Source organism: Rhinatrema bivittatum, unplaced genomic scaffold (assembly GCF_901001135.1).
Source record: "Rhinatrema bivittatum unplaced genomic scaffold, aRhiBiv1.1, whole genome shotgun sequence".
Taxonomy (NCBI): Eukaryota; Metazoa; Chordata; class Amphibia; order Gymnophiona; family Rhinatrematidae; genus Rhinatrema; species Rhinatrema bivittatum.
Window position 1 is genome coordinate 1 of NW_021820911.1, and position 61,361 is coordinate 61,361.

A 61,361-nucleotide genomic window follows, 5' to 3' on the forward strand; every position below is an offset into this window, starting at 1 on the left:
GAGAGCAGCAGCACGGGGGGGGGTACCCTGCGAGAGCAGCCGCACGGGGGGGGGGCCTGCGAGAGCAGCAGCACGGGGGGGTGCCCTGCGAGCAGCAGCACGGGGGGGGGGGGCAGGGGGTGCCCTGGAGCCCTGCGAGAGCAGCAGCACGGGGGGGGGGGGCCTGGTGCCCTGCGAGAGCAGCAGCACCGGGGGGGGGGGGGGCCCTGGTGCCTGCCAGTCGGCATTGTCATGCACCTCTTCCAACAGCCTTTGAATTAGATAGCAGCCATTGCTTCCAGCTCTTGAAGGGGTGGGGCGTAACTGAATGGCAGTATTATAGCTTTTTCTTCCTGATCTTTCACACACACACATTTGAAAAACAGCAGTAAAGGTTCCTGAAATATAAAAATGTTTTGCATTTTGTGTAACTTTTAACATTACTTTCTAATTACCTTCTCCACTCCCTGCCTCTGGCTTCCAGTCACAGTAGCTGAGGTCTGTAGCTCCTCTTTGCGTGGCTCTAGCATCCTCGGGTCTTTATGCACTTGGTGTTTGTCACATTCCCAGTAATTTTTCTCTCTTTTGTTTGCAGCATGGCCCCAGTGTTGCTGAGATGATGGTGTTACTGGGTCCTCAGGAATCATGTCACGGAAAAAACGCTGTCTCTAGCTAGGAAAGACTTTTATATAAATATTTTTATCCTGCACCATCTCCAGTTCTAGATGGGTAACAAGCCAACATTCAAATCAGATGACAAAACAAAGATAAAAGTAAAATGAACTACATATGGCAAATAAAACCGCCATAAAATCAATTACTAATTAACTTATAAGACTAAAACCAATAAAAACTCTCAGTGGTATATGAAGGATTTTCCAGCCTCTCTTCTTAAAGCCCTTGCAGCTGTCCCCTAATTAAGTCCGAGTCATTTTCCTGTTAAAATGTAACGTTTGTCCTCCTTTGAGCTGACCTGTGAGATGTGCTGCTTGCACTACTGCCATCCTTCCTGAACAATTGTGTTCTCTTTTTATTATTGAGAGGAATGCCCAATACACTCATGTCAGCGGGCAACTATACTTTTATGTTTATGAACAAATAAAACCTCAGTCTTCACTCGTGCAACCACGCTCATAGTGTGTTCCCGAGGTTTCACCAGGAAAAAGGGTGTACAGGAGGGTCTCCTAATATTTTTGTTCTGCTCCATATTCTCTTAAAGCATTCAGGCCGCAGCTTTTGTGTGTGGTTGGGTTGTTTGTTTTTTCATTGCTGTAGTCTAGGCTACAGCTGCACGGCATCTCTTTACTTTCTGCTTAAAGACCACACACAACTTGTTAGCTAATTAGAGGTCCACAAACTACGCAAGAGACTCCTGGCATTGGAGAGAAATTGCTACTACAGACGATTTTCCATAGCAAAAGAGACTGCTACAATAACTTTGTAGAGGAGAAATGCGGTGTCCAGCCATCAATGAAGGAGACCTTCCATGTTGTGAGAAACGGTGACCGGAGGCATGGATCTGTGTTGTCAAGTGATCTTGGAAATGTTTTTTGGAATTGTTCACTAATTATGTTTGTTATGGGAGGGGAAGGGGGATGTTTAGTGATTACATTTAGTAGTGAATGAAGTTTTCATAAGGCTATGTCTTTAACACTGTTGCAGCCCATTGCTCAGCAAGACAGTTTCTTGAATCTTTTAGCACAACGATCTGATGCTATATTCTTCTATAATATTACATAAGGTAATAGATGTGAGAGTGAATTTTACATTTGTTTTGCTGCCTTCTGCGCTGGTTACATCCTCATGAAATTTTGACAGAACGTTTGACAGAAATTGGTTTAGCTGACACTTCCTATCTTTCCAACAGAAGCTACCAAGTATCTTTCAACAATAACATCTCTAAAAAAAATTAATCTCAAGACTGGAGTTCCACAAGGCTCAGCATTATCTGCTACTCTATTCAATATATACCTTTTACCCATATGCCAGCTACTAAATAATCTTCAAATCACCCACTTCCTCTACGCAGACGACCTACAACTTCTAATTCCCATCGAAAGCTCCATTGACGAAACATACAAAGAAACATCTATTCTACTTGACTCAATCAGACAACTCCTTACAAAATTAAAACTCATAATCAACATTGACAAATCGAAATAATCATAATGGACAAAAAACTCAATCTAACACCACCACCTCAACTCACAAAACAATCAAATTAACCCAATATCCCCTGTTACTCATGCCAGAAACCTTGGAGTAATCATTGACAGAAACCTATCCTACAATAACCACATAACAACCAAAATCAAAGAAGGATATCACAAACTCCTAATCCTAAGACGTATAAAACTTTACCTAAACTCGTTAGACTTTAGAACTATTCTGTAACTAATAATTTTTTCAACCATAGACTACTGCAATTCCTTACTGATTGGCCTTCCGTATAACTCAGCAGCTAGAATACTAACTGGAAAAAAAAGAATGATCACATCACCCCCATACTAACTTCACTACACTGGCTTCCTATTAAATCTAGAACTGAATATAAGATCTTGACCATGATACACAAATTAGTATACTCCGACCACAAAAATCAAACAGGTTTAAAAATCACTCCACAAAATACCCACAGGAACCTTCGATCAAATAACACATCTCGTCTAACGATTCCTCCCATCAAAAATGCCCACCTATCAACCACAAGAAATAGAGCATTCTCCAATACCTGCCCAAAAAGATGGAACTCCCTACCACCTTATTTGAGAACACAAACTAGCATCAAAACATTCAAGAAAGATCTAAAAACTTTGCTTTTCCACAAAGTCTACATTAATGATCAGTTAAATCAACAATCTAACTACAATCAATACCACCAATCAAACCCTCGCAAGAAAGAAACAGAAACAACAACCAGCAACAACCATAATCATACCAATATGAACCTATAAAAAAAAATAACACTAAGAATCTGCATCCAATATGAATAAATCTCAATACCATTACCATCCTCCTTTCCCTTTATTTCCATCTCTTCCTTTTCCCTCACCCCCTTCCCTTCATCCCTCCCACTATTATTTTTACAATGTTTAATTATCTGTATACTGTTTGAATCTTGCAAACCGTTGTGATGGCTACACTGAATGACGGTATATAAAACCAAACAAATAAATACATAAATAAATGAAATCGTAGCCAGGTCTCGGTGAAGCTTTTTGACAGGACAGCAGAAAGCCCCATCCTGTGTTTTCAGTGCACGGAGGAAGGTTTTCTCTACGAGCAAAACAAGGAGCATAAAAGTGCTGCACTGGACATCGAAGGAGTGTGAATATCTGCATAATGCACTGGTAGGAGGTTCCCAAACTGGAAAAATAAATATTATTTTTAACTTTTGTATTTCTAACTTTTATCCTTTTCCTATAACTGCTGAAGGTGAGGTACAAAGAATGCAGAATAAAATAAACATCATTTGAACTGGGCTTCTGGGTTGATTTTTATTTGATTTGTTTATTGATGGTTATTTAGCCTATAGTAATACATTTTAGACATGGCCTAGTGAGTTAATTAACTGCTTGCTATGTGTGGTTTGGATCTCTTATGTTTATGGTTATTATATTGGTTATGCCTTGCTTTAGCATGATTTTTAGTGATAACTGTGTGTAACAAAAGTTATTAAAAAAAAAAAAAGAATCGTAAAACATAAGAATGCAAAGTAAAGAATAAAGCCAATACAATAATAGATAAGTTGAACGGTGCACCATACAGAGCAAAAACAGAAAAGAAGAAAGCAAGACAATCCAGTCAGGGAAATTTTTTGCTTCTTTTTCACCTAAGAAGTGCCAGGCTGGGTCAGACCAAGGTCCATCGAGCCCAGCATCCTGTACATAAGAACATGAGAAGTACCAGGCTGGGTGAAATCAGCATGGCAGTTGATCTCCATCTCCATCTGCTGGAATGCACATCCACTTGTGTGGACTGGCCTGCCTGCCCTAGCGGAAAGGAAATTGTCAGGTGAGTAAGAAGTTTCATCATTTGCTGCCACACTCTGAATTTTTTTTTTTATCATAATTTTCCTTTTCCCGCTGGAATACTTAACTTTTTTTTATCTTCACAATGGTGGAAAAGAAACCCTTTAAGGCTGCACAAATGCAAAACACAACATGTCAAGTTTGGTCTTCCACACTTATGCCTTTACTCTCTTGATACGACCACCTGCCCAGCATATGGAAGAATGTCCCTTGAGCATTCATGGAGAGAGACTTCAAGTTAAAATTCCATCTTTCTTCCTCTTTGTAAGAAAGGAACAAGAATTGTTCAGCGGGCTACTACTACAACAAGGTCAGTGTTTTCTTAAAGCTAGAACCATGATTCTCCACTTTCATGGCGGGAGCGCAAGAAAAGGAAAAACTGCTGGCACTAAGAAGCACTAAATGTAAAACCCTAGACAATATAACATGTGACCAAATCTAAGTAATATAAGACCTGCTATGTGGATGTCAATTGAAGTCTGAGTGTACCTTCATATGATGCTGATGGGTAATACAAAATGTCACTTATCTTTTGTTCTGTAGTCGGTGGACTACAGAACAAAGATAATGTGGACCCTATTTAATGTGCTTTCATTTCAGCTGCCAATTCCATGAAATATATCTGGAAGTGGGGATCATTCTAGCACATAAGAGGCTACATCACTGAAGGTGCCTACACCTAATGCTTCTGGAAGCCTTATTCTAGGCTCACTAGACACGATAGCTGTATACCTACCAGCATCGTGTATGAAGGTGCACTCAGACTTCAATTGACATCCACATAGCAGGGTCTTATGGCACTAAGAAGCAAGCACTCTCTAAGAAACACTGTGCCGATTACTCGTGTGTTTACGTACAAAGTCGTTACTATCCCTTTCCGGTCCAGGGCACAACTCTTGGTCCACGGAATCAGGTCTCACCTCATCAGGTTTCTTTATAACATAGAAAGCCTGGGGCAGAAACCTAAAAAAATTCCATGATAAAATTCTCCTAAAGTAGCCCTGCTGTGCATCTGAACAGCAAACCTATATCCACCCCCGATCAGAAATAATAGCAGGGGGGCCCCAAACACGAGGCTCGGACTTAGATTCCTCAAGAGCTTCCCCGCTCTTTACAGTTGGCGCAAACACAGAAAGGGGACCGGAGGTGCTATGAATATCTAAATTTCTGCTACTTGTTTGCAGCTTTACAACAGATAATGTAAACAGTTTTTTGCTCTTCTGCTGCTATTCTAATTGTACTATAACCCACTCAAGAGTGAATTTCGGATTCAAAAAGGCACATAAATCGTAAATAAGCAGCTCAGTTTTATGTGCACGTTTTGTTGTCTGCAAAACTCCTTGCTGCATCGGGAGTACAGTTTGCACAAAACTAAGGGTTAAACTTTAAAAACAAATGACATCCGGCTGTACTAGAGCGCAGCCGTGCGCCAGCTTTTCATTTCCATATTCCTGTATTCGGCCACCTAGAGAGTGCCAGCGCGAGCCCCGCGTGCGTGTGGGCGGTCCTTCCTGTTTCCGGTCACGCGCTTCCCGGCAGTCCTCGCGGCCGCAGGACGGTGGGTTCCGGGCTGGGGAGAGAGGCAGCGGCCCAGGCTTCCTTGCACGTTGCACGTTGCACGTTGCGCGTTGCGTAAAGCCGCGCTCGCCTGACAGCGCCACTGCTCCTCCTCCTCCACTTCCGGCTCGCAGGCTCCGAGTGCAAACCTTCTCCTGCTGTTTAGGGTTGGCTTTTTCTCTGCAGGACATCCATGGTAGCGTGCCTTTCAGTGTGCACGGGAGCTTGCCCTGGCTATGATGGATTTTTTCCAAGTTTCTTGGACGATTGATTTTTCATGTGAAGGGCTGGGGTGATGGGAGGCCCTTTTCGAATGAGTTCAGAAAGATCGCCCAGGGAAAGTGATGGACATGCAGCTACCTTGGTTGATGAAAAGCTTCAACTCTTTATTCAGGAGGTCACAGATGCTGTATGTAAGGTATGTGAATGCTTTCGGTTCCGCCTCCTTTGCGCTTTGTACTGTAACACCGGCGAGGTAAGGACCTGCCGGTGTTAAATACACCTTCACCTGGCCTGCCCAGTTGTGCCCTGCTACAGATCTCTCTCAATCTGTGTTTTTCTTCCTCTTAAGCCACCGCAGTGTCTCTCTGTTTTCTGTTCTCTGTAACCCTGCTTCGAGTGTCGCCTGGTAACCTTGCTGTGAGCCTGTTTCAGGTGCCCTCCATCATCTTACAGAAAAGTATTTTTTCACTTTTCTTTTGAGCAGCCCCTCCCCTTCAGTTTCCATGATGACTCTTTTTTTTGTTTGTTTTTACATTTTTAAAGAGGAACACTTGTACGCTAGGAGATAGCTTCTAATTTTCTTCTAAGTGCAAATGTAGGGATTTGTAAGATATAGTTATAACAGAAATTAGTATAATGGTCTCATTACCACTTAGAAATAGCATGGGACATCATAGGAGTATTTCTTTAATAAAGCTCACTGTTTTCGCAAATTGCAGTTAGATTCAGTATGCAAAGTCCATGTATTTGGAATTCAGGGGAGTTCTTTTCTAACAAGATTTGTGGAGAAGGAGGAGGAGAATGATTTGTTCCAGAGAGAAGTAGATGTTGTTATCCCTTCTTTGTGGCAGAGCTGTACTCTTCCCTCTTTCCTTGAGAGGGGAAAAGGGTTGTGCTCCCCCTTTTTCTGTGTGGTGGTGGGGAAGGCTCACTCTTTGCCATATCGTTTTGCATGCAGGTTGAAATCAGTTGCTGTGAAGCCCGGCCCTGTTTCTAGCTGGGAAGGATATTCCCTTGTGCAGAGTGGGAATGTGGTGTTTTTTTCCATAGGGCTCTTCAGGGGACAAGCTAAAGGGTACTGGAGAGCAACAAAAATATGTTTCCAAACCCTTACACAAATCTGAAGGTCACTTTTGCTATCTCCTTGTAGATTTGGACTGTGTTGTGCAGGTATAATGCTACTTTCTTGGGTGTTTGAGCACTCAGCTTTGTGCCTGACAGTGCGGCCAAAGTGTACCCAATACTCACAAAAATCTACACCTTGTCATACCTTATTGCTGAATTATAAACCATTTAGAAGATTCAGCATGGCAAGTGATTGGGATGGAGTGGAACTCAAAATGTTAATCTCTAAGATTGCTCCTGTTTCATCAACTGAACTGTTCAGTCTCTGATTCTTTTCTAAAAGTCACATGATCAAAAAGAGAAGACAATTATTTTAGATATGATGACCTTGCTCTCCTGTGGTTCTGTATAGAAGAGTAAGATGAATTCCCTACATTGGAATTTCTGTTTCGGGTGGATGAGAGGTGGGAACTCCTCACTCTGTTTCTCTTACAGAAACAAGTCACCAGGCACTACAGAACATGCCTCGGGTTCTACGTGATGTTGAAGCACTGAAGCAGGAGGCATCTTTTCTCAAAGAGCAAATGATTCTTGTGAAGGAAGACATCAAGAAATTTGAGCAGGACACAGCCCAGTCTATGCAGGTATTCAGTAGTAATATCCACACAATTAAACCCAATCTCATTCATGATTATATAGTAGTCTGTGAAGTATATTTTAAATTATGGTTGTACTATTTTTGTACATTTGTTGCTTGCTTATAACATCCTGCTGGGTTATGATGCTGTTGGACATTATGGAAGCTGCCTTTGGGATGGCTGCTCTTAGTATTGGGCATGATGTGGTTTGGGTCTTGCAGAAATTTGGGCTGCACAATAAATTCACTTCTTGTATCCTGAAGCTTCTACTCACATTGTCTTGTCTGTTGGATGGTGGTATTTCTGCTGCTAAGTATTGGTGAGGAAGTACTGAATGCTAAAAAGTGCAGAGAAAGAATGCAAGTGGAGCTCTGTCACATGGTAAACCAGGCTGATTGCATCTCAAGAGCTGGAACAGGTGACTGGGCTGCCGGCATCTCTCTTCCCATGTTCCAGTCCTCGTGAAAGGAAAAACTACGCTTTCAGATTGGTCGGGTCCCTGTAAGTACCCAGATCAGTCCAGACTCCTGGGTTTCGCCTTCCTGCCACCAGATAGAGAACGTTTTACTGACACTGCTACATAACCCATTGTGCAACCTGCAGTCGCTCAGTATTTCTCTGTCTCCAGCATATGGTAAGTGGTAAAAAACCTGCAGTCTGGAGTAGAATAGAAGAAAAAGAAATAGATCTCCAGTTCCTCCCAGGGGGGGTTGTTAGGTCCTAGTAGGACCCCCCTCCCCTTCGTTTGAGGCAGACGAGCAGGGGGTTGGTGAGAAGAGAATGGCAAATAAAATGGTGGATGTCATAATGCCTCTGTATCGCTCCATGGTGAGACCGCACCTTGAATACTGTGTACAATTCTGGTCGCCGCATCTCAAAAAAGATATAATTGCGATAGAGAAGGTACAGAAGGGTGACCAAAATGATAAAGGAGATGGAACAGCTCCCCTATGAGGAAAGACTAAAGAGGTTAGGGCTGTTCAGCTTGGAGAAGAGACGGCTGAGGGGGGATATGATAGAGGTGTTTAAAATCATCAGAGGTCTAGAACGGGTAGATGTGAATCGGTTATTTATTCTCTCAGATAATAGAAGGACCAGGGGGGCTCTCCATGACGTTAGCAAGTACTCATTTAAAACAAATCGGAGAAAAATTATATTTCACTCAGAATTCATTGTCAGAGGATGTGGTTAGTGCAGTTAGTGTAACTGGGTTTAAAAAAGGTTTGGGATAAGTTCCTAGAGGAGAATTCCATAAACGTCTATTAATCAATAAGGAATTGTAGCTTGGGATCTATTGAATGTGATGTAAGCGTTGTTAGTGGTTTTTCCACACTGTTTATTTTAATTTCAGGGACGGAGTTTTCTAGTTGGTTACGCATCAACACCCATCTCCTGTTTGTTGGGGGACTTAGCTATAAAGTTTTTAGTGTGGTTATAACTTGGCTTGGGCAGGTTAATAACTGAGGGACTGCAGTGTCTGTGAAACTTTCTGTCTCCATCTGTTGGCGGGAAGGCAAAACCCAGGAGCCTGGGCTGAATCTGTAGGTAGTAGAGAATGAAAATGAGCAGGTAAGAACCATTTTCCTATTCTGAAAGGATGCTGAGCTGAGGATCCTGCGATTCATGAGCCTGACCTTGCAGGAGAGCCTTTTCTATCTCTGTGCTGTTTCAGTGGGGTCCAGGTGACACACTCTATGCACAAAATGCTCATTTTTTAGTGAAAATTATCATGGGGGTCAAACCATCCGATATGAGCAATTTCTGTTTCTTCTGGTAATGTACTAACTGGAAGTCAGAATTAAAAAAGAACAACCAGAGTGGGACTTGTGGAAAGCTGCCTGGGAAGTACTTACGTTTGTAACCATTTGTTTATATTGTTCTGTGCAACTATTTTATATGTTTGATGTGACTCCTAAGCCTTTCTTTCTCCTGTCATTTTTTGCTGTTATCTGTAAACCGATGTGATGTACAAACAAACACTCGGTTTATTATTTATTTTACAGTTTTTATATACCCATGTGTACATCACATCAGTTTACAGAGAACTTAACGATTAAACAGAGTTACAGATAACAGGGAGGGGAGAACGGGAGAATAACCAAGGGACACCAGAAAGCTTTAAATAAATAAAGATATATTTCTAATGTGTGGGTTCTTTATTTTCTTCTAATCTATTCTCACTTCTGAGCTCCTTTCCTTGGCGGGCCTCCTCCCGTGGTTGATGGGTTCTTAGTTTCCAGAGCTAGTGTCTGTCCCGTTGCAGGTTCTGGTGGAGATGGATCCAGGTGAAGTCCCGCATGCAGGGAGCTGCTGAATCGCTCCAGGAAAGCTGACAAGTGGAGCACGCTTAGTGCGGACATTGAGGAAACGTTCAAAACACAAGTGGGTTTGTACATCAAGGGGGATTATTGGGTGCTAGTGATTTATTCCTAATGTAAAAAGGCTCTAATGATGACAAAGGAAGAGGGAAAAAGCCGAGCCTTCTCTTTTTGTAATTGGTACGAGCAGGTTAGATTTTATTTTCTCCACAGTTTATTACCTTCTCTGTATGGGAGAACTTTGAATTCTGATGTAAAAAGCACCCATGGACTTTATCCCCAATGTAGACAATTTGCAAAATTGCTCCCTTAATGTGCGCGCTTCCAGCGGCTGTCCAGTTAGAGGAGTGTCCGTGTTTGAATTCATGTGCCTTTCTAGTTCCTGCAAGTCTTCCTCTTCATCGCCTCGCTTGACTCCCGTGATGTTTCAGGTAATTTTCCCTCTGATTTTGCAGAGTCCTGCATCTGCGACATCTCGCTAACGCTGTGCTGAGGGAGAGAAATCGATGTGTGGCCGAAGGAGTCACAGAACCCAGTTTGTTGCTTCTGAGTGGGGGCTGCCATGCAGGTCGCAGCAGGGATGACATGCACTTATCAGTCAGTGCCGGTGCTGCATCCTCTCAACGCCACCTGATAATTTGTTTGGGTAGGGGTGGCGGCAGCAGAGCATTGTGAGTGCATTTTTTTCTCTGGTCAAGTTCACAGCCTCATACAGCCCTCTCTTTCCTTCTGCGGTCCCCTCCATTCTCCTCTTAGGCTACTCCTTCGCCGTCCTTTTGCTTAATCAGATTGCTGGATTTTCAGATGTTATGGGCGTCCTGTTGCATTGTGTACAAGCGGTGTGTGTTCTCTGTTCCCTGTACGTACCCGGATCAGTCCAGACTCCTGGGTGTATGCATTCTGTTGCATTGTGTACAAGCGATGTGTGTTCTCTGTTCCCTGTACGTACCCGGATCAGTCCAGACTCCTGGGTGTATGCATTCTGTTGCATTGTGTACAAGCGGTGTGTGCTCTCTGTTCCCTGTACGTACCCGGATCAGTCCAGACTCCTGGGTGTATGCGTTCTGTTGCATTGTGTACAAGCGGTGTGTGCTCTCTGTTCCCTGTACGTACCCGGATCAGTCCAGACTCCTGGGTGTATGCATTCTGTTGCATTGTGTACAAGCGATGTGTGTTCTCTGTTCCCTGTACGTACCCGGATCAGTCCAGACTCCCGGGTTTATGCATTCTGTTGCATTGTGTACAAGCTGTGTTAGTTCTCTGTTTCCTTTATGTACCCGGATCAGTCCAGACTCCCGGGTTTATGCGTTCTGTTGCATTGTGTACAAGCGGTGTGTGCTCTCTGTTCCCTGTACATACCCGGATCAGTCCAGACTCCTGGGTGTATGCATTCTGTTGCATTGTGTACAAGCTGTGTTAGTTCTCTGTTCCCTTTATGTACCCAGATCAGTCCAGACTCCTGGGTTTATGCATTCTGTTGCATTGTGTACAAGCTGTGTTAGTTCTCTGTTCCCTGTACGTACCCGGATCAGTCCAGACTTCTGGGTTTATGCGTTCTGTTGCATTGTGTACAAGCGGTGTGTGTTCTCTGTTCCCTGTACGTACCCGGATCAGTCCAGACTTCTGGGTGTATGCATTCTGTTGCATTGTGTACAAGCTGTGTTAGTTCTCTGTTCCCTGTACGTACCCGGATCAGTCCAGACTTCTGGGTTTATGCGTTCTGTTGCATTGTGTACAAGCGGTGTGTGTTCTCTGTTCCCTGTACGTACCCGGATCAGTCCAGACTCCTGGGTGTATGCATTCTGTTGCATTGTGTACAAGCTGTGTTAGTTCTCTGTTCCCTTTATGTACCCGGATCAGTCCAGACTCCTGGGTTTATGCATTCTTTGCATTGTGTACAAGCGGTGTGTGCTCTCTGTTCCCTGTACGTACCCGGATCAGTCCAGACTCCTGGGTTTATGCATTCTTTGCATTGTGTACAAGCGGTGTGTGTTGTCTGTTCCCTGTACGTACCCGGATCAGTCCAGATTTCTGGGTTTATGCATTCTTTGCATTGTGTACAAGCGGTGTGTGTTGTCTGTTCCCTGTACGTACCCGGATCAGTCCAGATTTCTGGGTTTATGCATTCTTTGCATTGTGTACAAGCGGTGTGTGTTGTCTGTTCCCTGTACGTACCCGGATCAGTCCAGATTTCTGGGTTTATGCATCCCTACCCACAGATGGAGGCAGAGAACAAAACCCTTGAGGCACTGCTGCATAACGAGAGTGCCACCTGCAGTCCCTCAGGATTTGTGTCTTCAGCAGATGGTAGAGATGCAAATCTGCAGTCTGGAGTTTGATTAAAAAAAAAGGAAGACTGAAGATTCCTGGAAGGCTCCCCGAGGTGTTAGGTTCCTTCGTGGGCCATCCCTCGGGTTGAGCAGGAGATTGGTGACCCCTGAGCTAGCTTAGCCCTTATTGGTCAGGGGAGGTGAAAGCCAGGGGTCCTGGTTCCCTCACTCCCTCTGAGTCCTCACCTCCAGAGTCTGCTCCCTCCACATCCAGAAGCAGGGAAGTAACCCCTCTTTCTTTCTGCTTTCCTTGTTTGCTGGTTATTTCCTTTATTTGGAAGGGAGCTGCTCAGCTGAGCTCCCAGGAGGCAGGGCCGGGGTGAGTGTGGGCAAAAACCTCCCGATTGCTGGGCTGGGTGTTTAGCATCGGGGACACACCAGCGGGGTTTGTTCAGGCAACAGGAGCTATTTTTAGGCCCAGACCACCAGTCAGGCTGCTGGAAATTTTGCTGCGGCTGTGGTGTGGCAGGAGTTCGGCTCCGTACAAACCGTGCTGAGCGTGGTGGGTGCCTCAGGAGGGGCTGGGATCTCCGCGGGCCCATGGGGGGATGGTCAGAGCATGAGGACAGCTGGGCCGGTGGCTGCAGGCCCCAGGGGGGTCAGAGGCTCCGGTGGCTGTTTTGAGAGCACATGGCAGGAGCTAAGAGGCTGCTTCAAAGCCTCGGGGACTCCCCTCCCCCACTTTCACCCATTGATTTCAGCGCTGCTAGTGGCAGGGAGGGGCCGGGGGGATGATGGACAGGATCGCTCCTCTTCGGATTGGGAGCAGTTTTCAGTGGCTCTTGTCCTGCTTCTTCACAAGGCCTGTTTGGCTGAGAAGGAGGCGGGATCCAAGCAGCTGCTTCCCAGAAAACCCCCTGTGACTAAGAAGGCTGGGGGGGATCCAAGCAGGTGAGCTCTGCAGGGATCCTGCGTCTCCTTGGGCTGGGACGCTCCTCGCCTGAGGACGGGGACACGTCAGGCGAGTCGCATGGAGCCAGGCAAGGACCCTGCTGAGGGCGACTGCCCTCGGATAGTTTGGTTGTTCCACAATGAGGAATGAGGTGCGCTGGGTTCCCCAGTGTGTTGGAAGATTTGAGGATTAGGGGTGAACCCGGTCCTGGTTGGACTGCAGGGGTTTTCCTTACCCACAAAGGTGAAGACGTTAGTGGAGTGGGAGTCTCCTGAAGGTAGACAGAGGCTATGGCTAAGCTATATCCCTTGCTGGATAATGAAGGGGTAACCCGGTCATGGGGGGCATTAAGGAGACCCCCTAAGGCCTTTTCCGTCCCAACGACGGTGAAGAAGCTGGTGGATCAGGAGGGGGAATCTCCCAAAGCGGGTAATGGGAGCTATGGCCAAGCTGTACCCCTGGCTGGAGCAGATCTTGGAGTCCCTGGAGAGTTCCCAAGGTGGATGCAGCTGTGTCAGCGGTCGCTAAGAAAACATCCATTCTGGTAGCCGGAGTGGCAGCTCTAAAAGGTGGCCAGGCTCGGAAACTGCAGATCCTGCTCAAAGACTGAGGTTTCGGCTCGGGGTCTTCCTGCTGCGGTGTACAGATGGTTTGATGCAGAGAGTCTGTGTGTGCCGGGTGCAGTAAGGGGTTGGGGGCGGGAGTGGCCGCTGTGGCTGATGCTTGGTAGGGTCTCAGTGGTAACTGCGAGGAGACTCCTGTGGCTACGAAATTGGCGACGGGTGCGCAGCTGTCAAATCTCCCCTTTAAGGGAAAGCTGCTATTTGGACAGGATTTGTAGCAGCTCATGAAGCAATTGGGGAAGTCGAAGGGTTACCTGAGGACAAGAAACCCCCCCCCCAAGAAATTGTCTTTTCCTGCGCGAGGTGGTAGGCACTGCCCTGGGTCGGAGTTCGGGCAGACAGCAGCACTTTCCAGCCCAGTGAAGGCCTCTGAGGGGGAGGCAGAGGTAAGATTGGTCATTGAAGGCAGGCTGGCCCGTTCCTCTCCAAAGGCTACTGAAGGAAGGCTGTCCCTCTTTTACGAGGAGTGGACCAAGATCACGTCGGACCAGGGGGTCCAGGAGGTGGGTGAGAGACTGCTATGCCTTGGAATTTTCTTGTCCACTCAGGAACGCCTTTGTAATCTCCCACTACTGCGTCTCCCGGCCCAAGCGAGAGGTGGTGCGGGGATGCTGCAGTGGCTACAGCTCATGTGCGCCATTGTTCCAGCGGCCCCCTCTGCAGAGGGGGCAATGTCGATACACTGTGTATTTCATGATGCCCAAAAAGGAGGGGGCTTTTTGGCTCTTTCTCAATCTGCAGAAGGTCAATGCTGACCTCTGGGGGCCGTTGTTTCAGATAGAAATGTTGAGCACGATGATAGTGGCAGTGTGCAAAGGCAGTTTCTGCTGTTGGACTTGTCGGAAGCTTATCTCCATATCCCTGTTTGGGCCGGACATGAGCAATTCCTGAGGTTCAGGGTCCTGGGGCAGCATTTCCAATTTTGCACCTTTCCCTTTGGGTTGGCGGCTGCGACATTCACATTCACAAAGTGATGGTGGTAGTGGCGGTGGTGCTCAGGAAGGAAGGTATCCTGGGGCACCCGTACCTGGACGATTGGTTAGGACGGTGTGAAGTCGGAAATGGAGTATTGCTCAGTCCAGTGGTTCCAGCAGGTCCTGGATTCATTGGGCTGGGTGACGAATCTGGTAAAGAGCCATTTTAAAGCCGACCAAGCTTCAATACCTGGCTGGGGAAGGTGTTTCTGACTACGGAGTGGGTAGTCAAGTTGCGGAGTCAGGTCCTTCAGCTGTTGCGTCTGGTGATTCAGGGTCTGGGATTATTTGCAGGTTCTGGGTTCCATGGCTTCTACGCTGGAGTTCGTTCCATGGGCTTTTGCTCACATGCGCCCGAGTGGATGCTGTTATCCTGTTGGAATCCACTTTCAGGGGAATTTCAGCTTCATTTGCCGTTGCCGGAGGATGCCAGTTCTAGTTTCTTGTGGTGGCACTCTTGGCACAATCTCGAGAAAGGGATGGATCGGGAAGTGCTTGACTGGGTGCTGTTGACCACGGATGCCAGCCTCTCTGGGGGGGTGTTGATGTGTCGAGAAAAATCGGCCCGGGGCAGTGGTCTTCAGAGGAGGTGCCCATCAATCAGCTGGAAACCAGGGCAGCGCGCAGAGCCTTCCTGGAGTTTCTCCCCCTCATTCAAGACAAGGCGGTGCGAGTGTTCTTGGAAAGTGCGACGTTAGTGGCGTATTTCAACCGCCAGGGCAGAATGAAGAGGCGTCTAGTAGTGCTGGAAGCACAAGAGCTTTTTGTTGGGGCAGAGAAACAGTTGGCAAGAGTAGCGGCTTCCCTGTAGCCGGAGTGCGCGACGTGCAGGAGGACTTCCTCGTCTGTATCCGGGGAAGTGGGAGTTGTTGGCAGAGGCCTTCTCCTTGATTCAAAGCCAGGCTGGGCAGAACCAGCGGTTGGCCCATGTCAACTTCAGGAAATGGAAGATGGATCAGTTTTTCAATCGCAGAAGGGAGATCGGATCAGAAGTCGTCGACACTCTCTCGTTCACCCGTGGCTGACGCACCTGTTGTTGTATGTGTTTCCACCGCGGCCTATCGTTGGTTGAGTGCGGCGGCGCATCGAGCTTCATCTGGAAGGGTGATTCGGGTGGCTCCCAAGTGGCCATGCAAGACTGTCATGTCTTCTCAAATGCCGGGAAACGTCGGCATTGACAACATTTCGCTAACGCTGCACCAGGGCTTTCTCTATAATTCAGAACATTGTTGAGTCGGCGTTTCTTGGCAAAAGAAGATATAATAGTTTTGGCACATCACAAAGATAAGTGATGAAATATTCAACAAGTGTAAGGTCTTGAGGATTTGAATCAAGTGGGCATTCTTTAGGCTGTTCAAATACAGCCAAGAATTAAGATGTACAATGATTGAACTTTTAACTAAAGAAAAAATAGGCTGAATTGCCTTGATTAAAAATTATACAGTATGATCTTTGAAGAGGATATGAATCAGAGAAGATTTTAGTAATCAAGAAGAATTAGAAATAATAGAGAGGTTTTGGACTTTTAATAAATATAACAAAAGTGAGAGGTTTTTGACCCATGATTGCAAATTCAGTTCATTACGTTTTCAACCACTATTGAGGTCCTTTCCTCTCAAAATTAAAAAATATAAAAAAAAAAAAAATTGTAAATATGAAAAAACATATGGTAATAAAAATTAAAAGAAGTTCATGAGAGAGAAGGTTCTTGAGAGATTTAAAGAGAGCTGAATCTGAATAACAGTTATATTTGCATACACTCGCCTTTATACTAGTGCTTCCCTGACTGTCACCTGGCTTCTCCCGTGTTATAATACCCGGTGGAAAAGGCAGAACCCCTTCTTCACCGGGGTGGTTGTTTTTGTAAACAATAAAAAAGTTTTCACATACTAGTGCTTCCCTGATTATTTGGTTGTATTTTCAGATCTGTAATGTCCTCATATCAGATCATACCTGTGTGCTGGCATGCGACTTTTGGGTTTTTTATGTTGTAAGTCAGTGGTTTTACATGTACCCCCTCCTCAAACTTCAGAAGGTGCGGGAAACAAGTACTTTTCAATAAATAAATTTTATTTTATCCTGCCAGTGACACATGATCCGTCACAGAGAATAAGAGTGGCAGGCAGCTGCAGCTCACGCTGTATTACAATGTGTGTATGACAGAGCTCGTGCTGCTTGTGTTTTAATGTCCGTTGTGCAGGATATTGCTGTGATATCTGAGAAGCTGCTGAGCATGCAGAGCAGCTTGGCTATGTTGATCGATACCCCGGACTATACTGAGAAATGCGTGCACCTGGAGGCTCTGAAGAACAGGCTGGAGGCTCTGGCCAGTCCACACATCATAGCCACTTTCAACACACAATCTGTGGGTGAGAAGCTTTGTGCGGCCCCTCTCGTTGTTTAATACTGAGATCACGAAGAGCTTGGGAGGTTTCCTGACCAGGCAGCCATTACAGATAATCCATAAGCTGCCGGCTGTTGTAGGGGGCTGGGTGGTATCCACGGTCTTACAGGATGTCTGATGTAATGCTCTTTATTTAATGCTGTTCCAGGTCAGGCCAAAGTGTTTGTGAAAGTATTCACAGAAATGGAGCGGATGCCGCAGCTGCTGGCGTACTATTACAAATGCAACAAGGTACCCCTCACCGACCAGCTTCAGGCCTAGCTGTGTACAGGCTGCCCAGCCAGCACATTCCCATCCTTTCCACTTCCTGCTCAGAAACACTGTTTTATGTTTATAATGAAAGAATTTTCCATGTTCAGTGGCCTTGCCTGCAGTCTGTTTCCTGGTTATATTGTGAGTTCTCTTTCCTATCTTGCTCTGCATTCTCTTCTTTCTCCTCCCTGCCTGAGTTTCTCTACAGTCTGCACATGGATTGTTCATTTGTGTGCATGTATGTGTTTCTGTCTCCTCTGTACTTTGGGTGTGCACATGTCTGTCTCTGGCCCTCTGTGTGAGTGTGCATCTGCCTGTATGTTTCAGTTTTTGGCCTCCCTGTGTTTGGCTGTGCATATGTCTGTCTGTCTCTGGCCCTTCCTATGCGTGTCCTGTGTTTGGCTGTGCAGATGTCTGTCTGTCTGTGCCCCCTCTCTGTGCGTGGGTGCTCTGTATTTGGGCTTGCAGATGTCTGTCTCTGGCCCTTCCTATGTGTGCCCTGGGTATGGGTGTGTATTTGTCTGTCTGTCTCTGTTTCTGGTCTTCCTGGTGTGTGTGTATATATATATCTGTGTGTCTTGGATTCTGCCTGTGTGTGCATATGTCTCAGGACCTGGCGTGTGTGTGTTTTGTCTCTGTGTATATATTTGCTACATGTTCTGTGGTCTGTCTGCAGGTGGCGCTCTTTCTCTAGGTATTGGTGATCCTTTATAGGCTCAGTTATGGCCTTCATGCTCAACCATTGAAGTAATGACTCGAATGATTTCTTTCTTGCTAGAAAGATAGTGTCTTTTTTTGAAATATTTCTTTTTTGCCAGATACAGGAAATTAGTCTTTTATTTATCCTCCTTCTCCTACCCTCTGTTAATATTCTGTATGAGCTGAGTTTATTGGAACATTGAAGTCTGCTTTTCCTGAAACGAGAGCGCAAAAGGAACGCGTTTATCATAGCAAAATGATGTCCTTTTTTGTTTTCTTGCACGGTGCATACTCCTGCTAGCAGGGTTGCTCACATTCCAGCAATGGGAGTAGCAATGAAGTCCTGTGACCCGAAATGCAAGGTCTGGCAGAGGGGGGAGCAGTGCATGTGACCTTTTCAGTGCTTTTCTCTTTGCAGGCGCAGCTGGTCAGTGTGTGGCAGGAGCTCGGTCAGAGTGACTTGACCTTAGACCGACAGTTGACCGACTTCTACGACACCTTACTTGGCTCTTGGCATTTGCAGCTGCAGTGGGTGACTCAGGTAAGTGGCTCAGTGCAACAGGAATCGTTTGGATTAGCTCCCAGCTTCCCCCATGAAGCTCTGGAAACTGCAGTGGCTTCGCAGAATAATCCTGCACTCGTTTCCAGTGGCAGAGCGGGGGGTGGAGGTTTCCAGCAGGCTTTTCTGCTAGATCTGATTTCATATTTGAAGCGTTGAATCGTCAGCCTGACAGTCACAGGGAGGTGATTATCTTCAGTTAAGAAATTTGAACAATGTAAAAAAACTGCTTCTGCTGTTGAACAAGAGCTCAGAAATGGTAAAACTGCTCTAATGGGTCCTTTATCCTCCTCTATAAAATGTGCTGGAGAGCATCAGGGAAGGAGCAGGAACAGGAAAGGGGTCCATGGTTGGAGGGGAGATGGAAGATGAGAAGGTGGAGCTCCACCCTTCATTGCAGGGGTCCTGGCTCCCTCGCTGCCCCGAGGCCTTCTCACCCAGACTGACCGCTGCAGCGTCCTGGAGCACCCAGGGACAGCAGAGTCTTATTTTCTCTTGGTATTCTGCGTGGCTCGGGAGGCTGTGTCTTTAAGGGCTAAAGTTTAAAAAAAACAAAACACCATAGGCCTGTCTGTCTGTCTGTGCCGTTCAAGCGGCTGAGGAGATGTCTGCTCGGCATCGGGGTGAGGAGGGAGCCTCGCAGGTGGAGCTGTATTTCAGCACCTGAAGCCGGCACAGCGGTGGCAGCTTTATTTTCTCCTGCTCGGGGTTACTTTTAGCCTCGAGCTGCTTCGTGTGCGCTTCCATCTCCTGCTGAGCGCGGGCAGGCCTGTCGGGGGGGGGGGGGGGGGGTGCGGCCCTTCTCTGTCCTGCCTGTGTCTCTGTAGGTGAGGGAGCCTCGGCACAGGGATCCAGGGGAGGCGCTGCGGACCTGTGAAGGAGGCCCCAGGGGAGGAGTAAGAGACAGCAGCACGTGGCAGGAGCCCTGCCATGGATGGGGCAGGCAGGGACTCCCCTCCTCCGCTTTCTCCTGTGCATCAGGGGCCTGGACGATGGGGGGATGTGCCAGCGGACTCTGTGCCCACTTAGCAGGAAGAACACAGCAGATGTTCTGCAGATTTTGTTTTGCTAATGCATGAAGCCTATCTCGCCAGGCAGGAGATGTCGGCTGAGCGGCCCGAGGCAAGGCTATGAAGTCTAGAGCTGAGCTGTGTTCCTCACACCAGGCCTCAATTACTCTCCAGACCTGCAAATACACTCGGGACGAGGAGAACGTCCGAGCGCAGAGTAGCTGGCAATTACTGCAAAGACTGCAGTGTTTGCATGCAAAGTCCGCCTCAGTAAGATGAATTATAAGGGCAAGTTGCTGTTTGATTAAGAAGCCCCAGAAGCTTCCTGAAAGCAGATCCTGCTCAGGGCCTCAGGGTGCCAGGAGCTGCAGCTGAAGACTCAGACCAGGGAGGCAGCGCCTCTCATGGAGGAGTCGCTACTTTCATGGGGCAAGGAGTCAGCCAATGAGATTCATAGAAACATAGAAATGACGGCAGAAGAAGACCAAACGGCCCATCCAGTCTGCCCAGCAAGCTACGCACTTTATCCTTTTTTATTTCCCTTTTTCTCTCTCCCACCTGTTACTATTGGCTTCCAGTACCCTCCAGCCCTAATTCCCCTCCACCCCACCACCAATTTAGAGAGCAGCGTCGTATCTGCATCCAAGTGACATCCAGCTCAATTAGGGGTAGCAACTGCTGTAACAAGCAGGCCACCCCCTTGCCCCATACTCTTACCCACCCCTGTTTTTATTTTTTTTGTTTATTTATTTTTTGGAGATAGCAGCCCTCCATCCTTCCGCTCCGTGAAGGTGGAACACCAACTACTGGCCACTGGCATCCCGCTCCGTGAATGCCTCTGTGGCTACTGCCACTCCGTGCAGTGTTTGAATGCCGCTGTGGCTACTGCCGCTCCGTGCAGTGTTTGAATGCCTCTGTGGCTACTGCCGCTCCGTGCAGTGTTTGAATGCCGCTGTGGCTACTGCCGCTCCGTGCAGTGTTTGAATGCCTCTGTGGCTACTGCCGCTCCGTGCAGTGTTTGAATGCCTCTGTGGCTACTGCCGCTCCGTGCGGCAGTAGCCACAGATCGCCTTGAACCACCGAGTCCTAGACGTTGTGCAGAAGGGATAGTGCATGGAGCTTTTCTTTCTCAGTGCTGCTGTCTCTGTGATTTCCCACTGCACATAGATTGAGAGAACAGAAGCAGTAAGAGCCGCCCTGGGAAAAGACCGGAAGCCACAGTTCAGTGACTCCTTGATGATTTCTCTCATAGTAACTAAAGACCGGCAAATAAACCACCCCCAACCGTAAGGATATCTGGAAGCTGTCAGCTTCACAGGCTTGACCTTCTGTAGGATGTCAGTCCCTATGCAAGTCAATCTTGTCAGCTTCCTCTCTGATCCTCTACGATTCTGGGATAATTCAGCTTCGAGTCCCACGCCTCGTGTAAATAACAGCGGCCTGGTTATTCCAGGTCCTCTAACCTTCATGTAGGGATGAATTTCATTTTCTAAGGATAATTACAGAGTAACATTAAATCTACCCGAAATTGCTAATTGAATTCCCTCCACAATTCCTCCTCGTTAATAAGGTAATCTCAGGGTGAGCGAGTCTAACCAGAGTAATGTTTCTAAGGGGGGTGGGTAGTGCACTATCGAGCTCTGCTGCTGATGTTATGATGACCGTCTCGCTCTCTTTATCTGCTTCCTGTCAGTGCTCTTTACAGATTGCCTCTGATTTCTTTCCTTTTTGTGACCGATATTGATGCTTTATTCAGCACTGGTAGTTATTTTGCAGATGTATCCAACAACCATTCAGTGCAGCTGCTCTCCCCCTAATCCTTGTATAACCTGATAAATATATTTCAGAAATATACCGGTCAGTAACTAAGGTCTTCATAAGAAATGTCTCAGTTTTAAAAACGTTAATGACCGTAAAGCTTTGATAAACAAGTAACTGCTGCTGAAATTTTATTGTTAAGAACATGCCATACTGGGTCAGACCAAGGGTCCATCAAGCCCAGCATCCTGTTTCCAACAGAGCCCAATCCAGGCCATAAGAACCTGGCAATTACCCAAAAACTAAGAAGATCCCATGCTACTGATGCAATTAATAGCAGTGGCTATTCTCTAAGTAAACCTGATTAATAGCAGTTAATGGACTTCTCCAAGAACTTATCCAATCCTTTTTTAAACACAGCTATACTAACTGCACTAACCACATCCTCTGGCAACAAATTCCAGAGTTTAATTGTGCGTTGAGTGAAAAAGAACTTTCTCCGATTAGTTTTAAATGTGCCCCATGCTAACTTCATGGAGTGTCCCCTAGTCTTTCTACTATGCGAAAGAGTAAATAACCGATTCACATCTACCTGTTCTAGACCTCTCATGATTTTAAACACCTCTATCATATCCCCCCTCAGCCGTCTCTTCTCCAAGCTGAAAAGTCCTAACCTCTCTAGTCTTTCCTCATAGGAGAGCTGTTCCATTCCCCTTTATCATTTTGGTAGCCCTTCTCTGTACCTTCTCCATCATAACTATATCTTTTTTGAGATGCGGCGACCAGAATTGTACACAGTATTCAAGGTGTGGTCTCACCATGGAGCGATTACAGAGGCATTATGACATTTTCCCGTTTTATTCATCATTCCCTTCCTAATAATTCCCAACATTCTGTTTGCTTTTTTGACTGCCGCAGCACACTGAGCCGACGATTTCAATGTGTTATCCACTATGATGCCTAGATCTTTCTTGGGTTGTAGCACCTAATATGGAACCTAACTTTGTGTAACTATAGCATGGGTTATTTTTTCCCTATATGCATCACCTTGCACTTATCCACATTAAATTTCATCTGCCATTTGGATGCCCAATTTTCCAGTCTCACAAGGTCTTCCTGCAATTTATCACAATCCGCTTGTGATTTAACTACGCTGAATAATTTTGTATCATCCACAAATGTGATTACCTCACTCGTCGTATTTCTTTCCAGATCATTTATAAATATATTGAACAGTAAGGGTCCCAATACAGATCCCTGAGGCACTCCACTGCCCACTCCCTTCCACTGAGAAAATTGCCCATTTAATCCTACTCTCCGTTTCCTGTCTTTTAGCCAGTTTGCAATCCACGAAAGGACATCGCCACCTATCCCATGACTTTTTACTTTTCCTAGAAGCCTCTCATGAGGAACTTTGTCAAACGCCTTCTGAAAATCCAAATATATTATATCTACCGGTTCACCTTTATCCACATGTTTATTAACTCCTTCAAAAAAGTGAAGCAGATTTGTGAGGCAAGACTTGCCCTGGGTAAAGCCATGCTGACTTTGTTCCATTAAACCATGTCTTTCTATATGTTCTGTGATTTGATTTGGATCTTTTTCTCATTCCTTTGTACTTTGGGAGGTGGGCTTGTCAGTCGCGTTACATTTCCCATCCTTTAACTTCCGGGGATGACCTTACACGGAAATTCTGTTTCTATCTTCCCCCTTCACTCCTCACATTCACAAAGCAAAGACCTGGTGTCAGGGTGCTCAGGCTGTCTCCGTTGTTCAAGGTAATGGCAGACAGCCTGTCCAGTATTGCTACTCTAGGGCGTCCTCGATTTCAGCTCTATGGATTTCCTTTGGATGTGTATAAAATGATTTTTTTGGTCTGGCTGGGAGATGTTAATTTTGGTTGCTAGTAATACCTTTATTCCCTTTTCTAGGTTTTTAAGAACCCACATGAAATAGTGACAGTCCTACTGATCCAGACGCTTGGTGCCATGGTGCCATCTGTCTCTGTGTGCCTTAGCACCAGCATGGAAAGAGCCAGCCAAGATACCAAGCTGAATACACTGCTGGACTTGTTCCACACCACGGTGCATTTTGCAAAGGGACTGGAAGCTGCAATCCTTCCTCAGTTAGGTAAGATGCATTTCCTTATCTGTGTTCTCAAACGGGGGCAGGGGAGTGGTCCTCCTCCTCCAGTGATGCTGGCTGGTCTCTGGAGGAGTTTGTTTCCTTCGCTGTGCTAATAGCAGCGGCTTAGGTGGTGTATGGGCCCCGTCCAGGACTCCACTGCAGAGAGAAGGGTGAGAAACTGCCTTAGGCCAAGTTCATTGGTGTAATAGTGTGAGCAAATGAAGGTGCACATGCTTCACAGCCGTGTTTGCTTCCCTCAGAGTCGGTGACCTCTCCAGGAGTCACAAGAGCTGGGATGGTGCAGAAGGAGATATTGGATAATTGTTCTTGCTATTTAAAGCTGGGCAGACTAATGAACAAAGATAGTGAAGAGCTTCCAAGTTCACCCAGGGTTTTGTTTGTAGCCGTTCTCCTGGATTCTAATGTGGAGGCTCTGAATCTGTTGGGAATATGTGCTCAGGTTACTTGGTAATGCCTTATGTACAGGTTAATGTTGGTTTCTGTGAGCAGAGCCCGCTGCTTCCTTTGCAGGGGAGTATAACCTGGTGAAAGTGATGGAGCTTGTGGAAGCGGTGTACGGTCCATATAAACCATACCAGCTGCAGTACGGTGAGCTGGAGGAGTTTAACCTGTTGATCCAAATCAGTGCAGTACCTCTGGTGAGTTACGCTTTCGGCGTGCTGATAGAGGGCACTCGTCGCTCATTCTGGAGGGCGCATGTTGTGTGAGTGGCAGCATTCACAGATGGCTAATTTCTTTTGCTTTTTGGGGGTTTTTTCCAGGAACATGGGGAAGTCATAGACTGTGTCCAGGAACTGAGCCAGTCGGTAAGCAAACTCTTCAGTTTGTGTTCAGGAGCAATGGAGAGGTGCATTAAACTGACAGAGGGCCTGGGAGTCTGTGGCCTGCTGAAGGCACTTATTTCAGTCTTTACAAAGTGAGTATCTTTAGTAGCTAGACCCGGAATATCGGTTTTCTTATCAGCTTCTTTGTCTTGCATATATGTAAATCTTTAATTGTGTGTCTGTTTACATAAGTGCACATGTACATGTGGGTCTGGTGTATACAGTACGTATGTCTCTGGTGTGCAGTGTGCAGTGAGTCTGCCCGTATGTTGAATTGTGTAATAAATAAGTAGCTCCCTTGTTTGCGAGACGTTCTGCAGCCTGCCAGGTTACTTTTCTTGCTCTGCATTTAAAGGTATGTGGCAGATTTCACCAGCACACTGCAGTCAATCCGGAGAAAGTGCAGTCTGGACAGCATTGCAGCAGAGCCCCTCTTCCAGGAGGACTGGCAGGCCTTCCAGAGCTCTGTCAGGTGAGAGAGTGCGCGGGTGATGGGACTAGGGAAAGACTCTTATGAGGACAGCATTGCACAGAGCCCCTCTTCCAGGAGGACTGGCAGGCCTTCCAGAGCTCTGTCAGGTGAGAGAGTGCGCGGGTGATGGGACTAGGGAAAGACTCTTATGAGGACAGCATTGCACAGAGCCCCTCTTCCAGGAGGACTGGCAGGCCTTCCAGAGCTCTGTCAGGTGAGAGAGTGCGCAGGTGATGGGACTAGGGAAAGACTCTTATGAGGACAGCATTGCACAGAGCCCCTCTTCCAGGAGGACTGGCAGGCCTTCCAGAGCTCTGTCAGGTGAGAGAGTGCGCGGGTGATGGGACTAGGGAAAGACTCTTATGAGGACAGCATTGCACAGAGCCCCTCTTCCAGGAGGACTGGCAGGCCTTCCAGAGCTCTGTCAGGTGAGAGAGTGCACGGGTGATGGGAATAGGGAAAGACTCTTATGAGACATGCGCTGTGCAAGGCCTCAATGCCTGATTAATGCAGAAATTCCAGAGGCTCAAGCTAAAGGGGCCACTTAACCCCTAAGTAGCTCTTCTAGTTTAAGGTTTATTAAAAGTCTCCACAAACCTTAGGTTGAGGAGTGCGTGACATATTCAGTTTGATTTCTGGGAAGATAAAAGAGCTTGCTGTGTACCTGTGATAAGACTTGGATTTCCTGTGAGCCTGAGCTCTTGTTTTCCAGGATAATTGCTACCTGTGGGGAGCTCTTTCGCCAGTTTGGGGACTTTGAACAGCAACTTGCAAACAGGTAAAATGTTTTGCATGAGAGTGGAGGCTCGGGGATATCTGTTGTGCAGAGGGAGGGATTCTATCATTCTCTTCTTACTGGCCCTGGGAGTGAAATAATCTGCTGGATGCTTGTGTCCTGAGACCGAATGCTGGGCTCTGTGGACCTTGGTCTGAGCCAGCATTGCGCATCTTGCTGGGGTTGAACTTGGAGCACAAGGAATAATCTTAATGTTGCACAAGGAAAAAACTCCAGAAGGCACTCTTATTCACTTGCCAAACCGTTCTAGAGCAAGGGACCTAGACTTCAGAAAGACTGACCAAGAACATACATGAGGAAGCGCTGTCAGGCGTAGCGGGTGCAGAGGAATTATGGGCCACAATAAAAAGGAGTTTTGAAACTTCAATAAACTTTTTTTGTGATGAGCATGTTAACAAGGGCAAGAGAATAAACAGAAAATAATCATATAAAAAATAAGAGCAAAAATCTTGCATTGAATATGGAAGGACATAGCAGGAGAAGCACAGGCACAGTCCCAGGATGGGCAGTTAGACTGGCATAGGGTAGGGGAGATATGATAGAGACGTTGTGAGGGAGTCTATAGGAAATTCTCTCAGACCACCTTAAGGGACCGGGCACTGCTCTCTCGCTCGGTCTTTAAGATCCAGACCTGCAAGGAATCTTGGGTAAGGGAGGATTCCCCTCACCAGGATACAAGAACTCGGGGCCTAGAAGGGTTAGAGAGGCCCCAGGGAGCAGATAGGAACCCCTTCTCTGCAAAGACCTGCTATGCATGATGTCCGTGTGCCTCCTGAACTTAAGGTGAGCTGCATTGGTTTGTTTGACTTTTCTTTCACTGTAAATAAATTGCACCTAACGGGAACAGCCAGCGTCTGCCTCCTCATTCCTGCTGGCTGTTTCCCAAGCTGCTATCACCAAGTAGAGGAAAACGTTGTCTGCCACCATCTGTCGGTAGAGGGAAACAAGGACTGCACTAACGGAAAGGAAATTTAACAGATAAGGAAACTTCTCCTTGTGAGCCCTCTGGGGATAGGGAAATACCTAAAGTACCTGAAGGTAAAATGCTTTGAAGTGCTGAAAAGCGGAATATAAATCAAATAAATTAGTGTGGATGGGCAGACTAGATAGGCCGTATGGTCTTTTTCTCACGTCACATTTCTCTGTTTCTGTTGCCAATGAGTAAAAGCGAAGGAGAAACTAAAAAGGGGAATAGTAAGAATTAAACGGGAGGATCAGAGAAAAGCAGGTACTTGAACAAATTCATTTGGTATTCACTATACAAAAAGTGATAAGAGACTAGGGTGTTAATTCATCATGTATAATGTCGAACCATCCTATCAACGTTATTGCTAGCATTTTCATATTTAATCAGCACCAACCCAGTAGAAATTTTTCGGTCCTCTTCCACAGTTAAACACTGCTATTCTCACCCTTCTTTGAGACAGGATCTTCCGTAGTTTGGCGTGAAGATAGATAAATAATGGTATTCCTGTTCGTACCCCAGATCAGTTCAGACGAGTGGGTTTTCCAACCCTACCAGCAGATGGAGGCAGAGAACAAATTGTTGGGGCACTGCTACATAACTGAGAGTGCTACCTGTAGTCCCTCATTCCCTGCATGTATCCGGATCAGTCCAGACTGCTGGGTTTCGCCTCCCTTCCAGCAGATGGAGACAGAGGAAACCTTCAAGAGCACCTCCTTTTAACCTGGTGTGCCACCTGCATCTCCTCAGTATTTCTCTGTCTCCAGCAGATGGAGTGGTACAGGTTTCTCCTTATCCTGCTCACAGAATTTCACATCTACATACTTGGTTTACTCATTTTCTTCTTGTCCTTGTTTGTTTGCTTGTTCATTGCTTAACATATAGTTTTCTGCTTTGGTAGTCGTAATAGTGAGAAGATGCAGTTGGCATACCAGGTTAAGAGGCGGTGCTGCTGAAATTTTACCCTGACTCCATCTGCTGGAAGGGAGGCAAAATCCAGCAGTCTGGACTTGATCCGTGGTACTACAGGAACGAAAATTAGCAGGGAAGATCTAATTTCCTGCTATTCTCAGCCCCCCAGGGGGAGATTTCCCATAGTTGTACTACAGATACATAAATAATGCTATACTAATACTATGGAAGGAAGATTTCCTGACTTATTTCAAAAGAATTCAATAATCTAATAAACTAAGAGAGAGAGATTTATTGGCAGTAGCTTATACCAGCTACGGGTGGATGATTATCAGAAGGTACTAAATACAAACTGATTTGCAGAAGTTAATGCTCAAATCTCTGAGCCTGTGCTAATACAATGGAAAGTGCACTGTAATCTCATACTGTCACTCTCGCCAGCCTGTGCTAATACAATGGAAAGTGCGTTGTAATCTCATACTGTCACTCTCGCCAGCCTGTGCTAATACAATGGAAAGTGCGTTGTAATCTCATACTGTCACTCACGCCAGCGTGGTGCTTCTGAAAGGCATTTAATCATTTCTGGACCTCCATTTTTGGAATGATTTGAAAAACACTTGGACGTGATGTTGACCCTTCAGTGCTTTCGCAGCTTTTAATTGCCCTGAAACGCACCACATCAGATTGGAAGCAGCAGCACCTCTAGTACCTGTTTTGCAAAAGCAAACGTGTTTTCAGAAAGACAGGTGTGAGGGCGAGGTAGATTACAAGGAACAGTAAATAGACAAACCTGACGCAATAATAAGGTGAAATAGTAAGACCATGGAGACGTTCAAACATTTGTCATATAGGAGAGGTTGAGAGGTGATTCTTACTTTGTTAGTTTATATTTTGATTGGTAAAAGTTTGGTTACATGGTGACATTAAATGTAACAGCTTTATTAGAGTAAATAAAGGATGTACGCATTGTGGACGACACGGTGGAGAATACTTGTAATTGACAGCTGCATTATGGAACCTGGAAAAGTAAAATATATAAAAAATTCTGAAAAGGTACCCTGCGCACTGAATGGTTCTCATTGACTTATCAGTCTGTAAAAGGCAATGCATTCCTCAGGAAATATTTTATAGTAAGAAAATTCACAATAAAAGAAAATATTGCTGAAGAGTGATTGTTTTCTTTATCAGGAACATGAGTGCCTGTACAATCATTTTATAATTCACTGCAATTTAGTACAGGAAAATGACGGTAAATGAGGAGGACTAATTATTGCGTTATCTTCCTGATCAATTTCATCAGTACATTGGACTGTTACTACTAATAAACCATGTGCTCTGTGAGAAAATGTATGCAGGTAAAGTAGAGATGTCCTACAGGCAGTTGTACCCTGTGGCTGACAGCTGGGATGTATTCTTGCAATATGCACTGCTTGGGCTGTTTGCTCTGTTAGTACAGCCATTAAGTGAGATGCCAATAGGCTGAGCAAGAGAGACTTTCATTGCATCTTGTGGTCACTTTCAGGATTTCAGGGGACATAGGCCAGGAAAACCCTTGTTTACTTATTTCTTTTGTGGATCTTATGGTTTGTAGGGCAAGGATAAGTCTGTTTGGAGCCTGATTCAGCTTCCTTCTCTGGGGCTGGTCACTCTTCCTTGTGAAGTAGGACACTCTCTGTTGCTTCCGGTAGGGATCACTTACAGCAGTTTTACCAAATGTGCATCCAAATAATTTCAGATCAGTGGGTGCTGGAGGTGATTTGTCTCGGCTTCGCCCTAGAGCTCATCACGTCTGTTCCCAACACCTTCATGGTAGCTTCTTGTACTTCAGTCGCCAAGCAAAAGGCTGTTTTGTTTTATTTATTTATGTATGTATGTATGTATGTATGTATTAGCCGCGCACGTAGGTGTATCCTGATCGGTGTGGTGTACAAATATATTCATCAAACCATAATTCAAACAACAAATCATAAATTTAAAAAATTCCTTAAATATAAATTATAAAAAACATTACAGCATAATATAAAAAAGAAAATCAGTAAAACACATTGCAGATTATTCTCTCATGGGAAGAGCCACTGTTTCACCTTCTTTCGAAAGGACAAATTAATTCAGCTCCATCCACAACTCTCTTAGGGCTAAATTCCACAATTCAGGACCTATAACCAAAAAGAGTCACTTCCTAACTGTACTTCTTGACACCTCCTTTACTGTTGGCACTCTAAATAGAGTTTCAGATGCTGATTGAAGAGACCTCAGAGCATAAAGCTCTACCAGATGTTCTAGGTCCTTCAAACCTTGACCTCTAGACACCTTATACGTCAAACACATGATCTTAAATTGTGCTCTTTGCTTGGGAGCCAGTGCAGCTTAGCTGCCTTAAAGGAACTGTGCTATATCACAGAGGAACAGACTATATCACAATACACTGGTGAGACTCCAGCTGTTTAAGGCGGTAGAATCTGTTCCCTTCTTGGAAAGGGGGTCTCTGTCGATATTCACTCTATTTTGTAGTTCCCATAAAGGACGGGGCTTACTTGACCCATCCTCGATTTGGAAAGAGTAAATGGCAATCTTCAAGTCTCTCATTTCATGATGGAGATTCTTAGTGCGGTGTTAAGGGCTATTCAGTAGGGTGTATTCTCTCTAGATCTGTTGGAGGCCTATTTTCATATTCCCATCAAGCAGGAGGAACAGAAATATCTGTTTTTGTATCCTTCAGGAACATTTTCAGTTTGGGCCCTCCCTTTTGGGTTGGCTACAGTTCTACTGGTCTTCACCAAGGTAGCAGAGGCAGCATTGTTTGAGACAAAGTGTCATGGTTAATCCATAAGTGAGCGGTCACTCCAATCCCAGAATTACAAGTTATGTCTTCCTTTGCCAGCTTTGGTGAAGAGGAGTCTCAAGTTGTGGACAAAAAAAAAATCTAAATAAATCCCTCAGAACCTTCTACGGGGAGCTATCCTGACGACTCCATCCTGGGTTCTGGTCTTGACAGATGTGCGTCTGTCCAGATGGGGAGCACATTGTCTGGACATGTGGTGCAGGGGCTCTAGTCTGGAGGAAACAATTTGGACCATCAAATTGTTTCCTCCAGATGAGAAACCAGGGCGATATGGCTGGCTCTGTCTCACTTTCTTACTTTAATACAAGAGAAAGTGGTCTGGATCTGTCCAACAATACTCCAGCAGTGGCATATTTAAACAGACAGGGCAGCATCAGGAGTTGGGGAGTTTCTGAGAAGACAAATCTTCCCGTTCCCTGAGCAGAAGAGTAGCTCTTGTCAGTGGCTCATATTGTGGTACAGGAAAATATGCAAGTGGATTTTCTAAGCAAGAACCTTCTGGATCCTGGTGAATAGGAGTTCAGCCAAGAGGCTTTTCAGCAAACTGTTCTCAAATGGGGCTTGCCTCACATGCATCTAATGGCAACTCACAGGAACGCCAAAGTCCCCTAGTTCTTCAGCCATTGTAGGGAGTCCATGCCCTCGGAATAGGTGCTCTGGTTCAGCCTTGGCCAAAAGGGCAGCTTTGTCATCTTCTCTCTTTGGCCTCTGATCAGCAGGGTTCTGCACCGGGTAGAAATAGAGAGGAGCTGTTGATTCTGTTGTCTTCAGATTGGCCTCAGAGATGCTGGTATACAGATCTGATAAAGTTTCAGGATGACCTTCTACACCTTCAAGATGGCCGGGGTCTTTTGATTCAGGGCCTGATTGTTATAAACAGCTCTTCTCAGTTTTATCTTATGAATTGGTTTGTAAGACTTCAACATCTCCGATTTACATTTGGGTATGGCGTCTCTTCAGAGTATTATGCAAAGAGTGGTCAGTGTCTCCGTGGCACTCTGATGCTCCTTGCATTTTGCTCCAGAAAGTTTTGGAGACGGTTCTGTTTTTGAATTCCATGAAGGTTCAAGTTGCAGCGATCTCCTGTTACAGGGACAAGATTAGTGAAGTGTCTGTGTCCCATTTTCTAAAGGGAATTGAGTGACTGTGACCTCCTTTTTGGCCTTTGATTCCTCAGTGGGACCTCAATCTGGTCGTCAAGGTGTTAGTTGGACCCACCTTTGAGTCTCTGAAACAGGTTTATCTGAAGAATCTTACCTTGAAAGCGGTCTTTCTGGTAGCAATTTGCTCAGCTCACCGCACTTCAGAAATTCAGGCTCTGACTTGTGGAGATCTTTTTCTGGTTAACGGATTCTAAGTCCTTTCATCCTGTATCCCCCATTTTACCTAAGGTCATGTCAGTGTTTTATTTGAATCGGTCAATTCCAGCTTTTTTGAAGGCCAAGTATCAGGCAATAACAGGACTTTAATATTTTCTGGACATTCGTCCCCGGGTATCTAGAAGTGTCTAATTCCTTTTGTAGGATGGGCAGGTTGTACGAGCTGTTTGGGGGGCTATATAAAGGGAAAGTGATTTCTAAAGCTACTTTAGCTAGATGGGTCAGGGACATGATCGCTTCAGCGTATTTGCTCAAGGGCTGGAGGGCCTCTGATCTTTCCATGAGTCCTGCTACACTGGGCCTCTTTGGGTCATGCTGGTACATGGATTTGCTCTATTCTCTATATTTTTTAAGAGATCAGGTCTTCCTTTTCTCTGTGTAGTTCCCTGTCCTCCCCTTTCAGTTGTTTTCTATCTGTTGGAGTTTCTAGGATAGGAGGGTGGAGATAAAGAGGTTTCTTGTTCTAACTCATACTATAGTTTTTCAGTTGTCCCTGTGCTGCACCACCTATGCACAGTAGCGATGATGTCAGGAGAAATGAATTGGTCTTCCTCCGTCTGCTGGTAGGGGGACATAACTCACTTGTTCAGACTGGACTGGTGTAGCAAGACTAATGAAAGAAAATTAACAGGTAAGAATATCTTTGTGTCTCTACAGCAATTATGAATAACCGAGTTCATGAGAAATGTAAGCCCTGATGGATTTCAGTGTTTTGTTAGATAATTGCATGTGTTGTTTTGCTCAGTAAGAGCTTTACAACAGAAAATATGCATTTCCACAATATAAGGCCAGCGCTTTGGTGTTGCTTTGGCTTTTTATGGCTCTGTTTTCTGTGTTTCTGTAAAGGATTCTGGCCACAGCTGGGAAGTACCTGTCTGAGTCTTACAGCCCTCGTAGTCTCTCTGGATTGCAGGACACTAGTGCCCCCGAGAAGAAGAACGTGGCCAAGAATCCGTGGCAGGAATATAATTACCTTCTGAAAGGGAACCCTATGGAGAACGCCAGCCTGATGGAAACGCTTTATACCTTAAAGGTAAGCACCATATTCCCCGGACACATGATTACTCAGAAGTAGGAATCCTCATCTGTATCCCTCCAGGACTCACCTTTCTAGCTAGAACTTGTTCATGACCAGAAAAATCCTAGGCCCTTATACTGGCCCGCTGAGCAGCTGACATTGTGTCAGGAGGTAAAGGTTGGGGAGATGCTTTGTGTCTGGAAGCTCTAGCTGCTGCCTGCATGTCTGGACGACACACAATCCTCTCTGATTTACTGAAATGCTCCAAGCTGAGCGGAGTCTCATGTCCTTTGTTGGTTTCTGCTCGGAACTTGCTAAGTGCACCGGTGAAAAACAATAGTATATAATCACTGTCCATCTCCCCAAGATACTCTCTGCTCTGTTTCCTGCCGTTTCTCATTGCTTTCCTCTGAATATCACTGACCTGTATCCAGCACTCTCGCCTTCCCCTGAGGGAGTGGTTTATGTATTGTAATTCTGAAAATTTCCAGTAAGTGGATCTGTTTGTCGTCATGCTCCCAGCCAAAGTACACACTTGGCATTTTCTTATTTGTGTATTTTCAGATTACAGTGTTTTGGGTGTTGGTGAATAAAATCGTCATTAAACACAACAGTCCTTGTTAGCTGTAAATGCTTTTTGAGAATGGTCTAGCACTGGTAAATGCCTGCATGGAGTAATACGGTGCCATTCACGAAGGACTGGGCTAGCGCTGGTCACCAGAGTGGACCCCACTCACCACCACTCTGCAAATCTTCTTCTTCAACCAGCGTCTCACCCAGTTTTCACATTTTTTGTACAAATCCCACACTAGCTATTTTGCTACCTGTCTTCTGTGTGAACCATTGTCGAAGGCTTTCTCTGTCCGTGACATTGTCCTGATAGCACCAGGATGGAAAAGCTCTCTGAGCACACATGGCCCTTCCTCACAGCTGCTCTGTCTTTTCACTGCTCGTGCAAACAGACACATTTCTGCATTTTCCTCAAAGTTGCTTGTCAGACTTTTTCTTGGGATTTTTTTTTTTGTTTCTCTTTTTTTTTTTTTGTGAATCTCCTTTTTATAAAAAAAAAAAAAAAGGAATCCACATTTTCTTTTCTCTTTTTTTCTTTTTTTGTTTTGCAAAAATTGAATTTGATATAGTTTTTTTTTTTGTTTTTTTTTTTGTTTTTGCCGTGTCAGGCTTCAAAAAAGTCCCTTCTGCAGTGCACAGATGTCTCATAGAGTTGACCATGACCACTACTTAAGCTGTTGAGACCCTTCTCCCAATAAACCAAACTGCACTGCCTGTGCCTGTGTCCCCAACTCTTACCATAAAGGATTTGATTGAATCACCTCAGGAAAGGAGCTGAGAGGCAGAATCCAGATTCCTAGTATGACCTGCTGCCCTCGTCGGCCAGGAATATGGTTTCGGCCAGGCATCTTCTCTGGTTGTGCAATTGGTCGACAGATGCCTGGTCCAAGTTGCAGCTGGGCAGTCTTCCTTTCAAAGGAAAGCTCCTCTTTGTGGAAGATTTAGAACAGCTGGTGAAGCACGTGGACAAGTCCAAGGGGTATAAGTTGCCTGAGGACAAGCCAAAAAGGAACAAGAAGAGCTTCCTGTCAGGCAAGGAGATAACGCCCAGGCAGGGACTCCCCCTCCCAGAGGCAGAGGTGTGGCAGGCTGCCGTCCTTTTGAGGATCGTGTAGGCCCCTGGAGAGAACTCAGGTTAGGAGACTAAAGGGGCCAAGGCTGCACAATGAGATGCGGCTGATCCACTCTTCCTCAGGAGCCATAGGAGGGCAGTTGGCTCTTTTTTAATGGAGTGGACCCAAGATAACGACGGACCAGTGGGTGCGAACAGTTATGAAGGAGGGCTAGGCCTTAGAATTTGCTTGCCTATTCTGCCAAGCTTACATGGTTTCCTCCTATGCCTCCAAGGTCAAGAAAGAGGCAGTTTGTACCATGCTAAATCAGCTGCAGCAATTGGAAGCGATAGTCCTCGTGCCCTCGAAACAGGGCGAAAGAAGGTATTCCATCTACTTTGTGGTTCTGAAAAAGGAGGGTTCTTATTGGCCCATTCTAGATCTCCAAATGGTGAATGCAGCCCTGAGGGTTCCACAGTTTCGGATGGAGACCCTGCACTCGATTATTCTGGCCACCTGCAAAGGGGAGTTCTAGGCTTCCTTCAGTCTCACAAAATTTTGCTTTGCAGGTGCTCAGTGGTCCTTCATTTCAGCCGCTAAGGAATAGGATCTTACTCTGAAGATGGCCTTTCTGGTGGTGATTTTTTCAGCCAGGTGGATTTTAGAAATTCAAGTGCATGATATAGAAACTCTTTTCTTCAGGTTTTGGCAGACAGGGTTTCTTTGCAAATGGTGCCTTCCTTTTTACCAAAGGTGGTATCTTCTTTTCAATTGAAGTCCAATGATGGAGCTTCCTGCTTTTCAGAATTTGGACCCATCTACTCTGCATTCGAGGGAGCTTCACTTGTTGGATGTGCATCAGGAGGAGTTACATTATTTGAAAGTCAACAACAGTTTTCGAAGATCAGATCATCTAATCGTGCTATTCGGTGGGAAGATAAAAGAAATGAGACCCAAGACAATTATCGCTCTGGCTAACAGAGGCCATCATCTCAGCCAATCCCATTGGGTCTACTGACCCATACCCCTAGGGCACAGGCTGCATCCTGGCTTCTCCCCACAGGAGATCTGTCGATCAGCGGCCTGGTCTTCTCTACACACTTTCACAAAGCATTAGCAGCCCAATGTGTGGGCGCCGGAGATGGCTGGATTTAGGGAGAATGTCCTGTGAATGGGTTCTTTGGGTTCCCGCCCGGTTTAGGGGGGAGGTTGGATACATTATGGATATATTATGTACAATAGTTTAGTTTGCTGCAAAGGCAAAGAACATTGAGCTTTTCTGGTCAAGCAAGACATTTTTCAGCCACCTATATATTGACGTTCGGGCAGAACGAGGTGCAGCACAGGGTTTGAGTACGTTAGATGAATTCCCCAAAGAAGCCTCAATTGGCAAAATAAATCGGGTCCTGCAGTTTGTCGGTACATCGGAATATTTCATGCCATTTGCCAATTTGTTAGGCAAGCGATTGGATATCATTTATATGTGTATGTATGTTTTGATGATTAACTGCTGTAAATATTGTATTTAACATTTGTGAGTCAATATAATGTGTGGGAAGAATTTTAGACAATTGATGAATGTTATTGTACATCAGTGCTGCAGTTTTAATATGTTTAATATGTTATTGTACATCAAGCGCGTCCTTGTTAAGATGGTAATTTTACCTAGGGTTTTCTATTGTCTCTAGATGCTGCCTTTCTGGGCAAAGAGAGAAGATATACAGTGTTTTGGGCCTCATTACCACTTTTATATGGAAAAATAAGAGCCAGAGTTAGTTTTGACATTTTAGTGGGTAATAGATCTCGAGGGATTGGCCCATCTTGACTTGAGAATGTATAAAGTTGCTGGTTTGTTAAGATGTGTAAATGAATGGGTGACAAGGAACAGTAAATATGATATGGAAGCTTTAAAGGATGAATGGGGCCATTCTTACAGGCTGATTAATTTGCTTCACATGCAATGGTATAAGTTACTGGCAAATTCCCATAATAACTTTTGATTTAATTCTGTTAGAAAACAGTGCCGATGGTGGAGAGCATAGATAGGAAGGAATGTGTCCTTTTCCATATTTCAGATCTGGGAAAATAAAGGGGCTTAATATAGGGCCAATGATTCATGAAACACAAGATTGCCTTCTGACTTTTTAACAGATAAAGGATTTTTGGAATATTCCATATAATCATTTTTTGCTTTTAAGTTCGGTATTGTTTAACATGCTCTGGCAACAATATTAGAGACATAAATAGTGGACTAGAGGAATCCTTTTTTTTTTTTTTAATATTACTGCTAAAACCAATAGAATTGCCATATGGAATAATATGTTGAAAGAAAACCAGAATATAGTTTATCTGCAGAAAATGGAGTGCGTATCTTGGAAAAGAATTAGAGGTGACAGATATTTGATGAGCATTTACTGCAATTTATAAAAATGTACTATCTGTACCCATGATAGAAATGCAAGTTAAAATTATTCATAGGCTCTCTATAACTAGATCTTTGGGGGCTAAGAGGAATCTATGGGACTCTGAGCTATGTGTTAAATGTAATTATCATATATTTATGGAATGCCATAAGCTGAGCTCCTGTTGGAGGAAAATATTTGGATGTCTGAAAAGAGGATTGCTCTGTGAAATGGACTAATAAATTCATATATTTGAGGTTATTTAAAAGTGCTTTTATCCCACTCTCTACATAAACTGCCTGAGGTAGCTTACAATAAAAGCATACATAATTATAGCATACAATTTAAAAAGCAAACTGTGTTAGGGCCTTATGGCACGATGCTAGGCTCTAACATGCGTTATATCGCACAATATACGGAATATTTTACAGTCCCCACCAGGATACCCTCCCTTATTACAATGACCTTCTTTGTATGTGGTTTGCATGCTTGAATAATGCAAATGCATGCAAAGAAAGTCTTTACTAGTCAATTTGATGCAAATATTTTATTGCAGCTGACCAAGAAGATGGTTCTGAGGCTCCCACCGCACAATTAATGCAGCAAGGAAAAAAACCCCCAAACCTGCAGACAAACATGAGGTTGAGCGGGGGTCAATGCTGACCCCCATTTCAAACCAGGGCCACTGGTTGAGGCGGCCGGAATCCCCCAAAATAAGCGTGAAGTATGTGTGCAGCGTCAGTGGCGGCCCCCCAGCTTCCTCAATGTGCAACAGCCCCCCCCCGAGATCCCCTTATGTTAGCATCGATCCCGCATCGATTGCACCCTCACATCTGACCCAGTCTGGCGCTGACCTGATCTTGCCCTGCCATGTGACTGAGTCCCAGTTGTAAAATGTTTGTACTTTTGTTTCGGTCTTGAGAGTTCTCCCTGGGTCCTTCCCGACGCAGCCCCACTGGCGAATCCCGGCCATGTCATGGGACTGTACTGATGTGAATTATTTCTAAATAGTGTGTTTGAATATTTTTACTCGTTTCTCTGGAGCATTTAAAGACTGAACGGTTTATAATATTTACTCGTACATTTTGTGTGTTTGAATGTTATTCGATATGCGATCTCTTACTGCACCTATGCCTTGAGCTGGCTCTTATCCAGCTAACTTCAAAATTCAGAGTTAGACAGATAGTCTGGTCCGGCTAAAGTTAGCCAGCTGTACTCTGTTGTGCATCTGCACTATTGAATATGCGTTTATCTGGCTAACTTTGCAGTAATTGAATAAGGATCTCAATATGATGTGCTTTATAAGAAAGAACTTTGGCCTTTTTTTGTGAATTTGCAGGATAAGCACGCTGTGCTTAAAGGTTGGTAATTTTATTGATCTATAGCACAAGGCCGCCTTCCCGGTGATGGTGCAGAACCAGGAATCCAGTGGCTGTTGAGGGGAAGTAGAACTTTACAGAACATCTCTCAAGAGCTTGAGTCTCCATGGAAAGATTCCCAATCTCAAATTGGTTCTCCTGGATCAAGTCTCTGAATCATCCAGTTCTGGGCAGAGGATAAATGATCTTCACCATCCTCCTTAAGCACAACCAAATCATCCTCGGAATTAGGAATGTGGTTTTTTTGCCTCGTCAATGCTATTAAGTCTTTCAGTTAAGTTTTAATTGTTTCAGATTGTATCAGCCCCAACTGTTTATTCAGGGACTCATTCCCAGTTATATTAGCAAAATTCGGTAGCTACTCTGCCTCAGGTCCCAGGGAGCTCCTGCACGCTGAAAGCCTCGCTGCGGGAAGCACTTGGCTATGGTTTGCTGTTGGCTGCATTTAGCAAATTGATAGTAGGAACAGGTGTTTTTACTGCCCGATTTTCCTCCAAGCAAGAGGCCATGCAGTTGCTGCAGTAAGTTTTAATAGTAGCAGGATGAAACGAGCGCCTGGCTGAGCTGGGCAGGAGCTTCAGGAGGATACATCACACCAGCCCATCCTGTGAATCTTTCCCTTATTTGCATATCTGATCTCATCATCTGATTGCTACAATCAATTACTTCTGCTGCAGCTTCCTTGGTGCATCTTCATTCTGCCTCTGTAGACGTTATCTGCAAGACTGCTGCTTGATCTTCCATTCAGACTTTTACAACTCATTATACCCAGAGAACACTTCCCATCAGAAAGCAGGTTTGAACAGGCAGTTCTTGAAAGTGTAATTAATCTCTTCAGCTCTACCCAACAATAATTACAGTTTGCAGTGACACATGTATAGTGCTCAGATAGCAATCTAATCACATACAACCCGCAGCCTGGGAGTCCCCACTTGTGTGGCTGTCCTCAGAGAAAGCTTAAGTTACTGTACAGCTGTTCTCCATAGACAGCAGGGTACATCTGCACAGGAAGAGCCACCTGTGCTTAGAAATACCTCGGGGTTTGTGAGTTTGCCATCCCACTGCCGTCAGGATGATGTCTAAGGAGAACATCTGTTACAGGTGAGCAACTTTGCTTTATTGAAATTCATCTACTGCTCTTCTACTTGGGTCACTTCTTCATTTAAAAAATTCATTCAGGATCTTACATTTCTGAAACCTGCAGCTCACCTTCAGTAAATAGTGCAAATGTGACTTTAGTATCTGCTTTCTCCTTGCTCTCGCTGCTGTGGAGCAGCGCTGTATCTGCTTTCTCCTTGCTCTCGCTGCTGTGGAGCAGCGCTGTATCTGCTTTCTCCTTGCTCTCGCTGCTGTGGAGCAGCGCTGTATCTGCTTTCTCCTTGCTCTCGCTGCTGTGGAGCAGCGCTGTATCTGCTTTCTCCTTACTCTCGCTGCTGTGGAGCAGCGCTGTATCTGCTTTCTCCTTGCTCTCGCTGCTGTGGAGCAGCGCTGTATCTGCTTTCTCCTTGCTCTCGCTGCTGTGGAGCAGCGCTGTATCTGCTTTCTCCTTACTCTCGCTGCTGTGGAGCAGCGCTGTATCTGCTTTCTCCTTACTCTCGCTGCTGTGGAGCAGCGCTGTATCTGCTTTCTCTTTACTCTCGCTGCTGTGGAGCAGCGCTGTATCTGCTTTCTCCTTACTCTCGCTGCTGTGGAGCAGCGCTGTATCTGCTTTCTCCTTACTCTCGCTGCTGTGGCGCAGCGCTGTATCTGCTTTCTCCTTGCTCTCGCTGCTGTGGAGCAGCGCTGTATCTGCTTTCTCCTTGCTCTCGCTGCTGTGCAGCAGCGCTGTATCTGCTTTCTCCTTGCTCTCGCTGCTGTGGAGCAGCGCTGTATCTGCTTTCTCCTTGCTCTCGCTGCTGTGGAGCAGCGCTGTATCTGCTTTCTCCTTACTCTCGCTGCTGTGGCGCAGCGCTGTATCTGCTTTCTCCTTGCTCTCGCTGCTGTGGCGCAGCGCTGTATCTGCTTTCTCCTTACTCTCGCTGCTGTGGAGCAGCGCTGTATCTGCTTTCTCTTTACTCTCGCTGCTGTGGAGCAGCGCTGTATCTGCTTTCTCCTTACTCTCGCTGCTGTGCAGCAGCGCTGTATCTGCTTTCTCTTTGCTCTCGCTGCTGTGGAGCAGCACTGTATCTGCTTTCATTCGCCCCTTGGAATCTCATGGGACGGAGCAGCTCCTCACTTAGCTCCTTCAGTGCTCTGGGGTGCACCACGTCCGTCTAATTTCACTTGTGCCAGTACCTGAATTGCTTTTATTGCAGTAAAGTTTCTTATGTTCTTGCCTTTGGTCCGTCACTCTCTCCATCTAGGTAAATGCCAAGCATGCTCCATCTCTTTAGTATAGTCTCGTCTCTCCTGTAATTCTTCCTATGTCCCTTCTTACATATCTAGAACCGTGTTTTTTAGTCTGCGCTTCCATCTTTTCAGCTGCCTCTGCATGGTGCTTGCTGGACACAAGAAGAAAAGGGCACTGAGTCAGTGCAGAATTTCCTGCTTCCCTTTCTAGTTTTGTCTGTCCTCTTCTGCTTTCTGCACTTATTCTCCTATTTCATTGGTGAAACCCTAGTGGTCTCTTCATTCCCTTTCCCTTCCTAAAAGCCCAACACTATTCCTTGTCATTTCAATGCCAGTTTATTGCTGTCCTTAGTTTCTCTAACAATCATTCACTTTCTTAAAATTCTCCTTTCTAAAATCTAGGACTCCTAATAGTTGTTGGTTTACATTGATCACTAACCTCGGTCACATCTCCATTTTTCAGTACAAAGTCCAGAGTTGCCTCCCCACAACTGAGTTCCTTAACGAGTTACTTAAGAAAACCTCTAGCCCTCCTTGTTGATCCTGGAGCTAGCACTCTCCAGTCTATATCTGGTAAATTTAAAGTCCCCCCTTTGACAGCATCTCTCCTTCTTGTGCTATCCTTTGGATGAATTCTGTCCGTAAGATGGGTGGAAGAGTAGCCCAGTGGTAGGGACAGTGAGTTGAAAACCAGGGAAGGTAGGGTTCAAATCCCACTTCTCATACTGATACTCCTAGTGACCTTGTATACTCCTTCAGGAGTGGTTCTCTAGCAGCCCCAGGAAGTCCATAGCCACCTTTCAAAAGGGGTTTCTATTATGGGCATGGGAATGATAGGTACCACCCAACACCAGCAAGTTTAGTGAGTTGGTAGGTAGGGCAGGACTGGTGATGCCACTGTCCCTGTTTACATATGCCAGGCCAAAAGATTTGGGCCAAAACTTTCTCTCTGGTTTTTTCCTCGTCCAGGTGACCCCCTAGCTGGCGACTATGTGCTAGCTATGGGACTTGGGAACTAGGAGTTGCTCTATCCCTTCTCCCTCCACACTACAACTCGATATAGCAAGTCTCTTTTTTCATTATGAAATATGGAGATTCTGGTGAAGTTGCCAGAGCTCCCGGAGCCACCTTACCGTCTACCCTCTATAGGTGCTTCCCAGCCTACTTAAGACTCATCCTCCCTCAGGGCTCATTTAAAGTTTCCTGGCTCACCCTTCTTTTCCCAGTTAACAGGGTCAGGCATGAGATTCGAGTTGGCTGGCAATTCTTCCTCTCAGTCTCAGGAAGCCATCCCCTCAGTTTCTTTGTCTGCAAAACTGTAGTTGTCCTGTTTCCATTGTCTTCAGGATTTTGGCATTTTTGAGACTTTAGGGAACAAGTCCATATCCTCTATGGCAGTGGTCCCCAAACCTGTCCTGGAGGGCCACCAGCCAGTCGGGTTTTTGGGATATCCACAATGAATATGCATGAGAGAAAATTTGCATGCACTGCCTCCATAACATGCAAATTTTCTCTCATGCATATTCATTGTGGATATCCCAAAAACCCTACTGGCTGGTGGCCCTCCAGGACAGGTTTGGGGACCACTGCTCTATGGGGAAGAGTTCAGGGAATGGTAACTTCTCCTTGGTGGTAGTGGGCGTCTCTGTCGTAAGCAGTGTCCAGTGATTCTTGACGTTTGGACAGTCTCGCTTAATTAGGTCAGGGAAGGGAGCCATGGCAGAACCCTCACTTCTATTTTATCTTGGCCAATGGGTGTCTTTAACTTCAGTTGACAAGTTGTATATTGTCTGAGGTCACCATGTATGCAGGTCAACAATACCACATTCTCATAATTAATTTGGACTTGTTAAACAAACTGATGTTGAATGAGGGTCTTCACGCTTCCCGAATCTACCAGGGAACGCCATCTATTTCTATAGAAATTACAAAGGTATTGGTCTCTTGCTGGGAAATGTCCACAAAATGACAATAATGTGGAGTTACAGCATTTAATGTCCATAGTTGCTTCTTCATGGTGTGAACAGTCCCAGGCAAAATGGCCACTTTCTCCAGAAGTGAAACATGGGGGGCCTCCCCAAGATAGATATCGTGGTGAGGCCAGCTCTTCTGGCAGCTGGAGCCTCTGAATCTAAGGATCTTGTCAGCCTCTATGCCCATCCTGTACATACTGAGGAGAGCGCAGTGTCTCTGGTGTAGAGTGAGCTTGATAGTATGCCTCGGCCACTTCTAAGGCCATCTCCAGAGTCAGATTCAGTTGTTGGTAGATCCATCCAAGGCCATCTAGGAATTGCTCCAAGAGAATTGTCATGACAACCTTCTCACCAGTCTTCCTCTGTGGGCGGAGCCACTTCCAGGCAACATCGCAAAGTCTATGGAAAAGGTTTCTTAGATTCTCCCCAGGCTGCAGGGAGCCGGACCGGAAGTGTTGTGAACAGGTCTCTGGGGTAAGCTTTGCGGTTTGAAGAATGGTGGTCTTAACTTCCTGGTACGAGGCTGTGCCAGCGGGGTTCACGGTCTGGAAAGCAGTCTCCAGTTAGTAAGTTACCGGGATAGGTAGCCCACCTGTCCTCCGGTCAGTCTAGCAGTCTTTAAGAAGCTGTGGGAATCCTCTGCAGGAGTTATCTTCAGTAAAGTGGTTTAGTCACCACCGCCTGTGCCACTGCTGTTCTGAGCAATGCTTGCTCCTGGTCGACGATCTGGACCTACAAAGCATTTTGCAGCTGTTGCTGCCCAGTAGCCAGAACCTGTAATACTTGCTCCGTATTTGCCTGCATTCTGGGCAAGAGGCAGTGCTAGGAAACACCTCTCCAGGGAAGGAGAGAAAAAAACCCCAAATCCTGCTGGCCTGTCCAGCCCTGCCTCACGTCTTGAACCTTATCTATACCAGGCGGGTCTACCCCCTTAGCCAGTTTGTAGCAAAACTAGTGAGTCCCCAGGAAACAGGGAAAAGTCGTTTGGTTTTTTTTTTCTGTACTGTAGCCATGGGTTGGTGCCCGTGGATCAGTCTTTAGGCCACCGAATCCCATTGCTACCACCATATGTGGTACCGGGCAAGTCGCAGCATTTAGAACAGGCAAGAAACACAGGAAGACTTGGCTGTTCAGATCTGGAACAAAAGTTTTATTTATAGGAGTTTCAAAGAAAGCAGAAAAACCAAACTAGCTCAGCTCGCTTTTAAGGTTCCAAATTAGTTCAGACAAACTCAGTGCGGCAGCAGCTCCCTGGGGCCTCCCTAGCCCTCATGGGCCCTGATCCTTTATACGAGAGGTACGGATCCTCCCAGGACCCAGAATCCTTTGCTGCCCTGCCCCTTAAGGTGGACCAAGGCAGATGGCTCTAGCCTGTGTTTAAGGTGGCGTGAGGGAGCCACACCCTGCTACACACACACATGATGTCATAAAATGTTTGAATGTTACAGAGCTTGGTAAGAGGTTTGGATGTGCAATGTTTATGGGATCTGCGTCTCTTCTCTGCTGTGTTGCGTAGACGATGGCCAGCGAGTGAGTTGTCTTTTTCTTTCTTAGGAGAAAGGAACGGTTAATAACACACTGCTGGCCGCGTCCCGCGCCGCCTTCACACGCCTGAACCAGGCGGCGCAGCAACTGGCATTCGACTCTGTGTTCCTGCGCATCAAGCAGCAGCTGCTGCTGGTCTCCAAGATGGAGGTGCCTTGTACATTGTTCTATGGTTTCTATTTCCTGTGCTCTCGAGCTCCTCGCTTCACTTCCTTCTCAGCCTCCTGAATGATAGGGACTGGCGAGCTATCGTCCTTAAATTACATGGACCAGCTGCAGCGCTGAGCCCCGAACAATGAAACAGCCGAAGGGACAGGGCTTTAAGCTCATCAGTCAGCCCCGCAGTTTGCCAACTTAAGAAAATGGTTTTCTCCCTCAGAAAAGATCCTCCTTCCCCTGCCTTCCAGCCACTCATCAATCACTGGAAAAAAATTCCTCCTTTTCTTTTTCTCTGCCCCATTTAGTCAGCCATGGAAAAAGCATCCCACCCCTAGGAATGAGAAATCTCTCCCTCCTCCCTGCCAGCCAGCAAGGTTACTAAACTTTGCCGGTGCTCGTCCTGAGGCCCGATCTCTGGGATGGAAGCAAGCCGGTGTGAGACTGAGTCAGTATCTGCTCCAATTTCTGGCTTTTGTGCAAGAGTGTGGAGCAGACACTGACTCCTCCGTCTCATGCCGATTCATTAACATTCAGCCACAGCTGCTCTTTTCCCGAAGATTGGGGCTGGGTTGGGGGGAAGGGTCAGGCTGTGGTGCAGGACACTGTGCAGCTTCACGTCCTCCTGCAATCGCCATTCCTCTGCTGGGGACCGGTGCTCGGCAGGCTCTGCTTTACACTGTTCCTTGGTCCTCATTCTGTCAGTGCTCAGCTTTTTTTCTGCACCACCTTTATGTGCTTTACCCCTGAGCAGCGGTCGTGCACGCTTCCTCCGTGTCCTGATGAGATGCTCACCCTGCCTGAGGTACTGATTGCTGTGCTCTGTTCCTTCCTAGATCTGGAACTTGGCCAGGGTGGGCGAGACGCTGACCGGAGATCTGCCCACCTTCAGTCTGACGCCCCTTGAATATATCAGTAATGTAAGCAAGCCTTTCCCTTACGGCTATGTAAATGGTGGACGGGCTTTGCAGAAGGCGTGAGAGTCTCTTCAGGAAATGAAAACGTCGTAGGACAGTAATATAGTAAATGACAGCAGATAAAGACTGCAATGCTCCATCCAGTCTGCCCATCATTTTTATTTATTTATTTTATTTTCAGGGTGGTGGCCACCCCCTAAGCTCTTCTGTTATGGGTCGTAGCAGTTTCCTGCTGTGGAATGGTAACAGGAAACAGAGTAGGACTGAATGGTCAGTTTCCTCAGTGCAGAAAGATAAATAGTGGGATGCCCCAGGGATTTGTACTGGGACCTGTGCTTTTAAACAAATTCATTAATGATCTGGAAAAGGAGCAGTGACTGAGGTGATCACTTACAGATAATGCACAATTATTCAAAATTGTTAAAACATGAGCGGATTGAGAGGAATTGCAGGAGGAACTGGGCATCTGAGTGGCAGGTGAAGTTTAATGTGGACAAGTGCAACGTCCTGCACTTAGGGGGAAAAATGTCCTAACTATAGGTTTACAGTGCGGGGTTCCATGTAAGGATTCACCACCCATCCTTGTAGACAATATATTGAAATCCTCAGCTCAGTGAGCCGCGGTGGTAAAAAAAAAAAATAAAAAAGCAAACAGAATGTTAGGAATTATTAGGAAGGGACTGGTTAATAAAACGGAAAATGTCATAATGCCTCTGTATCGCTCCATGGTGAGACCCCACCTTGAATATTGTGCACAGTTCTGATCAATTCATTAAAAAAAAAAAAAAATAGCAGAACTAAAAAACGATACAGAGAAGGGCAATAAAAATGATAAAGGAGATGGAACAGCTCCCTTATGGAAGGTTAGGGCTTTTCTGCTTGGAGAAGAGACAACTGAGAGGGGATATGATTGAGATTTATAAAATTATGAGTGGGGTGGAACAGGTAAAGAGAGGATTGTTATTTACCCTTTCCAATTGCACAAAGACTAGCAGATACACCATGAAACTAACCAGGAACAGATTTAAAATCACTCAACACATGATTAAGCTGTGAAATTTGTTGCTGACGGATATGGGCAAGGCATGTAGCAGAATGGAGTTTTAAAAGGGTTTGGACAAGAATCTGGAATGAAAGCCCATAAACAATTATTGCCAAGGTAGATTTGAGAAAGCCATTGCTTATCCCTGAGAGTGAGCAGCAAGGAATGGATGTTCTCTTCGTGACCAGGATTGGCCACTATCAGAGAGAGGATGCTGGGCTTGATGAACCTTTGCTCTTACCCAGCGTGAAGCTTCTGATGTTCAGCGGCCTAGGAATCGGAGGCACAAAGCCAGTGGAAGCACAATTCCAGGGGCAGTGCGGCACTGTGTGTGTGTGTGTGTGTGTGTGAGCATATGAATGTGTGTGTGTGTGCGAGAGAGAGGATAATGTTTCTACAATCTCAGGGTGACTGGAAATCTAAAGTTCTCAGGTATGGAGAATGGGAGATTTTTTTTTAATCCCTATTAGTTTTTATTATTGGATGTTTGTCTGCTGTTTTGAAATATTTTATTGGTATTTAGACAACTTTTAAGAATTTTTATCAGAGTTTTTAATTATGTGTATCAGGATGCGAGGTATCTCTGAGATCTAGCTAATTGAGAGACATGTTGAGATGTGTGGGAGCAACTCCGGAATAGGGTTCAGGGGAGCAAGTATTTGTCAAGCTGCAGGGCATTTCAGAAATGGGTGTAAGGTTACAGGGAAGGCTGTATCTGAGAAGGAGTGTGTGCTGGAAGGGGTACCACTGAAATGTTTTGGTGGGTTAGTGTACCTGAGGAGGAATGATGGAGGTGGGGGAGTCTCTGAGAAGGGATGCGATGGGGAGAGTATGTTTCTCTTTGAGATGGGGTCCCTCACAAACGTTGCAATGGGAAGCATGTGTCTCTCTGAGCTGGAAGTATCTGAGAAGGGATGCGATGGGAAGAGTATGTTTCTCTTTGAGATGGGGTCTCTCACAAACGTTGCAATGGGAAGCATGTGTCTCTCTGAGCTGGAAGTATCTGAGAAGGGATGCGATGGGGAGAGTATGTTTCTCTTTGAGATGGGGGTCTCTCACAAACGTTGCAATGGGAGGCATGTGTCTCTCTGAGCTGGAAGTATCTGAGAAGGAATGCGATGGGGAGAGTATGTTTGTTTCTCTTTGAGGTGGGAGTCTCTCACAAACGTTGCAATGGGAAGCATGTGTCTGTCTCAGCTGGATGAGAAGTGATGCGATGGGGAGAGTATGTTTCTCTTTGAGATGGGGTCTCTCACAAACGTTGCAATTGGAAGCATGTGTCTCTGAGCTGGAAGTATCTGAAAAGGTATGGCAGCGAGCAAGAACTTTACATAATGTAGGGGAGAGGGTGCTCGCTGAATGAGCACATGAGCAGTAGCAAAACAGCAGAATGTGTGTGAAGGTCTTTGTGTTGGAGAAAGCACGTGTGTATGTGTGTGTATCTTTGTGTCAGAGACACAGTTGGCCTTTTCTTTCATGTGTGTGTGGTGGGGGGGCAGGGATGTCATCTTTTGCCTGCCTATGACAGGCATGGCAGCTCTCTGCCTCTGAATTCTGGTTTTGTGGCTCCCATGAGAGAGGTTTGCCATCTCTGCTCTACGAGTTTAAGGGTCTGAGAAGGATGTTATAAAGAGGCACATGTTTCTCTGAGACACAATGCGGTGTAGTGGAAGGGGCGTGGGTTTCTCTGAGGAGCACTACTGGAGGGACATGCATGACTCTTTGAGTTGGGGTCTCTTTCTGAAGGGGATGCATGTATATCAGATTGCAGTCTCTTTCTAAGGAGGGATGCACTGGGTGGGCCATGTCTCTGAGATTGTGGTCTGTTGCTGAGAAGGGATGTACTGGAGGGGATATGTGTCTCTCTGAGACATGAAGTGAAGAGGTTTGCTGTATTGCTGATGAGTGGACAGACATTCTGTCTCTCTGGGTGAGAAGATGCAGTGGGGAGCACCTGTCTCTTGGATGGTTAGAAGTGGAGGTGTGTGCTGTATTGTGGTACAGTGGACAATACATTATGTCTGAGATGGGATCTTTGTGGAGGGATGCAGGGGGGGGGGGGGAGAGAGAGAGCTATTTTAGATTAAAATTCTTGGTGAGGGAGGTAATGGTGGTGGGACCACTTGGCAATAGTGATCATAACAGGATCAAATTTAAACTAATAACTGGAAGGGGGACAATAAGTAAATCTGCAGCTCTAACACTAAACTTTCAAAAGGGAAACTTTGATAAAATGAGCAAAATAGAAAAAAACTGAAAGGTGCAGCTGCAAAGGTTAAAAGTGTGCAATAGGCTTGGGCATTTGGGTTATATATAATGTTTCTGGGTTGTGGCATTTAGTTCTGTCAAAGTTGTTGCATACACAAAATAATAATAAAGATATAAGTAAAAAAACACAACCCTAGACGCGCAGTCCATATGTATTCCATGCATTAAAAAAGGTGGCAGGAAGGCAAAACGATTACTGTCATGGTTAAAAGGGGAGGTGAAAGAAGCTGTTTTAGACAAACTAACATCCTTCAGAAATTGGAAGAAAATAGGAAAAAGCCTAAGCATTGTCAGGTTAAGTGTAAATCCTCCTCTTCTTAAGCTGCGTCTGTGCGAGTGCGGTGATTTCTGACGGGGGGGGGCTGCCCTCTCGTCCTTGTGTCTCTGTGATGAGAAGGGATGATGCACTGGGGAGGGGACTGCACTCTCGTCCTTGTGTCTCTGTGCTGAGAAGGGATGCACTGGGGAGGGGACTGCACTCTCGTCCTTGTGTCTCTGTGCTGAGAAGGGATGCACTGGGGAGGGGACTGCACTCTCGTCCTTGTGTCTCTGTGCTGAGAAGGGATGCACTGGGGAGGGGACTGCACTCTCGTCCTTGTGTCTCTGTGCTGAGAAGGGATGCACTGGGGAGGGGACTGCACTCTCGTCCTTGTGTCTCTGTGCTGAGAAGGGATGCACTGGGGAGGGGACTGCACTCTCGTCCTTGTGTCTCTGTGCTGAGAAGGGATGCACTGGGGAGGGGACTGCACTCTCGTCCTTGTGTCTCTGTGCTGAGAAGGGATGATGCACTGGGGAGGTGACTGCACTCTCGTCCTTGTGTCTCTGTGCTGAGAAGGGATGCACTGGGGAGGTGACTGCACTCTCGTCCTTGTGTCTCTGTGCTGAGAAGGGATGCACTGGGGAGGGGACTGCACTCTCGTCCTTGTGTCTCTGTGCTGAGAAGGGATGCACTGGGGAGGTGACTGCACTCTCGTCCTTGTGTCTCTGTGCTGAGAAGGGATGATGCACTGGGGAGGGGACTGCACTCTCGTCCTTGTGTCTCTGTGCTGAGAAGGGATGATGCACTGGGGAGGGGACTGCTGCGTTGCTCAGCCCCACTGCCTTCTCTTACAGATTGGACAATACATTATGTCTCTCCCACTTCACCTGGAGCCATTTGTAACCCAAGAGGACTCAAATTTGGAGCTGGCATTGCATGCAGGAAAGCTTCCCTACCCTCCTGAGCAAGGTGAGGGACGGCCCCAGTCCTGGGAGGAGGACAGAGGGGAGTGGGGGGCACGGTGATGTCTGCTTACATCAGGAGCTGCCATGCAGTACCTTAGGGGGGCATTGCATGTGGGGTTCTCAGGGGGAGGATGGCAGGGATTAGGGCACAGTGACAGGTTGAGCATTGGGAGATAGGGGGCATCCCGCACAGGGATAGGGGGCAGGGCACAGTGACAGGGGCATCCCGCACAGGGGTAGGGGGCAGGGCACAGTGACAGGCTGAGCATTGGGAGATAGGGGGCATCCCGCACAGGGGTAGGGGGCAGGGCACAGTGACAGGGGCATCCCGCACCCTTCACTTTCATCCTACTCCAGTCACTTGATTGGCTTTAGTATCCTGCAGGAGTTTTTCAGTTGCATTTTTGTTGTCACTTTTTTTACTTCTGTGCAGTCTGAAGAGGAGAAACTTTCACAAATGTTAGCTCTGTGACTACGGGGCAGTGCTGGGCAGCTGTAGTGTGCGATTAGCTCATGCTAGGGAGGAGCAAGCTGCCTGTCATTCACTGCAGAAGTGCTCTTAAAATGTTCAGTATATGATTCCTCTGCTGCCGCCACCTAATTATCAGTGATTACCACCCTGCCCCCTCTCTCTCTCTCGTTGTACTACCCTAAGATGAGTGAGCATAATATCCTGCTCTGCCCACTCCCTTCTGCTCTGCTGCCATGTTTTGCAGGTGATGAATTAGCAGAACTGGACAATATGGCGGATTATTGGTTGGGCTCTATCGCCAGAGCGACCATGCAGACGTATTGTGAAGTCATCCTGCAGATCCCGGAGCTTTCACCGCACTCAACCAAGCAGCTCATCACTGACATAGGTGGGTGACTCGTGCGAAGCTGCGCTACCCGTTCCAGGATCCTGCACTCCTGGGTTACTCTTCAGCCCCTCTTCCTCTTCTAATCTGCCCTGATACGGTGTCTTCCTATTGCTCATGGCCGTTTTCTCTTATGCTTCTTAGCTCATGTTCTCCAAGCTTTATTTGTTGTTGTTTTTCTGAACTTACATCTTTAGGATTCTGTCCAAATATTAATGACCAGGTTTACATTCCCAGAGCCAAGCTCACATGCTTTATAGTCCCTGTTTCAATCCTCTTCATCCAGCCAGACCAGTCCAGGCACATGCCTTCTGCCTCCCAACCAGAAGATGGAGACAAAGTAACAGGTTTGCTGAAATCACCCCCCACGGGCTTCCGTACTGACCTCCAGCAGATTGCAGGCGAGCATCCTGTTCTGTCAGCTACTCCTGAGGTGAAAATCTTATACTCCCTCCCTCACTTGCTGAAATTACACCTCTTCCCCCTCACTCTCCGTGCTTTTTCTCTCCTCTTCCACGTTCTCTTCTTTAAAATAAAAAATTAAACAAGGCTTCCCTCTCTGTTTTTTCTCCCTTCTCCTGAGCCCTATGGCTATGCCTATTCCTGCTTGTTAAATCTGTAAAAAGAATTTAAAAAGGCAGAAGACAGAAGAATGGTTTGCTGTCTGAGGGGAGGGGAGGAAGCGATGGTATCTTTTCGGCCACGTAGGAAGTCCTCAGTAGTTTGTGGGTGCATCGTGCTGTCAGTCTCTGGGAGGGGGAAGCTTCTGTAAATCTTGTGGGGAGGAGAAGGGAGAGAGGCAGCAGGTGGAGTCATCTACCCTGGCAGGACCACATTGACGGGGTCATCTGCAGGCCATTCCCGCCATGCTTGCTGCTATAATGGAACCACAAGAAGGGAGTAGCACAGAGCCGGGGTGTCCTACTCTGGTTCCAGTGGTCTCGGATGTTGCAACAGTCTGATGTGTGGCTCCTCCCGGTGGCTTTCCAAAAGGAGCAGCTTCGTTCCTCTTCATGGGCTTCTATTCCCATTGAGTTTGTGGAGATTATGTATCGGGCCCTTTTTCTAAGATAAAACAATTCCACACTACCACATCAGCCACATGTCAATCCCTGATCCTGCCTCAGGGAATCACATATACCATTGCAACAAAATTGGCTGACAAGATCCTGACCAATTGACCACGAAGAATGCAGCAAACTAAAAGAAATGCCTTCCCTAATTGCTCTAAGTTTCCAACCAGCTGATGGACCACTTGGCTTTTTCCGGATTCCAAGTGCCTTGAGCCACTGTACGGTGAATGCCCCAGCCCCAGAGACTGATATCTGAGGTCACCATTATCCAAACGGGAGAGTCAAGATCCAAGATCCACTCCTAGCCACCAAAGCAAAACTCTCTGGCTTACTTCACCAGAGAGAGTCTCATGAAATACACAGGGGATTGAGGCGACCACTTCGAGAACAAGTCCTCTACAAGGGTCTTCTGTGCACCCTTGCCCAAGGCACTAAATCCAAGGCAGCTGCCATGAAACCCAACACCTGAAGATAAAGCCACAGCATGGACCTCTGTATCCTCCATAAACTATGCACTTGCTTCTGCAAGTTCTGGATCTTTATGTCTGTCAACTGGACACAGCCTTCCCTGGTGTTGAACTGAGCCACCAGGTACTCCAGGGATCAAGAGGGAAACAAAATGCTCTTTTTTTTCTAAGGAACTTTCATATGTTGAGACAAATACAGTCTTGCCTTAGCAACAATACCATTGCACACCACAGCCTGCAGCACCAAACCAGCAGCCTCAAAAGCTCACTTTCCTAGCGTGTAGCCAGATGGACTTTGTCAAACGCCTTCTGAAAATCCAAGTACACTACATCTACCGGTTCACCTTTATCCACATGTTTATTAACCCCTTCAAAAAGGTGAAGCAGATTTGTGAGGCAAGACTTGCCCTGGGTAAAGCCATGCTGACTTTGTTCCATTAAACCATGTCTTTCTATATGTTCTGTGATTTTGATGTTTAGAACACTTTCCACTATTTTTCCTGGCACTGAAGTCAGGCTAACCGGTCTGTAGTTTCCCGGATCCCCCCTGGAGCCCTTTTTAAATATTGGGGTTACATTTGCTATCCCCCAGTCTTCAGGTACAATGGATGATTTTAATGATAGGTTACAAATTTTTACTAATAGGTCTGAAATTTCATTTTTTAGTTGCTTCAGAACTCTGGGGTGTATACCATCCGGTCCAGGTGATTTACTACTCTTCAGTTTGTCAATCAGGCCTACCACATCTTCTGGTTTTGCCGTGATTTGGTTCAGTCCATCTGAACCATTACCCATGAAAACCTTCTCTGGGAAGGGTATCTCCCCAGCATCCTCTTCAGTAAACACTGAAGCAAAGAAATCTTTTAATCTTTCCACGATGGCCTTATCTTCTCTAAGTGCCCCTTTAACTTTTATCATCTTGAACTTTGAGCCATGGAAGAGAGTTCCTTTGGTTTGGAAGTCTTGAAAAGAAGCATGTCATTGTCCTACCCAGTAAAGGGATAGCTTGGGTATATGCCATGCATCTCGAGTGGTCTGCCTGGATGAAGAGGAAGGAGAAATTAGTTCTTACCTGATAATTTCTTTCATTGAGTTCAGCCAGACCAGCTCAGGATCTTCCCTGTTCTGCAAAGTGCATTATTATTCTACTGATGCATTTGTAGAATATCTTCTTGTGTGTGCTAGTCTGTGCGGTTATGTCTGTTCCATTTCTTGTTTTGTTTTTCTCCTTTGGAAGCCCTCTGATTTTTGCTTGGGGGAGAGGAAGGGTTTAGTGTATTATAAATGTTTATCTTAGCTTGTTACATAGATTACTGGCAGGCTGAGTTCTGCGTGGGAGCCTGTAAGCCTGCTTGTTTCCATCTGCTGGTTGGGAGGCAGAGCCCATGCATCTGCACTGGTCTGGTCTGGCTGGATTCAAAGAAAGGAAATTATCAGTGAAGAATTAATTTCTCCATTCTTATTTTCGTGTGTAAAGTACACTGTGTTCTTTAGCCCTCCTATGATTGATGTGAATTCCTTTCCTAAATTGTTCTGTGCCTGGAGTCTGGAATGGATGAGGCTCTGGGTCCCTGGGGACTGGAATGGCACGGTAGGGTTGGACAAGTGATTTCCCAGTAAGATGATCTTTCATGGGACCACACTGGATTGTAGTTTGTAGCCTGAGAAGAAAGCTTCCACCTTCGCGCTGTATGTAGCTTGCAGGAGTTGGGCACAGCATGGGACATAGTGATTCCATCAGATTGACACTATCATTTCTTAATTGGATAAAAATGTGACCGTATATTGAATGAATTGTTTTCTAAATCTTCTAGATTATCTTATAAACGTAATGGATGCTTTGGGACTTCAAGCTTCCAAGATGCTTCAAAACATTTTAAGTCTTCTGAAAGTGAAGCCAGAAGAGTACAGACAGACAGCCAAAACATTTCCCCGGAGGCTGACAAACAGCATTGCAGCCATGAGAAACCTCGACTATTGATCCCCAGCTCAGTTGGTGCTGATTCATGGCACCATCAGCCGTTAAGAGATGGCCGAGACTCCCTCTCGGGCCTTGCACACAGCAGAACCCTGGAGCCACCAGGCTGCCCACCCCGATCCCAGCACCACTGCCGTCCTGAGAATCCAGAGAAGACTGCAGCTTCCCATCTTTCCCTCTGTGTTGCTGGACTAACCCGCTGCTGCTCCCCCACACAGGGAGGTCTATAGGCACCATGTTTGCCTGGTTAAGTTCTGCACTTAGTTGGACAAACATTGGGATTTAAAATTTCCCACTTGCTGAAGGCCTCTGCTTTATCCGGCTGAGTAATTAGTCTGATAAATCTTAGCTGGGGGCAGAGATGAGTTGTATAAAAGCAGTTTTGGAGCATAAGCTTATGTGGCCAGCTTGCTCATGAGTGGGTATGTTCAGCAGTAAACGTTTATCCTGCTAGCGTCTCCGGATGCCTTGCTGCCGAATATTGCCCTTACATTCCTTCTGTCTCCTTTCTGCTTCTGATAAAGGGAAATCCCTTTTGCTTCTTCGTAAAGAACTGAAATCATAGTGTGGATATATATAGCATTAAAAGGCTGGGCTCTTGTAGCTGGTTTGGGATTGTGGGCATTACAGTGACATTTTAGCTTTGCGGACACACAGAATCAGAAAGGTGTTTCATAAAGTTCTGCCAATTTACCCAGGAACTGAAGTGAATTTGCTATCAGTAGCACCTAAAGTGCATTGTTATCTGCTGTGAAATCCTAAATTTATTAAAAATTAGAAAAATACATGCAGTCGAGGCTTTGACAATTGGAACTTGTAAATGACTTTTCCGTTACTAAGAAGAAACGTGAGCTGAAAAAGAGGTTTTGGAATTTTTCTGGTACAAGTCTCATTGCCTCTTGTGGGTGGCCCAGCCCCTGCTTTTAAGGTAAATTTTGTGGCAGATTTTTCAGAACTCTGGGGCATCTTTCTATGTCTTGGGATGTGCTGAGGGTGGGGAGGTCTGCGCCTGCTATTGCCCACCTTGGTCCGTAGATACTATGGGTGCACTGTCGGGAAAGAGACGGGTGCATATCCCTCCACCTCTCCAAGCCAGCAAGAGTTCCCTGCGCTGCCCAGAACTACCATTCAATTAAAAACCAGGGGGAGGGAATGTTCTCCATATGGAAATGCATTTAAATATAAAAAAAAAGAAGCAAAAATAATTTAAAAAGTACAATACATCGGGGCAAGAGCAGCTATGGCACTGAAAGCCAGCCATTGTATTTCTTCACCACTAGAGGGCAGCAGAGAGAATAATGGAGTTCTTTATTAAGCTCTTTGTCCAATAATTGAATTGCTTGCTGGCGATGCCGATTGGCTCTCTTTTCTGCAGGTAGGAATCCAGTTGGTTGTTAGAGAGAGCCAGTCAGTATGCAGCTCCGTGTTGGAGGGGGAGATAAAGGCCGCCAGCCATCTATTCACTTGCAGGCATCTTTTGATTTCCCTCCAGATGACTGAATTCTGTGTGGTGAGACTCAAATAGCTAGTAACTTACACAGCAGCATGATAAATCTGCAGTTTCTCCCACAGTCTCTGTGCATAGAGGTATAGAGAGAGCAAGCCCCAAACTTTTAATTTTGAAGTTAGTTTTCCTGTGTAAGTCTGCAGCGTGCTATATATTCTAAGAAACTTTCCAAAACGGCAAAGCTGAAATGCAAGACTAGCAGAGAATGGGTTTGGTAGGCTGAAATAAAATTATGAAGGCCCCAGTTTTGCTCTAAGGTTTAATGTCTGAAAACTAAGAGTGTAAAGTATTCAGTCCAGTAAGAATTCCTTGTATTGGCCCAGCATAAGAATACAAAGAAGATGTACATGCGCTTTCCAGATAGGTATATCTTCAAAGGTAAAGGAAGGTAGCTCCTAGAAGTGCACGCCATTAAGAATATAAATAACTTGGGATGCTTCTGTTTTGACCCTCCTACAAGCATCACCCTATGCATGTCAGCCATCAGAGCCCCGTGCAGGCATCTGCGACACTCCACATGGATATATAACAATGAAAGTTGTGTGCACTCCTGGAAGAAAGTCCTTCTCACAGCGCCATCTGGAAGCGTGATAGATCCAAATGAACATTCCTTATGCAACAAGTTCAGAATGCAGAATTCCCCCAACCACCCCCCATGAGCATTTCCTTCTCCCCATCCAGTCCCATGGATGGCCATGAAAGGATTGGATGTTTAGGAGTTGCTCACTCTTGTCTGTTCACATATATTGAGACCCTTAGCTTGAATCTGTCACCTCTCTGGATGCCATTTTGAGAAGGACTTTATCTCAAATGTCTAGCTAAGATACTGCAACTTTATTATGAGTATGGTGTCAGTTTAGGCATTCCACTTGGGACTTTACTTTGGAGAAATGTGAGTCAATTTACTATTAAGTTTTTTTTATTAACCGTCTTATTTCATGTGTCATGCATGTTTTAGAATATTTTAAAAAACTTGTAAAGTGCTATTTTAATGTCTGTCACTGGACAAATGGGGAAGGGGAAGGAGGTTGTGGTGGAGTGCAATGCCATGGACTGAAAATCTCTCTTAAAAATTGATTCCCTTTAGTAGCTCCAATATTGAGAAGGGCTGCAGTCGGGCCTTGAATTGAGGGGGAAGAAAGGGGAACCCCAAATAACAAATAATTCCCCTGAAGTCCCACAGAAGATTGCAGTTATCTCTGAGCTTTCCACATGCGGCTGTGGAGCTGCCGAGGCTCAGGCCCTGCAAGTGGCAGAGAGTCTTATGTGGGACTGGGAATACTGGCAGACGTGCTGGGGGGGAGGGGGGGGGGTGCAAAGGAAGGAGCAGTTCCAGAGAAAGAGAGTTCAGAGCCGGGGAGTGAACCAAGCCTGCAGAGGAGAGGGAATCACAAACTGAGGGGAGAGTGGAGCTGCAGGTGGCACTCTCGGTTATGTAGCAGTGTCTCCATCTGCTGGCAGGGAGGTATAAACCCACTGCTCTGGAATGATCTGCGGTATTACAGGAACGAAAATTAGCAGGTAAGAACCAAGTTTCATTTTTGTCTTACAAAAAGCATTGAGATTATTCTATTGTATTACTATTTAGAAATATTGATATTGTTTATTGTATGCTATGTTTGCATTCCTTTTTGAAAGGGAGTAAGTTGCTATTTTAGATTTATATATGTTGTATGGTATGAATGTTATGTATGAGGTATGCAGCGTGTTTGGGTTGTATGATGGTTTACTGGTGATGTAAAATGTGTGGAGTTAATGTGCAATTTAGCCTTATTATTGCGGGTGTAAGAATTTGCAGATTTTTAATATAAATTATATATGTAGAATTGTAATAAAATATTAAGATTTTGTGAGAATATATTTGATGTATTTTTGTACCATAGCGTTTCCCATTTAGGTTTAGTTTTATGAATTTATGGTGTATGGATACCTCGTTGTTTTCTGTGGTAAGGTATAAACTAGCAGTAGTGAGTGCAATATTATCCCGAGACTTGCTAAGAATCCATAACGTCGTATTTATGTTGGACTGTGCTGGTCTAGTTTTATTTGATATGTGTTTGACATGCACCCTGCTGAGAATCTTGGATTTCTGCAAACTAAATTTTTAAATAAAGTCAGTTTGCCCATGCAGGAGGGGGAAACTTATAAATGTGCAGAGAAGGAGAGAGGGGTGGGGGAGGAGAGTTGAGTTGATTAAGGAGGAGTGAGGAGGAAGCTGCTGGGCTGGGGGGGGGGGGGGGGGATGGGATGTAGGAAGTGGAGCAGGCAGAGTGGAGATTAAACCCCCTGCCCCCTTGTACAAAAGTCAGTTTGCCCATGCAGGAGGGAGAAGAAATGGCAGAGTAGGGATTTCAGAGGAAAAAAGGAGGAATGCTGCCTTGGATCCTGCAACCCACTTGGATAGAGAGGCAGAGAAAAGAGAAATGGAGAAAAAGATCAATGTCAGAGACAGATGTGAAGAAGATAGGAGAAGAAATGGAAAAGGAATGAGACCATGAAAAAGAACTTAGGAGAAGACCAGAAATAGAAACCAGGACCAACCCAATTTTAAAAAATAAAATGTCCAGAGAACAAAGATTGGAAAGAGAACATTTTATTTTCAGTTTTTAGAAAGTGGAATATATCAGCTTTGGGGAGTGTACATTTCTTACCCTAGAGGAAAGGCTAGAGAGGTTAGGGCTTTCCAGCATCGAGAAGAAACGGCTGAGGGGGGATATGATAGAGATCTATAAAATTAATGGAGTGGAACAGGTAAACACAAATCGGTTGTTTATGCTTTCAAAAAGTACAACGACCAGGGGCCATACAGTGAAGTTACTAGGTGATATATATATATTTTTCCTAATTGTCTTAAATGTATTTTTTACTAAATGCATGATTAAACCTGGAATTTGTTACCAGAGGATATGTAAAAGGTGTTAGTATAGCTGGGATTAAAAAAGGTTTGAACAAGTTCCTGGAAGAAAAGTCCATAAGCCATTATTAAGGTGGAGTTGGGGAAAAACCACTACTTATCCCTGGAATAAGCAGCATGAGATCTATCAACCTTTTGGGATCCTGCCAGAGACTTGACCTGGATTGGCCACTGTTGGCAACAGGATACTGGGCTTGATGGACCTTTTGTCTGACCCAGTGTGGCATATCTTGTGTTCTTACGCCTATTTTTATTTAAGAATGATCCAACAAATTCAACATCTTTTGGCATATCAAGAGAAAAGAGCAATTGTACAAGCAGTAGTGATTTCAAGGTTAGATTATTATGATATAGTCTATTTAGGCCTCCTTAAGAAGCTGCTCTACTGCTTGCAGCTTATTCAAAATACAGCGGCTAGAGTAATGGAGAAACTTAAACCTAATGATCATATTACATCAGTTCTCTGGGAGTTTCATTGGCTCCCAGTATAACAGCAGATTCAATTTAAATTTAGTTTTAGCGTTTAAGATTTTACATGATCAAGTACCAAGTTATTTATCTAGGAAGATTACCTATTTGCTCACAAAGCTCCTTTGGTCCTGGTTGGCGATGACTGAGAGATCAGATGGAAAAGTGCAGAATGACAGCTTTTTCAGTGGGAGCCCTTAAAATATGGAACTAGAAATCAGAAATATGGAAAATCTAATCTGTTTTAGAAAACCAGCGAACGCTTGGCGGTTTCAGCAGGCCCTCAGGTAATAGCTTTTAACTGCTGTTTTTTTTAATGTAAAAGTTTTTATGGGATGAATATTTTATTTTGTGATTGTAACCTTGACTATTTATTCTTATGTATTTTTTACATTGTTGCTGTAATTTATAATCTTACTGTATATCGCATTTGGTAACAAATGTCAATGCGATTAATACATGTAAAAATAAAAAGACTGATGGTCTGTTGAGCCTAGCAACCTGTCTCCAACAGTGACCAGTCTGGGTCTGCAGATCTCCACATTGGTCGGGCTAATAAATTATTACTAGACCTGACTTCCAGGAACTTGTCCTTAGCTTTTTAAATTCAGCTGTATTGTTAACCTTGACCACATCCTCCTGCAACAAATTCCACAGTTTAATTGTGCGTTGACTGAAAAAATATTTTGAAAATTTGTTTTAAATCTTTTACCAACCAATTTCAAAGAATGCCCCCAAATCTTCGTATAAAAGGGTAAATAACCGTCCCACATCATCCAGAATTTTATAAACCTCTGTCATGTCCACTCTGCCATCTCTTTTCTACCTTGTGTAGCCTTTCTTCATAGGAAGCCATTCCCATTATCATTTGTCTCTCTCCTCTGTGCCTTTCTAATTCCGTTGTCTTTTTTGAGACGAGGGCGGCCAGAGCTGCACAAGATGCAGTTGATTGATTTTATTTTTGTTTGATGTTATGTGTTTGCTTTATGTTTTTATATAATAACGTACTAAATTACGGCAGATAAAGAGCAAAATGGCCTAGCTAGTCAGCAGTAATAATTTTCCCACTTTGGGTAGATGGGTTGTAGATTGTTCTTGTTGTATACCATGCCAGGAACGTTGGTGTGAGTGGGTACGAGATACTTTTAAATAAATAAAGCTTGGACATTTGTCTTTTATGACAAAAGGCTTTGAAGTGGCAGCTTGAATACCCTCGAAGTTTCTTGCGTAGGAGGTGAGCCTCTTTCAAAGGACAGGAGGCAGCAGAACAAGCAGTCATGGGATGAGGATGAAGTGTTACGGCGGTTACTACCCCAAATCAAATAAGCCTGTTACTTCAATTTCTATGCATATACAGCATAGTTCTCTGCTTCAACGGCAGGGGAGAAGAAAAAAACTGATACTACACACATCCAGCAGAGCTCTCTGCTTCAACGGCAGGGGAGAAGAAAAAAGGGTTCGCACTCACAAAGCGGGGAGTAGCTGGCTTGTTACGGCGGTTACTACCCCAAACCAAATGTGCCTGATACTTCACTCTCGACGCATATCCAGCATAGCTCCCTGCTTCAACAGCATGGGAGAAGAAAAACTGATACTTCACGCATATCCAGCATAGCTCCCTGCTTCAACGGCAGGGGAGAAGAAAAACAACCAATAAGGGCTGAATAACATAGTCTGAGTAAAACAAATAAGCATGGGTGTAGCTTGCTTATTGCAGCGGTTACTACCCCTAACTTATCAAGCTAGATATTTCACTTAGATGCAGCTCCATCACTGCTTTCTACATTAATGGTGGGGGTGGAAGGGAAATAGAACCAAGAGCTAAGAGAAACAGATAAGTATGAGAGAAAAAAGTGTGTGAAGCTTGCTGGGCAGACTGGATGGGCCGTTTGGTCTTCTTCTGCCGTCATTTCTATAAGTGGAGGTAGACTCAGGAAATATTTCTTTACAAAGAAGGTGGTAGATATGTGGATCAGGCTCCTCATGGAAGTGGTGGAGACGAGGAGAAAAAGGCCTGGGCTGAATACAGGGTCTCGCTGAGGGCGTGGGAGGGATTGTAAAGCTGAATTAGTCGGCATGGATGGGCAGACGCTACAGGCCATGTGACCTTTTTCTGCCATCATGTTTCTGTGTAGGTGAAGATGTTGGAAGCACAGCTGGTGCCTCATTTAGCTGTGGCTCCTCAGGTTACTGCAGGTACTGAGGTAACGTGCTCCCGAAACTGCACTGCTCTCAGCCCTAATCGGGCTTAGCTTAAATATTAACAGGTTGGTTTTTACCACAATGCAAGGAACTAATAAAGCAAACATTGGGAAACACGACACTTATTGGTAGAGAAGCTCTTGGGGACACTGTTAAAACAATACTACTTCAACTTTAATAGCTTGTCAAATGCGCTAATAAAACCAGCAGAGAGCTGCAAAGGTCACGTTTGTTCCTTTCTTTAAAAGCTACTTGACCGTCTGTTCTTGCATTTTTGCTAAACTCCAAAAGAGAGGGCTGTCCGTACTCCTGATGATGAGTTTCATCGCTTCCCCTTTCTACATGAACTTTGTAGCTGCTGCTTTCTTTATTT

The 61,361-nt window shown here is 45.5% G+C and overlaps 1 protein-coding gene across 1 annotated transcript; it reads left to right on the top strand.

Moving 5' to 3' along the window:
* Positions 1 to 7,349: 7,349 nt before the first annotated feature.
* On the top strand, positions 7,350 to 57,262 carry LOC115082286 (conserved oligomeric Golgi complex subunit 7-like; the record flags this gene model as incomplete). The annotated part of the gene is given in 18 exon segments (XM_029586519.1): positions 7,350 to 7,498; positions 9,756 to 9,773; positions 9,775 to 9,819; positions 9,821 to 9,874; positions 16,830 to 16,998; positions 17,182 to 17,264; positions 18,403 to 18,525; positions 23,243 to 23,441; positions 23,970 to 24,097; positions 24,221 to 24,375; positions 24,639 to 24,755; positions 25,468 to 25,533; positions 32,495 to 32,681; positions 43,925 to 44,065; positions 44,908 to 44,991; positions 49,412 to 49,526; positions 50,239 to 50,382; positions 53,734 to 57,262. Coding segments are annotated over 18 exon segments (2,144 nt in total), but the record flags the coding sequence as incomplete, so codon positions are not given.
* Positions 57,263 to 61,361: the final 4,099 nt, after the last annotated feature.